General features: G+C 38.4%; 1 protein-coding gene across 1 annotated transcript; it reads left to right on the forward strand.

Annotated features, from left to right (window-relative positions):
- Positions 1-31,804: 31,804 nt before the first annotated feature.
- LOC120528863 lies at positions 31,805-48,762 on the forward strand. Its single transcript, XM_039752940.1, has 3 exons — positions 31,805-31,850; positions 32,676-32,965; positions 48,077-48,762. Exons 1-3 carry the CDS (start codon positions 31,805-31,807, stop codon positions 48,410-48,412), a joined length of 672 nt encoding a protein of 223 aa, XP_039608874.1. The 3' UTR covers positions 48,413-48,762.
- Positions 48,763-72,089: the final 23,327 nt, after the last annotated feature.

The following is a 72,089-nucleotide window of genomic DNA, read 5'->3' on the forward strand; positions in this document are numbered from 1 at the left end:
GGAAATTCGGAATGCGATCCCAGCAATTAGCAATAAAGAAGGAGACAAAATCATTGACCATAAAAATATAATGCACATATTTTGAGACTACTATAAGGCCTTATATTCTATTCAGACTAAAGAAGACTAGACAAAACCTAGCATGTTTTTAGATGCATTACAGATACCACAACTAGATACTCTCAGTGCAAAAGAATTGGACAAATCTCTAGCACTATCAGAATTACTAGATGTTATAAACTTACTTCACAGTGGGAAAGTAGCAGTCCCTGATGATTACCCTGCCGAATTTTATAAAAAAAATTCTCATTTAATTTAGCTCCCCTTTTACTAGCAACATTTACAGAAGCTAGAGACAATAAAATCCTACCTCAAACTTTTCACAGAGCATTACTTTCCGTGTTTCCTAAGCAAAATAAGGAATTACTACAATGTGCATCATGCAGACCAATCTCACTTCTGAATAACAATGTTAAGATACTCTCAAAAGTCCTTGCCAGTAGGATTGAGAAAGTTCTTCCTTCGATAATATCAAAAGACCAAACTGGATTTATTAAATGCAGACACTTAGCTTCCAATCTGCATCACCTGTTTAATGTAATATATTCACCCACAAAGTCTAACACCCTGGAGATATTATTATTGTTGGATGCAGAAAAAGCATTCAATATGGTTGAATGGAACTACCTTTTCACCAGATGTGCATGGATTAAACTGCTGTATACCAGTCCAGAAGCTTCAGTTTGTATTAATATTATTTCAGACTACTTAAAACTAGAATGTGGTAGAAGACAAGAATGCTCCTTGTCGCCACTGCTTTTTGCAATTACCAATAAAGCCAATGGCACCTCACTGTTGAAATGCTTATGAGATAAAGGGAATTATCAGAGAAGGACTTGAACAGAAAATTTCACTATATGCAGATGATATGGTACTATATATATATATCAGATCCATAAAATAAGAAGTTAGATTCAATCATAACCTCATTTATTTGGAATTTAAAACATCCACATATCCAAAGGGTGACCATACAAAGACCTAAGGCGGAAGGTGGCATGGTTCTACCTAACTTTCAGTTGTATTACTGGCCGGCAAATATACAAGTTATAAAAACCTGCACATTAACACAAATGGATGAACATACACAGGCTTGGTCTGCAATAAAATAAAATCTTGCAGCACTTCTTTATATTACTTGCTTTGTACCCCAGTAAATAAAAGCTATCACTAATATACTAATAACCCAATTGTGCTTCATTCACTCATAATATGGAACCAATGCAGGAAGTACTTTAAGACAGAGAAGCTTTTATCTGTGGCACCTTTGCTCGATAACCACCTTTTTCCTCCCTCTCAAACGTATGTAGCTTTCAATGTCTGGGAAACATTTGGGATTAAATCACTTAGAGATCTGTACATAGACACTGTCTTCACATCACATCCTATGAACAATTACACTCCAAATTTAACCTTCCAGCAACACATTTCTTTCACTACCTCCAAATTAGAAGCTTTATTAAACAAAACCCGTCCGACCTTCCTCACCCACCACATACTTCTCCGGAAAAAATATTGATCAGTCTTGAGAATTCAGACAGTATTACTCTAATATATAAAGTCCCTCCCTTTTAAAGATCCCAGAGTACATTGGGAAAAGGTTCTTTCACTCAACATCTCGGAAAAGGAATGGAAGGCAGCAATGCACAGAATTCACTCGAGCTCGATATGTGCAAAGCTTACAATGATCAACTTAAAATCATCTATCGAGCACATCTGTCCCACATAAAATTGTCCAAAATTGTTTCCAGGGCAAGATCCAACCTGCGAACGTTGCAACCAAGTTCCCACCTCATTGGGTCACATGTTCTGGGCCTGCACCAAATTAACATCATTTTGGACCAAAATCTTTAAATGCCTGTCAGACAGCCTTGGTGTCACAATCCCTCCTAACCCACTAACAGCTGTGTTTGGTGTACTCCCAGATGGGCTTAAAGTGGAGAATGACAAAAAACTGTAATTGCCTTTACTTTATTATTGGCACGTAGACTTATCTTGCTCAATTGGAAGAATCCTAACTCACTTCTTTCCAGTTATCGGGCAACCAATGTTATATACTACTTAAAATTGGAAAAAAAATAAATACCCACTTAGTGGATCTGTACAAAACTTTTATAAAACCTGTCAGGATTTAATTAACAATATTTTAGAATTAGCATTTAAATTGAGGAACAGGATTCTCTTCCCCTTTTTATTCTATTTGTTTACTTGCATATCTTTTCTACTATTAAAGTTTCACTATGTTGGCCTAGCTTTCTTTCTCATTTTTGAGGGTTGATGTGTTGTAAAATTTGATTTGCTTGCATAGAATGTTGTTTGATTTTAATAAGTTCAATATAATGTTAAAAAAAATATCTGACAAAAATGCACAGCAGTTAAATGTCAGTGTTTTCTGTGGACTCATCAATAGCCAGAGATGAGTGTGGAGTACTATTATCTGGATGTCCTCTACTAAGACATGATTACGATGGTCAGTATTTGAAGCAGACAGTGGTATCCTATACATAGATTTGTTGGTAGCAAGTTCATCCAAAACAGTGATCATGCACTCCTTAATAACGTCAGCATCGGTAAATGGTTTGTTATGTTTAGAGAGAACCCAGGCAACTTGAAGAGATTCACTTGTTGCACTCTCTTGTTCAGTTAAAGATCGGTTAATAATTACTCTGTCAAGGGAATATCCAGCTTTTAAGGTCGCAAATTTTATGTGACAGGCCCCTGGTTGCTCTGGGTATGACACTTTGAAAGTTGCATGCATGCATTTTGCATTGTGTAATGGTAAAGTTTAATACTGTATTCTTTTGAAACTATGATTGTTTCACTGCAAATGAGATATAAAGGTTTGGCATTACTGACAGTTGGCATTATGAATGGATACACTTCAGCCCACTCTTCATTAAAGCTGTAGTTTTTGGTGTCAGTTTTCCACTTTAGATGCTTTGACTTTGACATTTTCCCTTGTAATTCATGATTAACAGAATAGATCCTTAAATGTGAAGGTAAAAATATCTAGATCATCCCCTGGTGCTTGGCTGAAGTAATGGTGTTAGGAGTTTAAAAAATTGTAAACTTGAAAAATGGATATTCAAATGCCTGCAGAATTATTGACAACTTTAACTGAAGAAGAAAAGGCAACAAGTGCAACTCTTCAGGCTGTGTGGGTTTTCTCCAATTATGCATGATGCTTATTTTTTTAAGGAATGGTCCGTGACAAATAAGTATATAATTAGGATAAATGCCATTAACTGATAACATGACATCTCCCCAAAAGTGAAATATCATTAGTGATGGGCAAATGAAGATTCATGAAGCATTTGACGTATGCTTTGTAACCACTAGATGCTGCGCTCTGTTAAAAAATAAAGCACAAACTCACATGCTTTGAGCCATTTTTGAAGAGAGAATACACTCTTTTGGGGACAAAAAATACAGCAAATGCTTTATGAAGGCTCATGTGCATACACTCACCTAAAGGATTATTAGGAACACCATACTAATACGGTGTTTGACCCCCTTTCGCCTTCAGAACTGCCTTAATTCTACGTGGCATTGATTCAACAAGGTGCTGAAAGCATTCTTTAGAAATGTTGGCCCATATTGATAGGATAGCATCTTGCAGTTGATGGAGATTTGTGGGATGCACATCCAGGGCACGAAGCTCCCGTTCCACCACATCCCAAAGATGCTCTATTGGGTTGAGATCTGGTGAGTGTGGAGGCCATTTTAGTACAGTGAACTCATTGTCATGTTCAAGAAACCAATTTGAAATGATTCGAGCTTTGTGACATGGTGCATTATCCTGCTGGAAGTAGCCATCAGTGGATGGGTACATTGTGGTCATGAAGGGATGGACATGGTCAGAAACAATGCTCAGGTAGTCCATGGAATTTAAACGATGCCCAGTTGGCACTAAGGGGCCTAAAGTGTGCCAAGAAAACATCCCCCACACCATTACACCACCACCACCAGCCTGCACAGTGGTAACAAGGCATGATGGATCCATGTTCTCATTCTGTTTACGCCAAATTCTGACTCTACCATTTGAATGTCTCAACAGAAATCGAGACTCATCAGACCAGGCAACATTTTTCCAGTCTTCAACTGTCCAATTTTGGTGAGCTCGTGCAAATTGTATCCTCTTTTTCCTATTTGTAGTGGAGATGAGTGGTACCCGGTGGGGTCTTCTGCTGTTGTAGCCCATCCGCCTCAAGGTTGTGCGTGTTGTGGCTTCACAAATGCTTTGCTGCATACCTCGTTGTAACGAGTGGTTATTTCAGTCAAAGTTGCTCTTCTATCAGCTTGAATCAGTCGGCCCATTCTCCTCTGACCTCTAGCATCAACAAGGCATTTTCGCCCCACAGGACTGCCGCATACTGGATGTTTTTCCCTTTTCACACCATTCTTTGTAAACCCTAGAAATGGTTGTGCGTGAAAATCCCAGTAACTGAGCAGATTGTGAAATACTCAGACTGGCCCTTCTGGCACCAACAACCATGCCTTTCTTTCCCATTCTGACATTCAGTTTGGAGTTCAGGAGATTGTCTTGACCAGGACCACACCCCTAAATGCATTGAAGCAACTGCCATGTGATTGGTTGATTAGATAATTACATTAATGAGAAATTGAACAGGTATTCCTAATAATCCTTTAGGTGAGTGTATATCATATCAGTAATATTAATTACACACAGATCCATCCATCCATCCATTTTCCAACCCACTGAATCTGAATACAGGGTCACGGGGGTCTGCTGGAGCCAATCCCAGCCAACACAGGGCACAAGGCAGGAACCAATCCTGGGCAGGGTGCCAACCCACTGCAGGACACACACTAGGGCCAATTTAGAATCGCCAATCCACCTAACCTGCATGTCTTTGGACTGTGAGAGGAAACCGAGCGGCCGGAGGAAACCCACGCAGACACAGGGAGAACATGCAAACTCCACGCAGGGAGGACCCGGGAAGCGAACCCGGGTCTCCTAACTGCGAGGCAGCAGCGCTACCACTGCGCCACGGTGCCACCCTACACACAGATCTTAGCTAGTAAAATAACACTCATTTTGTAAGAAAGTGAACATTTTAAACAATAATATCTAAATATACTGAATACATTAATTTAATTTTATTTGAAAGTCCGGCCCTCCAAAGTGTCACAAGTGCTAAAATTATGTCCCTTGGACAAATGTAGTTGATGACCCCTGATTTAGGACTTTGCTCATACACTCTGTGCTGAAATGCATATGCCATGTTGTGAAACACATGCACTAAATGCTAAAATGTAAACACTAAGAGTTTAATTTCATTATTAGATTTACTGTATACAAATACATTGAATAGTGATCTTACATTGACTTGACTTTAATTGTATGTCGTGATGTGCACAAATTAGTTAATTTACAAGGTTTTGGTAATTCAGTAATAGCTGACAAATTGATAAGGTTTGGATTTTATTTGTATTTTGGTATGAGTATTTTCGCAGCAACATCTGTGTCGATTGTACATACTGGTAACAATGGCTTATGTCCTAAATTGCACCTTGTACATTTTTTACATATCTTAATATGGAATTGATATAATTATTATGTTATTTTTTACCGGTGTTCATTCCTTATGGTCGAGCTCGGATTTGGGATTGCATACACCTTGGGCCACTTTGTAAAATAGTCCATAACCACAAGGACATTACTATTCCCAGGGTCTGTGATTGAAAAGGGAGTGAGGATGTCCACAAGCCACACTCTCCATTGAGGTTCTTGCCTGTAGAGACTGGAGAGGTAAATTTGATCGGGGAAGGGACCTTTGTGTGTGGTGCAGTTGTCACAGCAATGGCTAAACAGGTCAAAATCAAGGCTGCAGCCTGCCCAGTGGAACTATTATCACAAACGCTGCAGTGTCTTAGAAATGCTAAAGTGTTCCACCCCTGGTGGTCAATGTACCCTCTGAAGGACTTGGTAATGTAGGTGCCATGGCACCAGCAGTTGTAGAATGTGGCATCCTAGAAGCAAGCTTTCCCATCTTTGATTAAGCAGTCCACCCTATTGTGAGCTGTCCCATTGTGAACAGTATGCAGTCACTGTGCAGCTGCTTTCCATGACTTAACAGCGCCTCTGTCTGCATTTGCAAGTTTTAACATTAGCACGTACATGTATATTTTAGATAAGCATTTAAGCTCATATGCCAATGTTTCTTTATATATCCTAATGATAATAAATAATGTCACAGCAGAACATATTAGTTAGCTTAAAGGAGCAATTGTAAAAGGCTTTCCCTTCTTTCAAGCAGCCATTAAGCTTCGTGTTAAAGCTGTCCGCAGCTTGGCTCTTATCAGTGAAGCTGAACGCTTGCGCTTACTGTTACATTTGCTAATATTTTAGCCTTAAAAGGATGTTAGTACAACACGTATTCATTAAATTATTAATTAGGCAGTCCAGTTTTCACATGTGTATCCTCCTGATTCCAAGTTAAATGTATGAATTGATTAACTAAAAGCATATCAATCTTTAACAGCTCAGGATTAGGATGTGAGAACAAGGGGAGGGGTAATAAGGTGATGCTCACCTCCGGGTGGCAAATATGTTCTTCGAGCCAAGTGGTTGTTTTGAGAAGATGGTCAGGGTAGGAAATTTGTTATAAGAAGGTCTACTGGGAAGAAGATTCTTGTGGGGCAAGGGTATTTGTATGAGAAAGTCTGCAACACTAACTGATTGATGTCATCATCATGAGAAACCCTGTACTGTAGATGATGGGAAACGCTGTAATAAAATAATACTCGGGGCTCATTTCATGAACTGAGACAGGCTTTATGTGCACTGCAATTGTTTCCTTTGCTGTGCAGTAAAGTCTAAATTCTTACTGCCTTTCTGAGGACTCTGCTTGTTTTTTACTGAAGATTTCTCTACAACAATGACAGCCTCAGCAATTTCTAAAGATATTTTCTTTGGTTACCTGACAATTAGAGAGCAGCAACCATTGTTGCTGCACACAGATTAGAGCAGCACTGCCTTTGTTGATAATTTACTGAACCAAATCTATTTGTCGCAGTCCTTATCACAAGCAGCAAAGATGTCCAAATGTTTTTCCAGAAGAAGGTGAAGCTGTTATCATTGATGTTCTGGCAAATAAACTGTTCTGCATTGCCATAGAGCCATGACAGCTGTACTGGTAGTGATGGATAGAGGACATGCAGGTGTATGATCAGATGTCAGAGTTGGCCTAATGCTGGTGCTGTGTTTTAGCTTTTCTAACCTGGAGGATGAATGCCACTGACATATACCTGGTAAGAGTCTAGGTGTTAATGGCTTGAAGGCTCTTGTCATGGTGTGATCCTAGCAACTAGTATTTTCTCTGACAGAGACACAAGTTTGTTTTGCCAAAGTCCAGGGCAGCTGTGTGTGTTGGCAAGAAATCTGCTCCAAGGATCCACAGGTCTTCAACTGCAACCAACCAGATTTCATATTCAGACCAGAGATGCTTAATGGTGTAACTGTCTTTTGCCCCAGTGACTGTTTTCAAGGTGCCCAGTGCCGCTTCCCAGCCCACAGGTGCTCCATGATCTGTGTCCAGTAGTAGCTCTGCCCTCACCAAGAAGATGGTGGAACCTGTGTCTAGCAGGGCTTCAAATGAGACTGGAAACTGATGAATAAAATGTTTTTTCGTGGAGGGCTGGGATAAGAGGGCGATGCCCATCTACCCAATGGAGTTCAAAAATCAATGACATAATTTCTGCTGTGTACACTAACAACCCATCAGATAGTCTTTCACCAAATTCCACATTAAAGAAGGAGATAAATACAGCTGAGCTCACATGATTAGTTATTGACTTCAAAGAACTATCAGCGTAAATTGCTAGATGTCAATAAAATTTGGTCACAAATATTCAGACACTTACTGTAATCTAATATAGTTCTGTCATCCATTTGAATTTACTTGCCTGCCAAAAGTTCAAAATCAAATACCGGCTCAGAGAATTTCTATAGTGGGACATTGATCCAAACCACCACCAGATGTATTTATACATTTTTAAGTTCAGATTTTTCATATTTTTATTACCCATCCAAAGCTATTTCCATCATAATATTTATGTTCCAAAAATATTCCATGACAGATTTAGCCATTTATCAATTATTGCATGCTTTTAAATTAAGCAAATAATTTAAACTTTCTCTTCTCTCCTTAACTCTAAAAGGCATTTCCTCCAATTCAATCTGTAGTGTTCCCATTGTGGAAGTCTTAAATTTTCCACAATAAATATTTAATGCTCTGGACTGTATAATCGTTAATCTTTTAATTATAAAGCAAGGTGCTGCCCCATGTATTAAACTGCCACAAATCAAAGTGGATTGTATTAAAGCCTTGTATGGTGTTACCAGACTTCTCACAGATGCGACCATCTCATATCATGACAGAAACCACATGAAATGAATAAACTTTTTACATTTCTCCTCTACAAATTTAACATGAATTCTCCAAATAAGTCTGTCATCCATACATTATACTTAATATTTAAATTATTAAGTCCTAGAAATCATTTGCCATGTATACAATCATTGATTAACTTCTTTTTTTCCAGTACAAACACGTGCTTTAATTTAAATATAGAAAACGTAAAACCCTAATATGCTGACCATTCTTCTACAACCTATAAATCCTTTTGCATTGACTGAATCACTAAATTAATATTACTACATTTTCAAATTACTCCAACAGCAACAAATCAAGCCATTCTGTGTCCAGGTCTAACAACAACGTTTATTTATATAGCTCATTTTCATGCAAACAGTGTAGCTCAAAGTTCTTTACAAGATGTCAGAGAAAGTTACAAGAAATGAAAAATAATAAGATTAAGCAATAATATTAAAGAATAAGTATCAAAGAAAAAAAAACAAACAAATCTATATAATCTTAAAAAACAGATAAATATCAAGTAGAAGACTAGTGTCCTTATATAAAATGTCATGAAGTAAGTCTCTAAATATGAGCCGGGAGGAGAAGAAAAAAAAAGTGCATTAAAATTGCCCAGATCCTGAAACACCAGTTACATATTTGTAGTTACACACCCTTATGTTGTAATTATATTTTTAAGTACATATACAGCGCAACTATGTAATCACACTTTTAACTGGATCAATGATAAATTGCTACACTGTACTTACTGTATATAAATTATGGAATAACAACTACAATTGTTACATAGTGGTACACAGCAAGTACAAAGTAATAACTCATAGCTACAGTGTAATTATATAGGTAGTTACAAGTACAGCATAATAATGTAAAGTGTTACTGATTACAAATAGAACTATAAGAAGACAAACTCATCAATCTAGGTATGTTTACAAGCCTTAAGTTTTACTCTGTTGGCCTTGCTCTCTCTCTCTCAGGGTTGGGGGTCGACTTGTTCTCAATCCTACTTTTTGTAAAAATTGATTTATTTGTATGGAATGATTGCAATAAAATTAATAAAATTAAAAAAAAAAACTATAGGGAGACAAGCACTTCAAAATGTAAGAAGGTGCTAGACTGTTTAGAGCCTTATAAGCAATGAAAAGAATACTAAAATCAATCCTAAAGGACATAGGCTGAGTGTGTAATGATGCTAAATCTAGTGAGATATGTTTAGATTTTCTTTGTTTACTTTTGTTTCTTGTTTCTGCATTTTGGACTAATTGCAGCTGAGTTATATCATTTTTAGGTGATCCTCATAGGACCGCATGATAATAATCCAGATGGCAGAAGACAAAAGCATGTATTCACTTTTCAGCAATTGCAGGGATGTGCAAGAAGTAACTTGTGGAATGTTATTTATGTGAAAGAACTCAGTCTTAATAATTTGCTTAATAACTGTGTGATTTGGCATTTAGATCTGAATTTAAAATGATGCCTAGGTTTTTACTTCTGGAGTTAACTGCAAAGCAAACTGATTTAGCTTATTTCTAAGGTCCTCACTTCCTTCTTGCTGCCAAAAATTAAAATGTCAGTTTTTTTCTTGTTACGTTTTATAGAAATTACTACTCATTCATTCCGAGACACTAGTAAGACACTATATTGGATGATTTAGAGCCTTAGGGTCTATTAGGGACTATTGAAAAATAAATCTTTGTGCGTTCCATATAACTCTCATACTTCGCTTTATGTTTTGAAATGCTGAGTAGTAACACAAGCATGTGAGTACCATGATTTGGTCTAAAACCTAAATGACACTTATTCAGAACATAGTTTTTATTCAAGTGGTTATTCAATGGTCATACAACTACTTTTTCTAGAATTTAATTTAAGAACGTGAGATTACAGATATGTCTAAAAATGTCATTTTTTAAATTGGTGGGTTAACCACTGAAGCTTTTAGAAAATCTGAAAAATGGAAGAATCCAATAAAAAAAATCTCTTATGTCAAGCACACTGTTGTTTAGTGAGTGAGACTGGATCAAGGAGTCACATTGGTTGATGTTCATTGAGTAATTACTTTATGAAGATCAGTTAAGCTTATTCTAGTTAAAATTTTCTATTTGCTTTGCTCACTACATTTGTTCTTGAAGTCTGTGGTATAGCATATCTTAAAATGACATACTTTATCTAAAAAACTATGCTGTAAAAGCTTCACATTTAATCAGTGTTGACCAATGTACTACTGCTTATAATTTTGGAGAATGTTCAAATCAAACCAAAATATTAATACAGAACCTACAGTATTTTTAGTGGATTGTTAATTTAGTTTTTCTCCATTTTCACTCTCTTTAAGTTTTCAAGCTGCTTCTTTCTCCATGATATTACAGTTGTGGCTGATTTTCTGGAGAGTCTTTAAAGGTTACTATATTGGTCAATGTCCACTGTTTTGCAGGCTTCCCGGCTGGCTGTACTAGAAGAAGTTCAACATTAAAATGTTTTATGTAATTATTAGAACAGGATCAGGAAGCTACAAAATAAGAAAAAATGCACTCCTCTTTTGTCCTATTAAGAGGCATTGAATCATTAAAAGAAATAGATATTTTAATCTATTATCTGAGTCACATCGTTGTGAAGACCCCTTAATGGAATCTTGAAAAGTGAGAGGATGCCTGAGGAGTGGAGAAGAAGTGTACTGGTGCCAATTTTTAAGAATAAGGGGGATGTGCAGAACTGTAGTAACTACAGGGGAATAAAATTGATGAGCCACAGCATGGGAAAGAGTAGTACAAGCTAGATTAATAAATGAGGTGATGATTAGTGAGCAGCAGTATGGTTTCATGCCAAGAAAGAGCACCACAGATGCAATTTTTGCTCTGAGAATGTTGATGGAGAAGTTTAGGGAAGGCCAGAAGGAATTGCATTGCATCTTTGTGGACCTGGAGAAAGCATATGACAGGATGCCTCGAGAGGAGTTGTGGTATTGTATGAGGAAGGCAGGAGTGGCAGAGAAGTTTGTAAGAGTTGTATTGGATATGTACAAGGGAAGTGTGACAGTGGTGGAGTGGTGGCTCTGAGGCTAGGGATCTGCACTGCCAATCGGAAGGTTGCCGGTTTGAATCCCATAAATGCCAAAAGGGACTCTGCTCTGTTGGGCCCTTGAGCAAAGCCCTTAACCTGCATTTGATGAGTGCTTTGAGTAGTGAGAAAAGTGCTATATAAATTAAAAGAATTATTATTATTGTTGAGGTCTTCGGTAGGAGTGACAGATGCATTCAACGTGGAGGTGGGATTATATCAGGGATCGGTTCTGAGCCCTTTCTTATTTGCAATGGCGATGGAAAGGTTGATAGACGAGATTAGACAGGATTCCCCATGGACTATGATGTTTGCTGATGACATTGTTATCTGTAGCGAGAATAGGAAGCAGGTTGAGGAGACCCTGGAGAGGTGGAGATATGCTCTAGAGAGGAGAGGAATGGAAGGTCAGTAGGAACAAGACAGAATACATGTGTGTGAATGAGAGGGAGATCAGGTAAAGATGCAGGGAGTAGAGTTAGTGAAGGTGGATGAGTTTAAATACTTGGGGTCAACAGTACAGAGTAACAGTTAGTGTGGAAGAGAGGGGAAAAAGAGAGTGCAGGCAGGGTGGAATAGGTGTCAGGAGTAATTTGTGACAGACGGGTATCAGCAAGAGTGAAAGGGAAGGTCTTCAGGATGGTATTGAGACCAGCTATGTTATATGATTTGGAGACAGTGGCACTGACCAAAAACAGGAGACAGAGCTGGTAGTTGCAGAGTTAAAAATGTTAAGATTTGGATTTGGTATGACGAGATGGACAGGAGTAGGAACGAGTACATTAGAGGGCCAGCTCAGATTGGACAGTTGTGAAACAAAGTCAGAGAGGCGAGATTGCATTGGTGTGGACATGTGCAGAGGAGAGATGTTGGGTATACTGGGAAAAGGATGCTAAGGATAGAGCCAGCAGCACCTTGCCATAACACTGGATCCACCAGATGATGGATGTGGAATTCATTGGATCATAAGCCATTTTTCCTCTTTTTAATACTCTTCTTTTTCCAGCTTTCTGGTATATATTGATCTTAGTTTCCTTTGTCCAAAAAAAAATTTCCAGAACTAGACAGGCTTTAAAAAATGTTATCTGACAATGTCGAATCTCCCCTTCCTGTTCTTGTGGATTACCAGTGGTTTGCACCTAGTGGTAACCCCTCTGTCTTTACTTTCATGAAGTCTTGTCTTGATTGTAGACTTTGGTAATGAACACCAGAGAGTGTTCTTGTTTTGACTAAATGTTGTGAAGGTGTTCTTTTTCACCAAGAATTCTACAACCATCAAGCACAGTTGTTTTCTGTCCGTTTCCAGACCTTCTGGTATTGCTGAGATAAAAAGTGTGTTTCTTCCTTTTAAGAATCAACCAAATGTTTGACTTGACTACTCCTGGTGTTTCTGCTATCTCTCTAAAGGGTTTGTTTTGTTTTATCTGCCTAATGATGGAGTGTTTTTACTTTCATGGACAGCTCATTGGTTCTCATATTGAGAGTTTACAGTGATAGCTTCCAAATGCAACTTCCACACTTGGAATCATTTCTAGACTTTCTACCTGCTTAAAAGTTAATGGAATAATGAGGGAACTTCTCCCATCTGGTTATGGAACAGCTTGTCAGGCAAATATCTATTTCCAGGGGTTCCATATTATATGGGTGAGTATGGGGGGGGTGCACAGAAAAAAATAAAGTTGAAAGTCTTCACTTCAATTACATAATGATTACTTCATTTCAGGTCCATCTACTTTCAGTTTGGATATAACCCTGAAAAATAATCAAAAAATGTCTAACCAGTGTACAACTTCAATTTTAAACTGAAATAAGACTGTTGCTGATCCTTCACAGCTACACCTGGTGCTTTGTCTGTGTTTCTCTACAGGATGCATGAACGTAAACATGAAAGAAAAATGCTTGCTATTTTTCACAGGAAGTCTGTTGCATCAAGAATTCTTATTTAAAAAAAAACATATAAGCTAAAAAAAAAGTACTGTTTTTCCTGTAAATGACACTCCCCACTCATTTCTCATGCTGGATCTTAAGTTACACATAAAAGGACTTCCCCTCACTTCTTCAACACACTGCTGCTCTCTTCACAGTTATAGGTAAGCTGATCCTCTTTTACATGTGCTCACTTACTGAATATTGCTATACTATCAGGTTATTTTTCACATGCTGCTTCATACTTTTTGACGCTGTAAAAAAACGGAAATCTAAAGATGAAGAAATCCATACTAGCCTGAGTAGTTTTTAAATAAGTAATATATAACATGTGATCACTGAAACAAAAGGAAACGTCTTTAGTGTAAGTATATAATGTTAGCAATATAATACAATTCTCAGTATTTTGTAAGAGTGCAGATGCAAAGACTAAAATTGTTAAGTTAAACTTTGATAGGGCTAATTTTGAGCAGATGCGACAAAGTCTAAGTAGGATACACTGGGATAAGCTTTTAAGTGTGGAGACAGTTGAGGAGCATCTGAGAAAGAGAAAACACATTATTAACTGAAATAATTATAACTATTTAACTCTCAATACCAATAACTGTAGTTTGCATTAAGCATGATGCAGAGAGCTATTTGATTTGATGATAGAGAAAGAATTAAGCTTGTGTACAGTTTAGGAATGTACTCAACTAACTTTTAAGGTAGCTTTGGATATTGTATAACCAATTCTTATGTGTGATGATCATTATGTGCAAAATGTAAGCTATAATAAGATTCTTAAATTGTAACTGCCACATAGCAGTTGAAGTGTTATAACCCTGATGCAGAAGAATAGGGAAGCACATGTTTTGCAAAGTGCTGTCTCTGTAACTGTCTTGCAAAATTAGCCATAGCTAATTTGCATAGCCTAGACTGGGTAGGAAGCCTGGGACTATGAATATACCAACAGTTCCTCTTATGTAAGGACGACCGTGTACTTCACCAATACTGATCTGATGTGTCATCTTAAGCTACTTGCGAACTCTGCGTGATCTCAAATTGAACTGCCATACTTCCTCTATTTATTTAGTAAACAAACAGGTATAAAATTGAGCTAGCTCCTTCTTTCTTTGGGCTATCCGATCTAACTGTCAGTGGAACTGGCTGACAGGAACTGTATAGTCTCTCTGCCACCAAGAATAAAGAAATTGCCTTTTTACTTTTTATTGGTGTCTGCCTGCTATTGTCTCGACTTTCATTCACACAGTGGAACAGGTTTAAAAATGTTTCACATGTAATGCAGGACAGATACAGGCCTAAATCTGGAATTAATAGGACATTTTAAAAAACTCCACCGTGGATTAATAAAGATTTAAAAAAGAAGTTGCAAAGGAAAAAACTGATTTATAAGGCATATACTGTAAGACTAATGATTGCAAAGTGAATCGTAGAGCATATGGGAACATGAGGGCAACCATTAAGAAGGATATCAGGGAGGCTAAAAGACAGTTGGAGAGAAATATAGCAGATAAGGTGAAAGAAGACCCCAAGAGATTCTTTCAGTATTTTAGTAGTAAAAGAACAGTTAAGGAGGAGGTCAAGTTCATCAGGGAATAGTAAAGGGAATTAAAAGATACAGACAATGAAATAGCAGATGCCCTAAACTTACATTTTTCTGAGGTGTTTACAAGTGAGCAAGTGGATAACCTGCCAGAGGTAAACGCAACTACTAAGGAGGTACTGAGGGATTTGGAAATTGTAGAGGGAGAAGTGCTGCTCAGATTAAATAAGATGAAATCAAACAAATCACCAGGCCCAGATAATATTTATCCTTGAGTTCTTAAGGAGTCTAGTGAGTACATATATAAACCCATGACACATATTTTTAGGAAATCACTGTGCACTGGAGAGATTCTGAAGTACTCGAAAATTTCAAATATCATCCCATTATATAAAAAGGGTGACAGGGCAGATCCAAGCAACTATAGGTCAGTAAGCTTAACATGCATCACAGGAAAATTAATGGAAGGAATTATTAAGGATAAGATTGAGCAACACATGGCAAGGACAGGAGTTATTAGGAACAGTCAGCATGGGTTCAGAAGAGGGAGGTCGTGTTTTACTAACATGCTGGAATTCTATGAGGAGGCAACAAAAGCATACGATCAAAGTGGAGCTTATGATATTATTTATCTGGACTTTCAGAAAGCATTTGATAAGGTGCCACATGAGAGGTTGGGCATCAAATTAAAACAAGTGGCAGTTCAGGATGATGTTTTTAGATGGGTGCAGAATTGGCTCAGATACAGGAAGCAGAGGGTGATGATGTGAGAAACCTCATCAGAACTGGCCGATGTTAAGAGTGGTGATCCACAGGGGTCAGTGCTAGGGCCGCTGCTATTTTTAATATATATAAATGATTTAGATAGGAATATAAGTAACAAGCTGGTTAAGTTTACAGATGATACCAAGACAGGTGGATTAGCAGATAATTTAGAATCTGTTATATCATTACAGAAGGACTTGGATATCATACAGGCTTGGGCAGATTTGTGGCAGATGAAATTTAATGTCAGTAAACGTAAAGTATTACACATAGGAAGTAAAAATGTTAGGTTTGAATACACAATGGGCAGTCGGAAAATCGAGAGTACACCTTATGAGAAGGATTTAGGAGTCATAGTGGACTCTAAGCTATCAACTTCCCGACAGTGTTCAGAAGCAATTAAGAAGGCTAACAGAATGTCAGGTTATATAGCACGATCTGTGGAGTACAAGTCCAAGGAGGTTATGCTCAACCTTTAAAACGCACTGGTGAGGCCTCATCTGTAGTACTGTGTGCAGTTTTGGTCTCCAGGCTACAAAAAGGACATAGCAGCGCTAGAAAAGGTCCAGAGAAGAGCGACTAGGCTGATTTAGGGCTACAGGGGTTGAATTATGAGGAAAGATTAAAAGAGCTGAGCCTTTACAGTTTAAGCAAAAGAAGATTAAGAGGTGACATGATTGAAGTGTTTAAAATTATGAAGGGAATTAGTACAGTGGATTGAGACTGTTATTTTAAAATGAGTTCATCAAGAACATGGGGACACAGTTGGAAACTTGTTAAGGGTAAATTTCACACAAACATTAGGAAGTTTTTCTTTACACAAAGAACGACAGACACTTGGAATAAGCTACCAAGTAGTGTGGTAGACAGTAAGACTTTATGGACTTTAAAAACTCGACTAGATGTTTTTTTGGAAGAAATAAGTAGATTGGACAGGTGAGCTTTGTTAGGCTGAATGGCCTGTTCTCGTCTATAGTGTTCTAATGTTCTAATAATCAAGGCTTGCATTCTGCAAGCCATTTTATTTTTTCTCATTGAATGAATAACACAGTTCTAATGACAGTAAATAAAGGAACAGAGAATTTTATATTTTAAGCTGCTAGCTTGCAGGAGGAAGTCAGACATGTGAACTAATACAAAACAATGCAGGATTGACAGAAAAAGTGACAGTTTTTATTTCTTAGGGGATATTGGTAATGTAATCAGTTGACATTACAAAATACTGAACACAGCAATGAAAAATAAAAAAAGAAAATCCAAAGGATCTGTTATGCTTCAAGAAAAAAGTATAAAATAAAGGCATATCTTAATACATAGAAATGGATTGGTTATTATGTATGTTTGAGCATTGTACTTTTTTCAAATAATTCTTTAATAAATATAATGTTCTAATAAGTTGCATTAAGTTCAATGTTTTATGAAAAAATGTTAATAAGGAATAGTTTTATTTAATGCATTAAATTGTGATTTTTGGACATATGTGAAATTCATTGTAAACAATATAAGCTGCACTTATATAGAGATTATCATTATTCTTTCACACAAACAGCCATCCTAATTCCAGGGCAACCTCCTCATACACAAATTCTGCTCAATAAACTCAATTCAGCAAACCACATACTGTATACCTTGCATTGTGATGTAGTGATTAGTATTGGCCTTCACCCCTATATAAAGAAATACACAATATTACAAGGGAAAAGCTTATTGATTGAATAAATCAGTACCAGCATTTATACAGAGTCTCCAGTTCAAGCACTGATTGCAATATAGTCTTGTTTATTACTACAGTTTTTGATTATGGTTTTGGTTTTACCTTCATTTCAAACTTTAAGATAGTAAGCATACCTTTTTTTTGGTTTACTATTATTTTGGCTTTTATTTGGGTTCATTTTTTGTTTTATTGTTTGTTTTTTCTTCCGGCTTTCTGCCTAATTGTTAGTCTTCCTTTGTCTTTTTTGTCTGTCTTAGTTAAGTATAATTTAGTGAATCAATCTTCATTGCCTTTCTTTTAAGTGTTTCTTTAAAGTTTGGTGTCTCAGATATTTGACTTCCTGCAAGGAAGAGGGGTCAAGGCAGAGAATAGCAGTTCACCTCTGGCAGCTACAACAAGAGAAGGTCCACCATAGTAACTGGGATGACACCAGTGATGGAGACAACAATGGGCACAATGGCAACCTTGCTCATTGTCCACAAGCTGCATGTTTTTTCTGTGTTTTATTTGTGTTTATATTTTGTAAGTTATGTTTGGTATGGCAATGTCAATAGCATTTGTAGCTTTATTTTGTTTGTCTACCAGTGTTTTGTCTGTCTATATAGATTTGTCCCAGTGTACTGTATGCATGGAATTTTCTAGTACCAAGGTGGGGATGTACGTCTAATATGGTTTGTTTGTGGAAGCATATTTTCATTAGTTAGATTTGTTGTTAATGAAAGTTTGTGTTTGGTGGTTTTAGTATAAGGAGACACTGAGTGGTCACTCAAAGTCCTCTTTCAGTTTGTGTAGTGGTATTCAATCCTCGATGGCTAGTGTCTTGGTGACTTCATCAGTAACAATATCAGTTGTAGTATTCACTGATCTGAGGTGTGATCAAAAAATATGGTGAATGTTTTATAAAAGAAACGTTTATTGCAGTAAAAGATTTACAACTGCTAGTCACCCTCAAAATACTCTCCTCCACTTCAAATGCACTAATCCCAACACTCATCACTTTATGAAGCCGTTCTGGATGTTTACTTTCGAGAGTGACTTTAGTTGGGCTGTTTTGGCTGCCTGGATGTCCTCAATGGATTGAAAATCGGTTTGCCTTTCATGGTCATTTTCAATTTAGGGAACATCCAGAAGTCGCACGGCGCCAGATCTGGCGAATAAGATGGTTGCGGACACAGCGTAATGTTTTTCATCGACAAAAATTGATGTGTGACAAGAAGCATTGTTATGATGAAGAATGAAACTGTTTCAACATTTTTCCTCGGTTATTGATGTTGAAGGACGTCCTGATCTTTTCTCGTCTTCAAACGAGTCAGATCCTTTACGAAATCGATCAAACCACTTCTAAACAGTCTTAATCTGATGGGTTTCCTGAGCTCTTTGCAATTTGAAACTAATTTCATGTTAATGTGTTTCTCAATATCCATTATTAACTACAAATTTGAAAAACACACTTGAACTCAACAGTGGCTCACAAACGACTGACAGTATCAAACAAGCTGAAACTTGTCACAAACTAGGCTCTAGGATGGACATGTCAGAACCTGCACTAAATTGTTTTGCATTGCTATTGGATGGTGCTCTGCATCAACATTCACTGTACTTTTTGATCACACCTCGAACATTGTTAAATGTATTATCTAGCTGTGTGTCACATGTTGTTGTTGGTATTTCCTGTTTGCTTCTGTGAGTTTGATTTGTTTGAGTCATTTTTGTGGGATAAGATTATGTGTGATCATTGTTCATTGCTGTGATGATGTTCTGTGATTATTTGTTCTGTGGTTTGTGTTGGTAATTTCTCTGTAAGGGCTCTGTATAATTTGTGTCTGTAATGTGTTGTGTCTTTTTCTAATCCTGTAATTGTATAATATACTAGCAGGAGTACCCAGCATTGCCCAGGAATCTATAACCAGTGAATTTCCCAAATGAAAGAAACAGAACATAGAAATAGAACAAACATTTTTGAGATTGACAAGTTATTGTAAGTTCCTCTACTGTGGAGTCTGTGTGGTGTGGCGTTTGAGATGGGCTTGAAATAGGCTTTGTTTTAGCATCTAAAGTGGACCTTCCAATTCTACGTCTTTTTTCAGTGGCATGGGTATATTAGAGAAAAGCAGGACAATTATAATGTCTTACATGGTATTACGTACGGAACATGCACACAGTGAGATGAATTTGCGGTATTTACAATCCCTCGGTAAGCGAACAAATAAGAGCAGTCAGTCAGAAAGAGCAACACTGAAATCGTAGTGTGAGTTAGAAAGAGAGCAAATGGCACTACAAAAACGGAAAGCTAGTGAGAAAGAGTAGCACTGAAACCGAAGTGGGAAAAATGGCGGGGAGGGGTGCTGTGTTTGTAAGGAGCGTCTGTGTTGAAGCATGATGCTATCTAATGGACGTTAGCGATGGTAAATGCAGAGAGAAGTGACATACAACTGGTGCTGCGTTTGGGGAAAATGGTGGGGGAAGGCTGCTGTCTTTTTAAGGCGAGTCTCTGTTCAAACGTGATTGCATATAACAGATGTTGGCGAATGAAATACAGCACTATTAGTGCATGTGGGAGTGTGACGTGCAGAAACACGAATGTATCAGTCAGTCACGTGTGGTAAAGAGTAACGCACAGCGGGGGAAGGATGCTGTCTTTTTAAGCATATACATATATAGATAGATGCCACATTCACTGTGTTGCCCAGTCGACACGATATGTCAGCGCGTCCGCCCTATTGTGAGTGGCAAAAGTGCTATTTCAACTAATACAGTTAGACGTGGAAACCGGGTTTTCTGATGAAAAAGCAATAACGTTTAAAACAGTATCATTTACATACAAGAGATTTTGCCAAATCATTGTAATGCAATTATTTATATCCATTTATACACTAATAAAGCAATTATTAAATAATAATAATTATTATTATTAAATAATTCCTCCATTATAAGTAACATTTCTCGAACTGCCTTCTTCCATCTCCGAAACATTTCTAGACGTCCTGTTCTTACGCAACACAGTACTGAAGTATTGGTTAATGCCCGAGTCACCTCACATAAATATTACTGTAATGCTATTCTATCCAGCATCCCACAAAAACTTATCCATCGCTTACAACTTCTTCAAAATTCTGCTCCCAGGATAATAACCTGTTGTTCTAAATCCACTGAACATATCCTTCCTATTGTGTCTAAACTTCATTGGCTCCCTGTTAACTCCAGAATACAATACAAAATACTGCTCTTAACATTTCAAGCTCCCCCCTACCTCACTGATCTCCTACAGACTTACACTCCCTCTCGCTCAATCAAATCCTCCTCTGCAGCTCTACTTTCTGTGCCACACATCAAACTCTGTGCTCTCTCATAGTGCTCGTCAACTCGGGAATTCTCTTCCCTCTCATATTCGTACAGCACTATCAGTGCATGTGAGAGTGTAACATGCGGAAACGCGGGTGTGTCAGCAGGTCATGCGTACTGGGTCGTTCACGTTTTATGTCTATACGGCAGTTCCTCTTCACGCACAGAGACCAAAGCCGTCGCTAGATGGCACCGCAGTGACCGTCTGTTACAACGTGCGGCCATCTTAAGGACGGGGATGTGTGACGAACGTGGTGCCGGTGAAAAGGTGCCCAGCACTTGACCACGAACATTTTTCTCAACCATACCTACCCCATGACCTTCTCCTGTATTAGAGATACACGATGAACTTATTAATATATTTTGTTCATTTAATGTGTTAGCAGATTTTGCCTCCTTTGGTGGTCAGAGACTTGTGGGCCCCCAAATCAGCTATAGCAGTTTAGGTATGGTGGTCAGGCACTCCAATCTATTGAGCAGCCATTGCAGTAGCCATACCTGGGCTAGTGCTGCTTTCACCACCAGGAGCCAAGGGATATGGTAGCTAATTTTTCAAACATGGAACCCTACCTAACTCATGAATGCGGTCCTTCTTTTTCTGGTTTACGACCGAGTCAGTATAAATTTAATTTCTTGTTCTAACCATTTGTTTTTTTTATTTCTCTACTGGAGCGGGTAGTGGTCTACCTTTAGCCTGGCCCCTTCCCCTTGACCTTTTCTCAGCATGGGTGGTCTTATCAGGAGCATAAAACTCCTGCATTCAGTTTGAGGATATAATGACCTCATGGTAGACCTTAGGGGGTTATTATTATTATTCTTGGTAGACCTTTTATTATTATTATTATTATTATTAAGCCAATGGTTAAAATGTTTGAAGGATTAAGGAAATAAAATAAGAAATAAGTATGGGGCCTGTATCAATATCTTGGGCAGAAATTGTTAAAATAATTGCCTCAAGATTAATGCCACTAACTCATGGTGCAAAAGTTAATTGTTGACTCTTAAGTGATCAGGTGTGTGTGTGACTGAGTATATGCTGTACAATAAAATGGATTTGTACCTCTGTCTGGTTTTCTGCCTCATGCCCCATGATCTTGGGATATGATTAGGCTTTCTGTGCTGGAATAAGTGAGTTTAGAAAATGGTGTAAATGAATGAGATTTGAAATGCATAATATAAACATAAAGGAAAACAAGTTATGTCCACACTGAACATGGAAGGAGGTACAAGTCTTAAACGTTCAGCTTTATAGCTTTCATCAGGTGTGTATATAATATAAAGTATCAATATAAACTTAGATTGCTGTATCTAACAATGGGATGTGATGAATTTGAAGCAGCAGGATAGCAGATTACAGAACATGGAATAGAAGTTAATCAGTTGAAAAGCTTGTAAGTGAAATTTTAAACATAATTTTTATATCTGATGTTTTTAAGGCAGGGTTTACATGATGTTTGTCTATAATCATTTTACTTTCTAAGTAGTTTATTTCTGGCTTTCATTTCTTGAATCAGTGCCAGGAGCCAAGACCATTCTAAAAGCGGAGAATAGCAGGAGGCAGTTTTCTTTCTTTACTGGGACAGGAATGATGACCAGAATGAGTATCCTGATACTGAGCTTGCTTGCAATGAGGTAAAAATTGATTTTTATTAATTACCTTGATGGGTCATTCCATGCTCATGTTTATTTAAAAAGTTGTTCTACCTTGAAGACTCTTGAGTATCTTTAATATTCTTTCCTATGCTGTCTTTTCAATTTATCACCGTACTGCTGGCTGAACCCAAAGAGCCTCCAGGACTAATACTTAGGTTCATGAATGTTGCATTGACCTCTGCCAATACACACAGAAAGAAAATGTGTTCCCATGAAAACACAGCACAGCATAAGTAGGAAGTTATCTTTTAACCTGTACTCTTTATAATTGTAAATTCCTAAGATCTTGACATTGTCCTGTGCTGTTTAATGCCTTGCACCTAGTGCTGTCCTCTATGATGCTGAATTGGATCAAGTGAGTTTAAGAAAGTGATTGTAAAGTGAAGTAATTTAGTATGTCACTATAGTATTATTTATGGTTTAACTGGTTATGCAGATATATGCGTTTTTACTGTATTTACATATTTGCATATAGATTTGCCTTGAATATGTATGCTTGAATATGCTGACCTAAAAGACAAGGTTTTAAAGAAGAAGCCATAGGTGAAACTGGAAAAATAAAAGAAAAAGTTAAAATGGGCAAAAGAACACAGACACTGGATGAAAGATGACTTGAAATGTGTATTAGGGTCAGTATCCTGGAGTCATCTTCTCTCTTTTGCAGCTGACATTGGCATTTGGGGTGTATTTAAGGAAGAAATCACCTGAGGCATTTATTTTCCCACATTACACACTCTTAGTCATCAGCATAATAGGATAAGAACATATTTGAGACTTCTCCTTCTTTTTCTATACTGGTCTTTTTTCAAGACAGTAATGGACAGCTTTGTATAAAATCTCTGGTTTCTTGGCACATGGTATAATCTTCATTCTGCAAAGAAAGAGAGTTTCTTGTTTGATTATGTTGATATAATGGTTTCACAGCTGTTTTGTTCAAAATATTACATTAGTGCTAAATTATAAGCTACAATAAGTGCTATTGTATCATTTAATGTTTAAGTGGTTTGACTCTTGTTGCATTTTGTGTCCCTGCAGGTGTCTGGGTGTTTTTAAGTAAGCATTAGGCCATGAGATAAAGTATGCTATTATTGGCAGACCACACATCACAAACTGCCCGCTGCAGTTATGTTATGTTATATAATCTATTAAAACAACTTTCCCAACCCCTGCCAAACCCAGTTCAGGGTCATGGGGATCTGAAGCCTATCGTTGCAGCACTAGGCACAAGGCATAAAACAGTCAAGAACAATTTAAACATCAAAACATGGACATATATATATGCTATGGGATCTGGGCATCAGTCAAAGCACCAATCACGGGCCTGATTAGAAAGTGGGAAGCTGTGATTTGTCGTCTCCCTCCCATGTACCAATCACAGCCCGTGTTACAATGCACTTAATCACAAAACTTGTTTTGTTGTTCTTAGACTAGGAAATACTACTACTATATTTAAAAACCCGCGAAGTCGTGAATCCGTGAAAAGTGAACCGCGAAGTAGCGAGGGATTACTATAGTACTATTCATTGACAACACACTGACAGATAGACAGATAGACAGATAGATAGATAGATAGATAGATAGATAGATAGATAGATAGATAGATAGATAGATAGATAGATAGATAGATACTTTATTAATCCCAAGAGGAAATTCACATAAACGTTCACTGACAGCACTTACACAGATTTACAAATACAATACAGCACCACAAGAGAACATAACTTGAAAAACGTTTGTGTTTACAAGCACACATAGTATAAGGCAATAATCAATGTACATCTGAAATGCAAACATTAAGAGTTTCAGGAAATGGAAAACGTACTAAAAAACTACATTTTTTTTCCAGATGTATGGTGTGGAGTATTGATATAAAAGAGCCTAGTGCTAAATGGACTTCAGCAGAAAGTGAGTATTAATCATTACCACCAGTGCTCGGATAGATTCAGCTTTTAAATATGTAATCATGGGGTGTGGGATGTCTCATCCTACCTGTGTCACTGTCATACTGTATGTGGTGACACCCAATACTAGACGTGGGGGGATTCTTCTAACAATGCAGCTGGTCAAGTTGAACTTGGACATCACTTTCAAAAAGACTTTGATATACAGAACCACGCTGCTGGTTACTTTTGAGCAGAAGCTGTTGGCATCACAGATAAACTACAAATTGGATTTTAAGTTGCTTAACTATCAGGAGACAAAGGGTACAGATAAAAAGTGAATATTCCACATGGGCTGAAGTCATCAAAGGAGTTTTTGTGGGGGTTTGTAGAATCTAGTATTGTGAGTAAACTTGTAAAAATCACAGATGACACTAAAGTTAAAGGATTAGCAGATTCAAACAGGTGAACACATGGAAAATGCATTGTAACATTCAGGAGGAAAGTGCAAAGAGCTACACAAAAGCAAAAGAAACATTAAGTATAAATACAAGGTTGGAGATATTGTTTTACAGAAGCAACTTCTCAAAGGGAATTAGGGGTTTATTTCAAAAACATTTTCATCATTAAGACAATATGCAGGAACAATTAAAAAGAAAATAAGATGTTTGGCTATGTTGTAAACATTGTAACATAAAAATCAAGGGATATTATGCTCAGTCTATATGATGAACTAGTGAGACAGCACCTGTAGTCCTGGTGTTAGCACATGGTCTTATTGGCGATAAGAGCATAGTGGAGAGACCCTTGTTGCCTATTATGCTGCCTTTTGAAATGCTCATTCAAGTTATGCAATAGCATGTTTAAGCTACCGTGTCTTCGTGGGTTTCCTCCCACAGTCCAAAGACATGGAGGTTAGGTGCATTGGCGATCCTAAATTGTCCCTAGTGTGTGCTTGGTGTGTGGGTGTGTGTGTGTCCTGTGATGGTCTGGCGCCCTGCTCGGGGTTTGTTCCTGCCTTGCACCCTGTGCTGGCTGGGATTGGCTCCAGCAGACCCCCTTGACCCTGTGTTTGGATATAGAGGGTTGGAAAATGACTGACTGACTGACTGAGTTCAAAACGAATTGTGGCTTGTCCAAAAGTTACTTATGTATCATCAAAGGTGTGATGGGCAAGTTGGGATAGCTTCTCTCCCATCTCTTCTAGTCGGTGATGACATGATCTCATCATAAAGGCCAAAAGCTGAGCTTCTTACAGGGGAAAGCTACCCTTGACGATGGGACTCTCCTTATTTGGGTTGTCATACTAACACTTGTCTTATTAACATCAGCATTAAAGACTGTGAGGAACTCCAATTACTGAGACGTTTAAATTTCAATAAACCCACTGGACATAATGAGATTTGTACACATGCACTAAAGACATATGTTGTAGGACTTGAACCATCTTTCACATGGTTGTTAGTTTTGTCTGTTTGATCTGGCAGAGTGTAAACTAGGTGAAAATATACATTCACATCCTATGTCTACAAAATCAGATCACAAGTGAACCCAAACAGTTATTCTACAGTATCTTGCTGCTTCTTAATATACTAAAAACAACTGAGAGCATTGTAAGCTAAAATCTCTGTACACGTTTCCATTGCAACCAAATCATAGCTTCTGACCACTCGCTTCTGCTTGACTGCATTCAGAGATAAGCCCTTGGTGCATTCGCCTTAGATTCTGATGACCAAAATGCAACTGGAAAGCAGTGTGTTCAGCTACTGGCAATATGTGGCCGGTCTGTACTTGCAGCATCTTATTATTTTAAGGGTGAAACATCCAAGTTTCATAGATCTGCTCCAAATCATTCATGATCACCATCATTGGTGGTCTGAGTACTGAGAAGCTTTGTAGCTGCACACAACTGCTGTCATACTGCTTGTCACTCAAACACTAGTCATCTTGCAGCCTTTCTGCTGTCCAGAACAATCAGGTCATCACTTCATCCACTTTAATTTTTTAAAACTGCAATGAGCTTCTGAATCCTTGACAGATGTCAAATCTACCATGTCACTTACGAACAGTATTCTTCCATTATATATGTGGTAGTTGTTTCTATATTCAAGTGTCTTTATTATCTCAGCTCCCACCAGCTCCAGATTAAGTTAGTGATAAGAAAGATGCATATTTTTTTAAACTCTACCAAATTAACCATCCAACTTATACTTAGAAGCAGATAGGAGACTCCCAGTAGGTTCTTGTGGAAATCTACCATTTGAGGAAGTCCAAAATATGCCCCCCATGGTGAAGTGACACATTAGCTGGAGTCTATTCACATGTCCTATACTGACAGTTCCCCTTCTTTGTGCTGATGTTTCTTTCTCCTAAAACTGTTGTGCTGCCTTGAGTGGGATCACTGCTGGGCAGGACCATAAGACAGGTTCTTTCAATGAAAATGGAGGTTCAGTTGTACTTTCTACCTATACTTCTTGACAAATTATACTGGTCACCCTACTACTAAGTTATACTTTAACGTGAGGGTAGACAAGGGTGCTTAAATTATATTCTGTAAACCGAATCACATACAATTCAGCATTCTTGATGTTTGACTGCTGTCTTTTCAGAGTGCAGCCATGACAGCATCTACGACCAGCTATGGGATAAGAGCCAAGATATTGTGGGGGAAGTAATAAAGACCAACTTCTTGAAAGAAATAAACGATAACACCTTAATAGCTGACCGCTACATGAAACTGATGATCCAGGATATATACTATATTCAGGGTGTGTTTAATGCCCTCAATATTGCTCTTAAAAATCCAAACATGCCAGACGATGTGAAGCATTTTCTGGAAGACAGAGCCAGAAGTTACAAAAATTTTCTGGAGATGATGCAGGAGAACTACAATCTTAAGGTACAAATGCTCTGACTTTTAACTTTACTGATTTTGTAGAACACAGATGCTGGAATGATCTTATGTCATACAGGATATTAAGGTGTATTTGTGGGCAGAACTGGTTAAAGGATGCAGGAAGCTCATCCAGGCACAAGGATACTTGATTTAGCAAAGCACACTTAAAGAGTCCAATTACACACACTTTACCATGGTGGCAGTGTAGACATCCAGGCTGAAAATGTTTCCTGTAAGCACTTAGACATAATAATCTTCAACATTTACTAATAAAAGGCAAAGCCCTCACTGACTGACTGACACACTCATCACTAATTCTCCAACTTCCCATGTAGATAGAAGGCGGAAATTTGGCAGGCTCATTCCTTACAGCTTACTTACCAAAGTTAGGCAGGTTTAATTTTGAAATTCTATATATAACAGTCATAACTGGAACTCTACTTATGTACATATATACCGGCCATAGCCTGCAGCTCGGTCACCGTGTGAGGCGGAGTTGCGTCTCTCATCATCACATCTCCCACGTTACTGAGTGCCTGCCCATATAAGGCCGTTCGTCAGCGGCAATCCAATAGAAACACTCTACCACTAAAAATTCATGGGTTTAGGGCTGTGCTTATGGGAATAAAGATGAGATGGTCAGGGTGGTGTTTGGCACAAACTCAACGAAACTGCGAGAGAAACTTTTAAGTGCCAGGTCTTAGCTAACATTAAATAAAGCCGTGGACATCTCACGAGATAGCACAAGCACAGCTGAGAACCTTCAATGCATGTAGTCTGAGCGGCTCAAGTGAACTGACTGTGAACGCAGTACGCAGACAAAAAGCAAGAGTTCCAAAGAGCGCTGAACAAAAAAGCATTACACAATTGAGAAGGCAGCAAAAAAATATGAAGCGAGTGATGCATACATGCATAATCATAAGTGCAGCTACTGCAGAAACAAAGTACACGGTTGAAAAAGTCAATGTCCAGCTAAAGGAAGACAGTGTAAAAAAAAAAACCTGTGCATGCAGTGTGTGATGTCTCAAATAAAGAGGAAGACGAGCTGTTTATTGATGCAGTGAGAAAGGAATCGATGAATGAAACCTGATATCTTTACAACAGTTGACAAACACGGACTGTAACTTGAACAGAACACATCCTCCAAATACGAACCTGATTGAAAGAAATAATGATAATCAAATCCTTGATGACAGCGACACTCATAACAGGCACAAAACAATTACATTGACAATCATTTTATGTTATTTTTAAAATATGTTTTCTTTTTCATAACTTCTTTAACACACTTCTTCTCCGCTGCGAAGCGTGGGTAGTTTGCTATATATATATATATATACCCGATCTACATACTGTCAAATAAATGAACCACACGCGCGTGGCTCAACGCAACACGATTTGCCTCTAGCGCTGATGTCCGAGGTTCAATTCCCAAGAGGGGGTGCAGCTAGTGTGTACGCCTGATGAACCCAGAATTAGGACAAAACACGTGTCGTGTACTCTTTGCATTATTTGATAGTAAAACTATTTCTATAAATATATACAGTATATACAGTATGTATATATATATATATATACACATATATTATATATACAAGCATACATATATATCAGCGCTTCCCGATTCATTTTACCCTCACACCCCCTGTGATGGACGATGCCGATTTCGCACCCCCTTGGTTTGAGAAGAAGTATGAAAAAATATGAGGTTAACCAGAAAAACAGATCACCAATTGAAGCTTTATGAATAATGGATACTTTATTCGCCATCAATAATTGTTTTGGTAAAGCCATACTCAGTGTAATCCTCCTTCCATTTTCTAATTTTTTCGCAACTAGCCATGATTAAATGAACAGTAAAAAAGTAAGATCGAAGCGACAGTGACTTATTGAAGTAGGCAGGCGAGAGCACAATAGCACGCGGGCTCGATGTAGTGCGTGTCAAGTCGATCTAAAAAGTTCTATTTGGATATAAGTAGGTTCTATTTAGTCGACAGAAATATCTTTGGTAGGAATGCAAGTTGAATAAAAATTACTTATATTTAAAATTTAAATAGAACTTAAACAGATACAATAGTTCATAATACCCACGCAGCACTAAGTGCACGTAAGAACGGAAGTCATCTATTTTAACAAGCAGCGTATTGCACTGATACGAAATAGCCTGGCCATTTATTTAGGAATGGATAGATAAATTAAGATTTTGCAAAAATAATGTTTTTAATTTTCTTCCTCGATGGATTCTGGCACCCTAAGCAACAGCTGCTCACACTCCAAAGGGTATATGTGTATATATGTAGATATATATATATATATATATATATATATATATATATATATATATATATATATATATATATATATATATATATATACTGCTCCAAAGAATTAAAGGAACACTTTTTAATCAGAGTATAGCATAAAGTCAATGAAACTTATGGGATATTAATCTGGTCAGTTAAGTAGCAGAGGGGGTTGTTAATTAGTTTCAGCTGCTATGGTGTTAATGAAATTAACAACAGATGCACTAGAGGGGCAACAATGAGATGCCCCCCAAAACAGGAAAGGTTTAACAGGTGGAGGCCACTGACATTTTTCCCTCCTCATCTTTTCTGACTGTTTCTTCACTAGTTTTGCATTTGGCTACAGTCAGTGTCACTACTGGTAGCATGAGGCGATACCTGGACCCTACAGAGGTTGCACAGGTAGTCCAACTTCTCCAGGATGGCACATCAATACGTGTCATTGCCAGAAGGTTTGCTGTGTCTCCCTGCACAGTCTCAAGGGCATGGAGGAGATTCTAGGAGACAAGCAGTTACTCCAGGAGAGCTGGAGAGGGCCATAGAAGGTCCATAACCCATCAGCAGGACCAGTATCTGTTCCTTTGGGCAAGGAGGAACAGGATGAGCACTGCCAGAGCCCTACAAAATGACCTCCAGCAGGCCACTGGTGTGAATGTCTCTGACCAAACAACCAGAAAGACTTCATGAGGGGTGACCCAAGGGCCCCATGTCCTCTAATGGGCCCTGAGCTCACTGCCCAGCAGCATGCAGCTCGATTGGCATTCGCCATAGAATACCAGAATTGGCAGATGCACCACTGGTGCCCTGTGCTTTTTACAGATGAGAGCAGGTTCACCCTGAGCACGTGACAGAAGTGAAAGGGTCTGGAGAAGCCATGGAGAACATTATGCTGCCTGTAACATCATTCAGCATGAGCAGTTTGGTGGTGGGTTAATGATTGTCTGGGGAGGCATATCCATGGAGGTCACACAGACCGCTACAGGCTTGACAAAGGCACCTTTGCTCCCATTAGGTATCAGGATGAAATCCTTGGACCCATTGTCAGACCCTATGCTGGTACAGTGGCTCCTGGTGCACGACAATTCCTGTCCTCATGTGGTGAGAGTATGCAGGCAGTTCCTGGAGGATGAAGGAATTGATACCATTGACTGGCCACCACACTTTCCTGACCTAAATCCAATAGAACACCTCTGGGACATTATGTTTTGGTCCATCCAATGCCACCAGGTTGCACCTCAGACTGTCCAGGAGCTCAGTGATGCCCTGGTCCAGATCTGGGAGGAGATCCCCACAACACCATCTGTCATCTCATTAGAAGCATGCACCGATGTTGTCAGGCATGTATACAAGAACACAGGGGCCATACAAAGTGCTGCGTACAATTTGGAGTTGCTGCAATTTAATTTTGGCAAAATGGACTAGCCTGCCACATAATTTTTTCACTCTGATTTTTGGGGCGTCTTTGAATTCAGGGCTCTGTTTGTTGATCATTTTCATTTCCATCAAATGATGTGGCATCCTTTCGTTCCTAACACATTACCCAGTCTATATCAGTATAGAAATCCAGGAGGATTTCTTTTTCCCATTGAGATCTGATGTGTTTTCAAAGTGTTCCTTTAATTTTTTTGAGCAGTTTATATATATATATATATATATGAGTATATGTGTGTATATGTGTATATGTATGTGTGTATATATGTAGATATGTATATATATATATATATATATATATAATAGGCATGGATGACCGCAGTGCGATACTTCCGCCTCTTCCTCCGCCATCTTGCCCTGGCGCCATCCTTCCCATCCTCCCTTGCGGTCCTTCCCGACATTCCTCCACTTCCGGCTCCTCCCCAATAAAATGGCGCGACGCCAGGAGTCGGCGTCGCGATTATGAACTGTTTGTTTATGATTTTGACCTGTTTTTTTTATCTAAAACCAAAAGACATATGTTGTAGGACTTGAACCATCTTTCACATGGTTGTTAGTTTTGTCTGTTTGATCTGGCAGAGTGTAAACTAGGTGAAAATATACATTCACATCCTATGTCTACAAAATCAGATCACAAGTGAACCCAAACAGTTATTCTACAGTATCTTGCTGCTTCTTAATATACTAAAACAACTGAGAGCATTGTAAGCTAAAATCTCTGTACACGGTTTCCATTGCAACCAAATCATAGCTTCTGACCACTCGCTTCTGCTTGACTGCATTCAGAGATAAGCCCTTGGTGCATTCGCCTTAGATTCTGATGACCAAAATGCAACTGGAAAGCAGTGTGTTCAGCTACTGGCAATATGTGGCCGGTCTGTACTTGCAGCATCTTATTATTTTAAGGGTGAAACATCCAAGTTTCATAGATCTGCTCCAAATCATTCATGATCACCATCATTGGTGGTCTGAGTACTGAGAAGCTTTGTAGCTGCACACAACTGCTGTCATACTGCTTGTCACTCAAACACTAGTCATCTTGCAGCCTTTCTGCTGTCCAGAACAATCAGGTCATCACTTCATCCACTTTAATTTTTTAAAACTGCAATGAGCTTCTGAATCCTTGACAGATGTCAAATCTACCATGTCACTTACGAACAGTATTCTTCCATTATATCTGTGGTAGTTGTTTCTATATTCAAGTGTCTTTATTATCTCAGCTCCCACCAGCTCCAGATTAAGTTAGTGATAAGAAAGATGCATATTTTTAAACTCCACCAAATTAACCATCCAACTTATACTTAGAAGCAGATAGGAGACTCCCAGTAGGTTCTTGTGGAAATCTACCATTTGAGGAAGTCCAAAATATGCCCCCCATGGTGAAGTGACACATTAGCTGGAGTCTATTCACATGTCCTATACTGACAGTTCCCCTTCTTTGTGCTGATGTTTCTTTCTCCTAAAACTGTTGTGCTGCCTTGAGTGGGATCACTGCTGGGCAGGACCATAAGACAGGTTCTTTCAATGAAAATGGAGGTTCAGTTGTACTTTCTACCTATACTTCTTGACAAATTATACTGGTCACCCTACTACTAAGTTATACTTTTAACGTGAGGGTAGACAAGGGTGCTTAAATTATATTCTGTAAACCGAATCACATACAATTCAGCATTCTTGATGTTTGACTGCTGTCTTTTCAGAGTGCAGCCATGACAGCATCTACGACCAGCTATGGGATAAGAGCCAAGATATTGTGGGGGAAGTAATAAAGACCAACTTCTTGAAAGAAATAAACGATAACACCTTAATAGCTGACCGCTACATGAAACTGATGATCCAGGATATATACTATATTCAGGGTGTGTTTAATGCCCTCAATATTGCTCTTAAAAATCCAAACATGCCAGACGATGTGAAGCATTTTCTGGAAGACAGAGCCAGAAGTTACAAAAATTTTCTGGAGATGATGCAGGAGAACTACAATCTTAAGGTACAAATGCTCTGACTTTTAACTTTACTGATTTTGTAGAACACATATGCTGGAATGATCTTATGTCATACAGGATATTAAGGTGTATTTGTGGGCAGAACTGGTTAAAGGATGCAGGAAGCTCATCCAGGCACAAGGATACTTGATTTAGCAAAGCACACTTAAAGAGTCCAATTACACACACTTTACCATGGTGGCAGTGTAGACATCCAGGCTGAAAATGTTTCCTGTAAGCACTTAGACATAATAATCTTCAACATTTACTAATAAAAGGCAAAGCCCTCACTGACTGACTGACACACTCATCACTAATTCTCCAACTTCCCATGTAGATAGAAGGCGGAAATTTGGCAGGCTCATTCCTTACAGCTTACTTACCAAAGTTAGGCAGGTTTAATTTTGAAATTCTATATATAACAGTCATAACTGGAACTCTACTTATGTACATATATACCGGCCATAGCCTGCAGCTCGGTCACCGTGTGAGGCGGAGTTGCGTCTCTCATCATCACATCTCCACGGTTACTGAGTGCCTGCCCATATAAGGCCGTTCGTCAGCGGCAATCCAATAGAAACACTCTACCACTAAAAATTCATGGGTTTAGGGCTGTGCTTATGGGAATAAAGATGAGATGGTCAGGTGGTGTTTGGCACAAACTCAACGAAACTGCGAGAGAAACTTTTAAGTGCCAGGTCTTAGCTAACATTAAATAAAGCCGTGGACATCTCACGAGATAGCACAAGCACAGCTGAGAACCTTCAATGCATGTAGTCTGAGCGCTCAAGTGAACTGACTGTGAACGCAGGATGCAGACAAAAAGCAAGAGTTCCAAAGAGCGCTGAACAAAAAAGCATTACACAATTGAGAAGGCAGCAAAAAAATATGAAGCGAGTGATGCATACATGCATAATCATAAGTGCAGCTACTGCAGAAACAAAGTACACGGTTGAAAAAGTCAATATCCAGCTAAAGGAAGACAGTGTAAAAAACCTGTGCATGCAGTGTGTGATGTCTCAAATAAAGAGGAAGACGAGCTGTTTATTGATGCAGTGAGAAAGGAATCGATGAATGAAACCTGATATCTTTACAACAGTTGACAAACACGGACTGTAACTTGAACAGAACACATCCTCCAAATACGAACCTGATTGAAAGAAATAATGATAATCAAATCCTTGATGACAGCGACACTCATAACAGGCACAAAACAATTACATTGACAATCATTTTATGTTATTTTTAAAATATGTTTTCTTTTTCATAACTTCTTTAACACACTTCTTCTCCGCTGCGAAGCGTGGGTAGTTTGCTATATATATATATATATACCCCGATCTACATACTGTCAAATAAATGAACCACACGCCGTGGCGCAACGCAACACGATTTGCCTCTAGCGCTGATGTCCGAGGTTCAATTCCCAAGAGGGGGTGCAGCTAGTGTGTACGCCTGATGAACCCAGAATTAGGACAAAACACGTGTCGTGTACTCTTTGCATTATTTGATAGTAAAACTATTTCTATAAATATATACAGTATATACAGTATGTATATATATATATATACACATATATTATATATACAAGCATACATATATATCAGCGCTTCCCGATTCATTTTACCCTCACACCCCCTGTGATGGACGATGCCGATTTCGCACCCCCTTGGTTTGAGAAGAAGTATGAAAAAATATGAGGTTAACGCAGAAAAACAGATCACCAATTGAAGCTTTATGAATAATGGATACTTTATTCGCCATCAATAATTGTTTTGGTAAAGCCATACTCAGTGTAATCCTCCTTCCATTTTCTAATTTTGTCGCAACTAGCCATGATTAAATGAACAGTAAAAAAGTAAGATCGAAGCGACAGTGACTTATTGAAGTAGGCAGGCGAGAGCACAATAGCACGCGGGCTCGATGTAGTGCATGTCAAGTCGATCTAAAAAGTTCTATTTTGATATAAGTAGGTTCTATTTAGTCGACAGAAATATCTTTGGTAGGAATGCAAGTTGAATAAAATTACTTATATTTAAAATTTAAATAGAACTTAAACAGATAATGATAGTTCATAATACCCACGCAGCACTAAGTGCACGTAAGAACGAAGTCATCTATTTTAACAAGCAGCGTATTGCACTGATACGAAATAGCCTGGCCATTTATTTAGGAATGGATAGATAAATTAAGATTTTGCAAAAATAATGTTTTTAATTTTCTTCCTCGATGGATTCTGGCACCCTAAGCAACAGCTGCTCACACTCCAAAGGGTATATATATATATATATATATATATATATATATATATATATATGAGTATATGTGTGTATATGTATGTGTGTATATATGTAGATATATATATATATATATATATATATATATATATATATATATATATATATATATATATATATATATATATATATACTGCTCCAAAGAATTAAAGGAACACTTTTTAATCAGAGTATAGCATAAAGTCAATGAAACTTATGGGATATTAATCTGGTCAGTTAAGTAGCAGAGGGGTTGTTAATTAGTTTCAGCTGCTATGGTGTTAATGAAATTAACAACAGATGCACTAGAGGGCAACAATGAGATGCCCCCAAAACAGGAAAGGTTTAACAGGTGGAGGCCACTGACATTTTTCCCTCCTCATCTTTTCTGACTGTTTCTTCACTAGTTTTGCATTTGGCTACAGTCAGTGTCACTACTGGTAGCATGAGGCGATACCTGGACCCTACAGAGGTTGCACAGGTAGTCCAACTTCTCCAGGATGGCACATCAATACGTGTCATTGCCAGAAGGTTTGCTGTGTCTCCCTGCACAGTCTCAAGGGCATGGAGGAGATTCTAGGAGACAAGCAGTTACTCCAGGAGAGCTGGAGAGGGCCATAGAAGGTCCATAACCCATCAGCAGGACCAGTATCTGTTCCTTTGGGCAAGGAGGAACAGGATGAGCACTGCCAGAGCCCTACAAAATGACCTCCAGCAGGCCACTGGTGTGAATGTCTCTGACCAAACAACCAGAAAGACTTCATGAGGGTGACCCAAGGGCCCCATGTCCTCTAATGGGCCCTGAGCTCACTGCCCAGCAGCATGTAGCCTCGATTGGCATTCGCCATAGAATACCAGAATTGGCAGATGCACCACTGGTGCCCTGTGCTTTTACAGATGAGAGCAGGTTCACCCTGAGCACGTGACAGAAGTGAAAGGGTCTGGAGAAGCCATGGAGAACATTATGCTGCCTGTAACATCATTCAGCATGAGCAGTTTGGTGGTGGGTTAATGATTGTCTGGGGAGGCATATCCATGGAGGGTCACACAGACCGCTACAGGCTTGACAAAGGCACCTTTGCTCCCATTAGGTATCAGGATGAAATCCTTGGACCCATTGTCAGACCCTATGCTGGTACAGTGGCTCCTGGTGCACGACAATTCCTGTCCTCATGTGGTGAGAGTATGCAGGCAGTTCCTGGAGGATGAAGGAATTGATACCATTGACTGGCCACCACACTTTCCTGACCTAAATCCAATAGAACACCTCTGGGACATTATGTTTTGGTCCATCCAATGCCACCAGGTTGCACCTCAGACTGTCCAGGAGCTCAGTGATGCCCTGGTCCAGATCTGGGAGGAGATCCCACAACACCATCTGTCATCTCATTAGAAGCATGCACCGATGTTGTCAGGCATGTATACAAGAACACAGGGCCATACAAAGTGCTGCGTAAATTTGGAGTTGCTGCAATTTAATTTTGGCAAAATGGACTAGCCTGCCACATAATTTTTCACTCTGATTTTGGGGCGCCTTTGAATTCAGGGCTCTGTTTGTTGATCATTTTCATTTCCATCAAATGATGTGGCATCCTTTCGTTCCTAACACATTACCCAGTCTATATCAGTATAGATATCCAGGAGGATTTCTTTTCCATTGAGATCTGATGTGTTTTCAAAGTGTTCCTTTAATTTTTGAGCAGTTTATATATATATATATATATGAGTATATGTGTGTATATGTGTATATGTATGTGTGTATATATGTAGATATGTATATATATATATATATATATATATATATATATGTATATATGTATAAGTATATATATGTTTACAGTAATCCCTACTAATTATGGCTAAAGCCGGCCTCCGCAGGGTTGCTCCAGAACGCATAGGCAAATCATGGTAGAAACCATATGTTTGTATGGTTATTTTTATATATTTTAAGCCCTTATAAACTCTCCCACACTGTTAACATTATTAGAGCCCTCTAGACATGAAATAACACCCTTTAGTCAAATGTTTAAACTGTGCTCCATGACAAGACAGAGGTAACAGTTCTGTCTCGCAATTAAAAGAATGCAAACATATCTTCCTCTTCAAAATGTGCATCAGGAGCAGAGAATGTCAGAGAGAGAGAGAGAAAAGCAAACAATCAAAAATCAATAGGGTTTTTTGGGCTTTTAAGTTTGCGAGGCACCGCCGGACAAAGCAGCTACAAGGAAGGGATCAATGTGAAGGTAGCATTTCAGCATTTTTTGGAGGAGCGTCCGTATCCTCTAGGCAAAAAGCCTCTGTGTAAACAGCCCCTCTGCTCACACCCCCTCCGTCAGGAGCAGAGAATGTCAGAGAGAGTGAGAGAGACAGAGACAAGCAAACAATCAAAATCAATATGTGCTGTTTGCGCTTTCAAGTATGCGAAGCACCACACAGGAAGCATATCGTATGTCATTGAGGAGTTTTATTTAATATGTAATACGTGCTCTGATTGGGTAGCTTCTCAGCCATCCATCAATAACATCCCTTGTATGAAATCAACTGGGCAAACAAACTGAGGAAGCATGTACCATAAAGACCCATTGTCTGCAGAAATCCGCAAACCAGCGAAAAATCTGTGATATATATTTAGATATGCTTACATTTAAAATCCGCGATAGAGTGAAGCCGCGAAAGTCGAAGCGTGATATAGCGAGGGATCACTGTATATGTATGTGTATATATATATATATATATGATTATATATGTGGATATATATATATATATATATATATATATATATATATATATATATATATATATATATATATAGACATGAAATAACACCCTTTAGTCAAAAGTTTGAACTGTCCTCCATGACAAGACAGAGATGACAGTTCTTTCTCACAATTAAAAGAATGCAAATAGATCTTCTTCTCTTCAGGAGCAGAGAATTTCAGAGGTAGAGAGCTGCAAAGAAAAAGCAAACAATCAAAAATCAATACGTGTGCTTTTAAGTTTGCCGGCATTTTTTAGAGGAGCGTCAGTACCTTCTAAGCAAACAGCCTCTGTGCAAACAGCCCCTCTGCTCACATCTCCTCCGTCAGGCGCAGAGAACGTCAGAGAGAGAGAGTGAGATTAAAGCAACAATCAAAAAATAAATATGTGTGATTTTAAATATGCCGAGCACCGCAATAAAGCGGCATTTTTTAGAGGAGCGTCAGTATCTTTTAAGCAAACAGCCCCTCCGTCAGGCGCAGAGAATGTCAAAGAGGGTGAGAGAGAGGCAGAGACAAGCAAACAATCAAGCTCTGCGAGGGATGCATATCTTATAGCATTGAGGAGTTTTAGTTAATATGTAATACATGCTCTGATTGAGTAGCTTCTAAGCCATCCGCCAATTAAGGCCCCTTGTATGAAATCAACAGGGCAAACAAACTGAGGAAGCGTGTAGCATAAATTAAAAGACCCACTGTCTGCAGAAATCCGCGATAGAGTGAAACCGCGATATAGCGAGGGATTACTGTGTATATATATATATATATATATATATATGTATGTGTATATGTATGTATGTACATATGTATGTATATGTTGTAAAAGACTCAAGAGTAAACAGCATAAAGGTCTGGGGTTTCTGGCCCCGTATATTGCAGACAAATCCACAATTCAATAAATCAAAAATGCTGGTCAAAATATAAACAAAACAGTTCATATGCGCGATGCCATACAGTGGCATCAGCGGCCATTTTATAAGGGAGGAGCCGGAAATGGAGGAATGCTGGGAAGGAACCGTGAGGGAGGATGGGACTGATGATGTCAGGGAAGATGGCGGAGGAAGGGCGGAAGTAAACGTACTGCGGGAAGGCTTATGATGGTGGAGCGTCTTTTTTCCTGGAAGAAATCAAAGGAGAAAGGTTAGTACCCCTCAACTTCCAGCCGGCGAATGTCTCCCGAAGCGGTTTAAGGTCCGTCCGCGGTCTCCTATTCGCGCGTGCGTGACAATGTATATATGTATATGTATATATATGTTTATATATGTGTGTGTGTATATATATATATATATATATATATATATATATATATATATATATATATATATATATATATGACAGCAACACTCATAACAGCTTACAAAACAATTACATTGACAATCATGTTACGTTATTTTCAAAATGTTTCCTTTTCTTTTTCATTACTTCTTTAACACACTACTTCTCCACTGCGAAGCGCGGGTATTTTGCTAGTAATAATAATCATCACCATCATCATCATCATCATATTTTTACTTATAGACCACCTTATCCATGCTCAAAGCGCTTTACAAATATTTGAATAGGTACAAACAGAATAATGGCACAAAAAAGATTAAATTAGTAACACTGAAAAAAATCTAATATTAAACATTAAACCTCAAGTAATGGAAATATATTAAAGAAACATAAAATTCTGAATTAAAATAAACAACAAGAAGAAAGAAACTACAAAAACACAAAATACTAGAAAAAAAAAACAATAGCAAACAACAACATTTATTTATATAGCACATTTTCATACAAACAGTAGCTCAAAGTGCTTTACATATTAAAGAATAGAAAAATGAAAGACATAATTATAAAAAATAAATCAACATTAACATCGAATAAGAGTAAGGTTCAATGGCCAGGGGGGACAGAAAAAAAAAAACTCCAGACGGCTGGAGAAAAATAAAATCTGTAGGGATTCCAGACCATGAGACCGCCCAGTCCCCTCTGGGCATTCTACCTAACATAAATGAGACAGTCCTCTTTGGATTTAGGGTTCTCACGGAAGGGCTTGATGATGATGATGGTCACGTAGACTTCTTCCTTTTAATCCGTCCATCATTGTTGGAGCATCATGAAGCTTTGAGTAGGTGGAGGTGGCGCAGGCCACCACCACAAAGAAACCGGAAAAAGAAACAGAAAAGAGAGTAGGGGTCAGTACGGATTTTAGAGCCACCATGAATAGTTGTTATGATGAATTGAACATACAGAGTATCAGGATTAAGTTAAATTACGATTACAATGAAGTTATAAAAAGGCCATGTTAAAGTAATGTGTTTTCAGCAGTGTTTTAAAGTGCTCTACTGTATCAGCCTGGCGAATTCCTATTGGCAGGCTATTCCAGATTTTAGGTGCATAACAGCAGAAGGCCGCCTCACCACTTCTTTTAAGTTTTGTTCTTGGAATTCTAAGGAGACACTCATTTGAGGATCTGAGGTTACGATTTGGAATATAAGGTGTCAGACATTCCGATATATAAGATGGGGCGAGATTATTTAAGGCTTTATAAACCATAAGCAGAATTTTAAAGTCAATTCTGAATGACACAGGTAACCAGTGTAGTGACATCAAAACTGGAGTAATGTGTTCTGATTTTCTTTTCCTAGTTAGGATTCTAGCAGCTGCATTCTGCACTAGTTGCAAACGATTTATATCTGTTTTGGGTAGTCCTGAGAGGAGTGCGTTACAGTAATCTAGTCGACTGAAAACAAACGCGTGAACTAATTTCTCAGCATCTTTCAGTGATAAAGAGGTCTAACTTTACTTATGTTTCTTAAGTGAAAAATGCTGTCCTAATGATCTGATTAATATGTGATTTAAAATTCAGATTACAGTCAACAATCACCCCTAAGCTTTTTACCTCCGTCTTGACTTTTAATCCTAATGTATCCAGTTTATTTCTAATAGCCTCATTGTATCCATTATTGCTGATCACTAAAATTTCAGTTTTCTCTTTATTTAACTTGAGAAAATTACTATTCATCCATTCTGAGATACTAGTCAGACATTGTGTTAGTGAATCAATAGAATCAGGGTCATCAGGTGCTATTGATAAGTACAGCTGTGTGTCATCAGCATAGCTGTGGTAGCTCACGTTGTGCCCTGAGATAATCTGACCTAACGGAAGCATGTAGATTGAGAATAACAGCGGACCCAGGATAGAGCCTTGTGGAACACCATATTGGATATCATGTGTCTTCGAGTTGTAATTCCCACAACTAACAAAATATTTTCTCCCTGTCAGGTAGGATTCAAACCAATTTAAGACACTGCCAGAGAGGCCCACCCATTGACTAAGGCGATTTCTAAGAATGTTGTGATCAATGGTGTCAAATGCAGCACTCAGATCTAAGAGGATGAGAACAGATAAATGGCCTCTGTCTGCATTTACCCGCAAGTCATTTACTACTTTAACGAGTGCAGTTTCTGTGCTGTGATTTGTTCTAAAACCTGACTGAAATTTATCAAGAATAGCATGTTTATTTAGGTGGTCATTTAACTGCATAATGACTGCCTTCTCTAGAACTTTACTTAAGAAGGGCAGGTTAGAGATGGGTCTAAAATTTTCAAGAGCGAGGGTCAAGATTATGTTTCTTAAGTAGGGGTTTAACTACAGCAGTCTTAAGACAGTCTGGGAAGACCCCAGTATCTAGTGACGAATTTACTATGTCAAGAACATTATCAATTAGCACGCCTGATACTTCTTTGAAAAACCTTGTTGGTATCGGGTCAAGGACGAGGTGGAGGGTTTTAATTGAGATATTATTTTTGTAAATCAGGTAAATCTATCCTAGTGAAAGAGTTTAATTTGTTTATAACAGGATGTTGGGGTTTAGGGGATCCTTAGTGTTGGGGAGATATACTATGTTATTTCTAATATCATTAATTTTCTGATTGAAAATACAGCGACAGCCTCACAGGTTTCACTGGAAGCACTTAGGAGGCATTCCTTTGAGCTACCTGGGTTTAGTAGGCGATCAATTGTTGAAAATAAGACTCTAGGATTACTAGCATTGTTATTTATAATATTAGAGAAATAGCAGCGTCTCTCAAGACGGACAGTGTTATTGTATTCTGTTATTTTGACTTTTAATATTTCGTGGTGGATAGTAAGTTTACTCTTCCTCCATTGACGCTCAGCTCTACGGCATGTTCTCTTTAAATCAGACACTCTTTGGGTCTTCCATGGTATACCAATGCTAGAAGATTTTTTCACTGTCTTTTCAGGTGCAACTATGTCAACAGCAGCTCTCACTTTAGAATTAAATCTTTCCACCTTACTATTTACATTGTCCTCGCTATTATAGCTGGCACTATAAACGGACTGATTGCTTAAAATGTTTGTAAGTTTTAAAGCTGCTGCGAATCAAAGAAGCGTTTTTAACAATATGCTTCTCATGAGTGTTTTTATCATTATTTCTATATTAAAAGTAGAAGAAAATGGTCTGATAGACCAATATCAATGATCTGTTTTATATCAACTTTCAGTCCTTTAGTAATCACTAAGTCTAATGTATGACCTGCTTTATGTGTAGGCTGATTTATGAGTTGTCTCAAATCAAAAGAATCCAGGAGGTTCATAAATTCTTTTACTTTTAGATCACACTGATTATCTATATGAAAATTAAAGTCGCCAACTATTAGGAGTGTGTCATAATTAGTAATTAAAATTGACATTAAGTCAGAGAATTCCTCAAAAACGACGCGCTTATATTTAGGAGGTCTATACACGGATAGTATTAGAACTTGAGAATCTCCATGAATAACAACGGCGAGATACTCAAAGGACTTGAACTTACCAAAACTGACATCTTTACATTTTAATCGGCTCGAGTAAATGTTAGCCAATCCGCCCCCCCCTTTTTTCCTGGCGGTTTGAATGAGTAAAACTGTAATCCGGCGGCGGATTCGATTAAAACTGACGCGCATCTGAATTCAACCATGTTTCATTTAGTGCAATAAGATCTATTTTTATCACTAATAAGATCGTTGATAAAAACGTTTTGTTAGTTAAAGCTCTGACATTTAATAGTGCCATATTTAATGGTTCGGAGGTGCAGAGATGAGTACTATGTGCGTTATTGTTATTTGGAATAGGAACTAAATTATTATTATTAGCGCGCTCTGTGTATATTTTTTGTTTAATCTGTGATCTGTTTTATAGTTTTAATACATTGTTCCTCTAAAATAGTGATTTTAATTAGATTATTGGAGTTTATGCCGTATTTCCTAGGTTTTCTACGTGCATTGAGATTGCTTATTACAGTATTAATGGTGTGAACTTTAACGGAAGACTCTATTAAACATTCATCATGTCCTGGCACAGCAGTATTATTTCGGAAGGGGTTAAGAGCAGAGATAGATAGTCAAGAAAAACGAATTACCTTCGATATGTTTTCGGAGAGGACCCGGGCGCCGAAACTGTTCGGATGCAGGCCATCACGCTTGAAGAGACGCGGCCTTTCCAAAAAGAGATTCCAATTGTTGATGAAGCCGACATCCTTCTTCTTGCAGAAACCCTGTAGCCAGTTGTTCAACCCTAGCAGACGACTGTAGTACTCGTTGGATCGTCTGACGAGAGGTAGTGGACCAAACGAAGATCTTTGCCGATGGGGTCCTCTCCTTCGTGTCTCTAATCAGAGCTGCGAAGTCAGCCTTCAGGATTTCTGATTGTCGGTGCCTTATATCGTTTACGCCGGCATGCAAGCAAAGCAAAGAATAATTACATGTAGGAACATCAATGAAGATGTTAAATCACCATCAAGAATAACCACCTAGTAACGAGTAAGACCACTGCATTACGGAGAATGATCAGTAACTCAGGACTGGATTTTGTTATTAGCTTAGAGCTAAACTTTCAAAGGACAATAGACATTCAGTGACCAGTGATGTTTTTGATGATTAGAACCATTGAACCTTGACCTGAGCAGCAGGTTGCTCTAAAGTAAACAGACCAGACAGAGTTGTTTCATTCAAAGACACAAATTCGGAAAGTATTTGCAAAGCAAAGTGTCAGGTACGTATAATATACAAGAACTGCACTTCATAACAAATTCATACAGTATCAGTACTTAACCTTGTGAAGGACCTTTAAAAAGGTGTTAAAAGTAGTTGTGGCAGTGGTAGAAAGTTCATTGCGCACAGATTCAAATCCAGGATTTATTTTAATGCAGTGCAGGTTTGGTGAATTGACACTCTTGTGATGAAAACTCTGAGCTGCATTGCATAGATCAGAACAAACATTAGTGAGGTATGCCAAGGTATTCCAGAGTGAACACTTCCACTGAACAGACTGTGTAACATTGTGAAATTCATCATGAGAGTATTCTGGAAAATTAGAAATGCAACCCTTTACCAGGAAGTAGAAAGGACAGAGTGGCAGGTCAGTAAGGTAGAGCCACACAGAATTCTCACATGTAGCAAGAAAAAATCCCAACAGAGTCTGGCTGCAGACATCCACTATGAAGCCACATCCACAGAGAGGGTGCATGTGCATAGAGAGACAGGAAATGATGTTTCATTGTGTTTCATGGTGTTTCATTGTGGAAATCAGGCCACACATCTACTGTCAATCTGCAGGTCTACTGTTGTTACAGAACTTTACAAATAGTTAATGTTTATAGAAATGTCATAGTTTTCGCTTACTGTTTGCTATGTTTAATAGATGGCAAACAGGCTAACTTACTCTGCTAATGAAGCTTCAATTTTAATATAGCAATATACCCTTAAAATATGTGATGCTTCATTAATGGAAAAGCATGTGGGGCACTTCCATTTCTGTGACGAGGCTTTCATATATAATTATGTAGTCTACTTAAATGTATTTTTTTCTTGTTTACCTCAGTCAGTGCTTGTTAAAAAGTGTAAGAGAGAAAAACTTTCTCTTGATTGTTTTATCTCATTCATTGTCATTAGCTGTGTGTTGCTTTTAAAGTACTTTGGTAATCTACGCTAGAATTAATAACTGTTTTCTCTGGAATTATTGTTCATACTTACTGTGTACCGCATCAAAAGTGCTTTATCACTTAAACTTCAGAGATTCAACACCGATTTAAATTAAAACTGTTTAATGGATGCCCTCAAGTTCTCATACAACACACAATGCACTTTGGAGTTATTAGTCTTAAATGCCTTATCTATCAGTTTTTTCCTTTGCAGTTTCTTTTTTTTAACTCTTCATTAACCCACTGAAGAGTTTTTTTTTTAATTTAATATTAATTCCTAATTTAATTATATACTTGCCCTACATTACATGTAAAGCTTTCTTAAACCTGCTCCACTGCTGGACTGAAGCCCGGCCGGGACGCCCAGGAGGACGGGAGGAGGGCTTGTGCCTCCTCCAGACCGCGAGGGGGCGTCCGTCCTGGTTATGTTGGGGGCCTCGGGCAAAGGGCTTGGAAGCCCAACCCTGTAGGGACCCATGGCCACCGCCAGGCGGCGCCCCAGTGCCTGAATATCCCGGGAGCCCAGCACTTCCGCCACACCAGGAAGTGCTGGGGGGAAGACAACAGGGGACACCCGGACGGCTTCCGGGTGCGCAGCTGGCACTTCCGCCACACTGGGATGTGGCTATGACTGAATGCCGGGAAGCAGCTGGAGCCCATCCGGGTTCCCATATAAGGAGCCGCCTCCCTCCAGTCAGTAGTGGATGTCGGGTGGAAGAGGACAGAGCTGGAGAGAGGACAGGAGGCGGCCAAGAGAAAGGCACTGGAAGAGTGTGGCCTGGACATTGGGGGAATCGGTGCTGGAGGCACTGGGGTGTGTGAGTGCACAAAAACTTATATAAATATTATATAAACTTATAATATTTGTAAAATAAAAGTGTGTTGGGTGAACATAAGATGTCCGTCTGTCTGTGTCCGGGTCCCAGTCCACACTGTTTAAAAAACAGTCACTGATTACTTCTGAAAACTCCTGCTCAAGTGCTCCGTCATTTGCAAGGTTATGCCAGTTAACATTTGGATCGTTAAAAGTCCCGCATGACAATAATATCCCCCTGTAAACTTGCCTTTTCAATATTACTTAAAGATTTGTGTTTAAATTATTGTCTGCATTGGGTGGTCTATAACAAACTGATAAAATAAGGCCTCTTCCAGACAATGCCACATGTGCTCTCTAAGATGTAGCTCATCATCCAACTGAAGAGGACTTGCAGTAAAGTTTGTCTGACATAAACAGCAACCCCACCTCCTTTTCTGTTCTGCCTATCCTTCCTAAAATATGTTTATCCCTCTATGTTATATTCATTCCCATCTTTGTTATTTAGCCAGGCTTCTGTTATTGTTATAATATTATAATTATGCTCCTCTACATAAAACTCCAACTTGCATGTTTTACATTTGATACTTCTAGCATTAAGGCAAGCTATTTTTAATGTGTTACTCATGTTACTTTTTCATTTAAACATTGGATTCGAATTTACATCACTTTGCATTTTTATTTTTACACTATTGTTTGTTCTTTCTTGTACAGTTCTAAACCTGGCCTGTCCTAAACTCCCTGCCCTTCCATTCTCTAGTTTAAACAATCCTTGACTAACTTACGCATACACCTCTCCAATACATTGGTGCCCCCCGTTCAGATGTAACCCATCACAGCAGAAAAGGCCCCATCTGTTCCAAAAGGAGTCCCAATGCACCTTAAACCTATACCCTTCTACCCCACACTCAGTGACTTGGTGATGAAGCCATAAGCGGTCAGAAGGCACAATTGGGATGTCGCTGCCGGTCGTTGCCTTTTACACCTTGTCTCACCAAAAACACAGCTTAGAGTGCAGGAATATTCTGTTTTGGTCAATCCATTTAGGAAAAACTGCTCTCTGACAAACTTTCTTCTTTCACATTTGTAAACAGTGCTCTTCATTCTGATTTTTGCAAAGACCTGGAGGTGCACCCAAAGCTCCTTCTTGAAGGATATCACTGCCAATCAAATAGTTTCTAATCATATCTATTTGGGCAAGTTTGACTATTTTTTTTAGGAATATTCACTATTTTGACCATGTGCTGTATTTCTACGAGCAATATCTGCTTGTGTTTTATGTAGAGAGGTAAAAGATTAATCCCCTTGGTACATTTTGTTGTATAGCACCAGAAAAGAATTAGTGGAAAGGAAGTTTGAAGAATGCAGGAGGTCTTTGGAAGATTAAGAATTGAAGATAAATAGGAAGAAGACAGAATAGAAGAGGTTTAGTGATGATCAGGATTCATAAGTTAGCCTGCAGGGAGAGCTATTAAAAAGAGTGAATAAGTTTAAACACCTAGGATCAGTGGTAGCCCAAAATGGAAAATAAGATGCAGAGATAACCCATAGAGTGCAGTGTGGATGAAACAATTGGAAGAAATTATCAGGAGTACTGTGTGACTGAAGAATTAAGGCAAAGGTTAAAGGTAAGTTTTTAAGACAGTGGTAAGACCAGAAATGATGTATGGAGACATGGCCAGTAAAGGGAGTGCAAGAGAAGAAGTTAGATGTGTCAGAAATGAGAATGTTTAGATGTATGTGTGGGATTTCAAAAAAGGACCGAACAAGAAACTGGACAATCAGAGATGCAATGAAAGTGGGAGAGATATATAAGAAAGCACAGGAAAGTAGGTTGAAGTATTATGGACTTGCGATGAGGAGAGTCAAGGAATATGTGGGTAAAAGAGTGATGGGAATGGAAGTACAGGGGAAGAGAAAGTGAGGGAGGCCAAAGCAGAGGCGAATGGATAAAGTAAAAGAAGATCTGAAGGAAAAGGGTCTGACTGAGGAGAAAGTGCAGGACTGAGCTGTACGGAGAAGGTTAATCAATCAGATCGACCCGACATAGCATGCCCATATTGATGCTTCAACTAATAACAAAACAAACATGATGATACATTAAATAAAATGTCTTAACAGCATTACAAAGTCAAGTGAACAGTAACAATGAGATTTTCAAAGACCTTAACCAGCGTTTACCATCTTGTGCCTTTAGTTTACTGCTATAGGGTGTCAGAAAAGAATAGATGATTAGTCACTTTTACTACATTGCTCAATTTATTTCTCTGCTTATTATTTCTTCTTTTCCCTTCTCAAGGATGCAAACAGCATTATTCCTAACAAAGCTGCACAGGATTATGTAGAGGAATATGTAAACATAGCTAAGAGAAAAGATGAAGGTCTGTACATGGTGATTGCACTCCTACCCTGTGCTCGACTGTGGCCCTACATTTCTGAAAAGCTCAGTATCACCAGATGCAGCCCCTACTACCAGTTCAAGATGGATAATGCAAAAGACAAATCACGTGATCACTATGAGAAGATTCTTCAGGAATACAAAGACAAAATAGACATGAATCTGGGTTTGAATATCTTTCAAACCCAAATGAAGCATGAGCTGGCGTTCTTTCAAAGTGTCGATTCCAAGAACTGATGCTGGGATTTTACAACAGTATATGGCCTTTGTTTGGGAAAATATTTTATATTTGTATATGCATAACACCTTCTATTAAATGTTATATAGTGCCTTTCATTATTTGTCTATTGTAAGGCGAAATTTATATCCTGATATTTGCTTGTACTCATGTAATTGTAATTGTACTCATGTAAGACTTTAGGAACTTTCAAAATCAGATGATGTTTTTTGGTGAGCTTTACTCCGCTGAATGGCCTGTTCTCATCTAAATTGTTTTAATGTTCTAATTAAGGCTGCAGCCCTAACTGTTTATTTCTGAGTATTTTGATTTTATTATAAAGAGCAAAAATAAATTTTACAAAAGATAATATATTTTTTGCTATTTGTTAAGGACCTGTTAAGCTATCACCACACCCTGTAATTGTGCCTGTTTCTTCTTGTGGCTAGGATGATTGCACCACTGTCACATGGGGTCAGCTGCAATATTCAATGAGTTGGGGGCAATCCTGCACTGGTCTGGTCTTAGTATGTATTTATCGTTAACAAGACTAACTTAGGGAACTGGCACCATTGCAATGAGCTTCAGAGCTGCACATTGGCAGCAGATCAAGACCAAAAACTAAGTGCAGTTGCAATGGCCTTATTGGAGTCTTTGATGGAGTGCAAAGTTACGTACTAACTTAGACCACCACATGAGCAGGTTCACCAGACTTTGTACTGTAATGTAACCAAATAGGCAGTGTGGTGTGGTGGTTAAGGCTTTGGACTTTCAAACCCTGAGGTTGTAGGTTTGTATCCCACCACTGACACTATGCGACCATGAGCAAGTCACTTCACCCACCTGTGCTCCAATTGGAAAAAAATTGTATCTCAAGAGTCGAAAGTTGCTTTGGATAAAAGCGTCAGCCAAATAAATATAAATAAATTCCACACACATCAGACAGACCATTACAGCCATGACATAGCTCAAATATGCCATTATAAATATCAAAACAATATTTTTAATTTATTTGGACTGAAGTATAGTGTAATACTACGGAAAAAGACAGTGATGCATGGAAATATTTATATTGCATAATATAAAAAATAGAATCATACATTTAACTATTAATCTTTAGTAGAAAGACACAGAGTTTGTGTCTCTAATTAAGAAATCGCTCGCCTGCCGATTCAGACAGGGCATATTAAAAGATGCTGCCATTTTTTTCCATATAGTAATCCTTCGGAGTGTCATGTGGGCATCTTTCCGAGTGTTCTCCAGATATGATATGAGAGCTCTCACAATATGTATTATATAGTGCATGTGTTCTACTGTTTGTGCAACGATGAAGAATTCTTTACAAATATTTTCCCACCTCTGACTAGATATTCTATGCTTTAGTGACAGTCGGATTAATTTGGTTATTAAGAAAAACTGGGTGCATAATGAATGACAAGTTTCAACTCTTCTGTATTATCTATCTAACTGACAGAATAAGCTATATCATTACCAGTTTAAGACCCCCACAGGCTCTAGGGTGTCACACACATATACAGTATTTACACTCTATGAACATCACATATAAACATAAAATGACCCAGGAGTGTTGTCTCCTTTAGAGATTTAAGCCAGCAGATACTCATACATCAGATCAAGAGGCAGCAATATAATGCATTAGTAAACACAAACATGTATTGTGTGAAAAAGGTATTGAGAGGGGGCAAGACGTTAGAAATGTTTTGACTATAGCTGCAACACAACTACTAGGTGTGTGTGAAATTTCTCGTACATAATCTACAGGCCAGTTGGTGACAGCTGATGAAATATGAAGTGATACTGAACTTTCAGTCCTGGATAATTTCAGGAGGGGTGGTATCAACGTCCTAAAATCCTGTTGCAGCAACAGTCAAATAATATCGCCTAACACTCATGCAATAACACACAAAATATAAGTAAACATGCTCTTATGATCACTATAGGCTCTTCTAATAGTATGAAAGAATAAATCAATAGCACTTTACCTTAAGAAAGATGAAGGAATACCGATTGTCTTAGGTCACATGTGTATGATGGAGGGATTTTGAATTCGGTATAACACTTGCATAACTTTTTTCTGCCAGTGCGCACACCCAGAGCACCAGGATGGTAGAACATTATCCACACATCAGTTACAGAGAGACAGTCATGCTTCATATGCGATTCTACTAACATTTACCTTTCATCATTATTACATTCTATATACTTTCCATAGATTCCATGGACGTTTCTGGTGTCCAACATAAATAATATTTACAATAATGACAGCTACAATCATTTTTAGTTTTTATTAAGTTTGCATGAGGATGTCAGTTTTCCCTGTGCTATGCCCCTTTAGATTGAGAGGAATGTGTAGCAGCAATTTGTTAATTGAGAGAGGCAAGACATTAATTGCCTGTGCGCCGCCGTGTGCTAATCAGACAGCCAACTGAGCAAACTGAGGAAAAACATAAAACAACAAGAAGACTGGCTGCATATTAGTTAAACTTGGTATTGATGTTGTTTGGCTGTTGACTGCAACAGCAGTTAGACCTGAGGATTGTCTCCTCTTAGTACTGGACTACATAGTCTGGTCTTGATCCACAGCTACTATGGTACTATCTCGGCTACGCTACAACTGATCCATAGGGTCTTGGAATGGTGACCATTGTGCTTTAAAGTCTGCTGTCTCATCATTTATATTAATGATAGCTTTTTTCATAAATTCTTTATTTACAATTTTATAATTACAAATTTTAAATACAATGATGAAAACTAAAACCAATTTTTGAAAATGAAAACTTAACCTACACTGGGGGTACATAGCCATTATGTATGCAATAAATTTATACTATTAAAAATGTAGATAAATAGCTTATTAACAGTGATTTCAAGTAAAAATATGTTTTAGCAGCTTTACTGTTTACTTGCCTTGACATTCTTTATATAGACATTGTGACCTGTAGGGGCCCAAAACACAACAGCACTACCTCAAGTCCCAGGTTCAAATGACAATTTATTTTAACAAATGCATTCACTGGTTATTCACATGCACAAGCACAATTCCTCCTTTTCTTTCTTTCTTTTTTTTCCTTCTTCCTCTCTAAGCGAGTATTGTCTGGCTCCTCTCTTGATTCCAACTCACCTGGAAAAGGTCAAGTGGCTTCCTTCACTCCAGACCCGACAGTACTTCCTGTGTTACCGCACTGCAGGCTGGAAGCTCTCCTGTGTCAGGTGGAAGTTCCTTAAAGCATGGATGGTCTGTTCATACAGCATCCCCAGGTGGCACCCATGGAACTGCAACCTATTGTATCGGGGAAGCAAATAGTCCAATAGTTACCATTGATAGCCCATGCCTGGTGCCCATGACAACATAAAGAGGGATTCTACATTACAAGAGACCAATTTAAATTTTAGGTTTTGAGTTTATGGCTCTGGCTTTATGAATATATTTCCCCAAGAGACAAAGTAATTTTAAAGTGTTATCAAAATCAATCTCACTTCTTTGAGCAGCCAAGATAAAAATCATACTTTCAAAAATCAGCACAAGTTTATAAAAACATACAAACAATACAACAGCAGCCTCTGACCAAAATACTCTTAATATGGGTACAGGTATAAAATAAATGATTAATGGTTTAATCTTCTTTTTTGCAAAATTAACACAAAGGAGACACATCATTACAAAATTTACATAGCTATATGTTACAATGTTAATAAGAATAAGGAATTTTAATGATTTACAGTACTTTGATTTGGAACAAGAAATTTATGTGAGACCATCCACATATTACCCCAGTTTAAATTGGGGTTTACAACATTCCAATTAACATAATCTCTTGAAGTGCTTTGATCTGAAATTAAAGCTTTTCTGATAAGTAAGTTGTTACATTTATTGTCCAAAATATTGAAACTATTGATTAAAAGTCATGAAGTGTAATTAGACAAAGTGCCATAACTTAAGTGGACTTTAAACAACACTCTTAATTTAGCAGGAATTTCTCGTTGTCACTTGTATATGATCTTTTAAAGAAATATTTGTCCCTGTCAAAACTACAAAATCATAAAACGTGTAAAGATCTCCCTGCTCATTAAAGTTAATACGTTAATTTTAAGGATTAATGTGGCCAGTTTTACGCATTGAAAAAATTAATCTTCCTGCATATTTCACTTTAACCCCAGGACTTCTAATGGTGCTACCTGTTTCCTCCAATAGAGGTCACCCTATGCCCTCATATGATGAGCCAGACATTATGGAAATATCATTACTTGTATCGATTTTAAATTTAATTGACTTGCCTTGTACGGGTAGTGAAATGCACCATCTCTCATCAAGGTCTCTCTCATCAGCTATCAGTTCTTTCACATTTTCCCTTTGTGTGTGTGATTACAATGTGTGCATTCTGTGACTGCTTGTCCCTCCACCGTCTTCAATTGGTTCTGCTGACCACTGCCACGTCTGTCATCTTTGCTGTGTGAGCCAAACTTCACTCACTCCAGCTGACATTTCCATGATGGCATTCTGTTGCTTAATAATTAGCTCAGATTGTTGGGCAATCTAGAGAGCTTTTTTCAAAGTTAATTCTTCATCAATTTGTAACGTCTGAGAGATGTTATTATCTGCAATCCCAATAACAGTTCTGTCTCCTATTTGTTTCTTTTTGCTAGCCCCAAACTCACAGTATTCTGCCAGCTTATACAGACTCTTTAAAAAGGTTTGACTGCTTCTCCCCCTTTCTGTTGCCGCTGGTGAAACAAGGACCGCTCACATATAATATTTCTCCAAGGAATGAATTGTTCCTCAAATTTATTGAACAGCCTTGTAATTATTCATGATAGAAGCTCCCACAAGTATTAATGAACTGTATAAAAACTTGGCTACTTTGCCCAATGAATATAGCAGTGAATTAGCTTGCACAACACCTTCCTCTTTTTTTAGCTTCATAGTGATGCGAAAACGATTGAAACGCTGAATCCACATTAGCCATGACACTGACTGCATGAAGTCGAAACACTCTAGTGCATTACACTTTGACATTTTCCTTCTCTTTTCAGGGCTGCATGGGTGCGACTAAACTTCTGACACCATGTCATGAGTGGATAAACAATTCAGAACTATGGCTTTGTTACAATGCGGCATGTCAGTGACTCATGAAAAATATAAGATGTGGTAGTAGCTTACGTATTATTCATCTTACTGGCAAGTAGGCGTATCTGTATGCCCACACACGATATTCCATTTTATATTACAGCAGATAGAAGCAGCACGCAGCATTGCCTGAGTAAGTAATGTTAAACTGTGGTCATTCTGTCTGCTAGTCTGGCTTCTGTCTGTTCTAATGGTTTATTTGCTTTGAACGAGCAGGTGGCATTGTGCAAACTGTAGCAACTGTAGCAGAAACAAAAAACCCTCAGAGACCTCGAAGCTCAAAGTTTTAGTTGCAATGTAGTCTATCTTGTCTATATGATCCTAGAGATTAACTATGCAAAATTTCAACCAGATCGGTCAAAGGGGTGTAGGATTTCATAGGGAACATACAGACAGAAAGACGTTCTGTTTTACAGATTATGGTCATATCTCAGCAAATGTGCACTTAACTTTTACAGTTGTGCTTGAAAGTTTGTGAACCCTTTAGAATTTTCTATATTTCTAAAACAACTGTAAATACACAGTAGAAATATTTGTAAGTATTCAGTAGCTAAATATTCTTTAATCTAGCTGCTTGGGTCCTTCTCAGAGACACACCCAGTAAGTTTGTATATAAAGCCACCTTTTATTGATATAGAAAATGTTTTGTAATTCAATTTATTAAAGTGAAATACTGCTGTTTTTTTTTTTTTTTTTTTTTGGGGGAATTTTATTAATTTTATTGCAATCATTCCATACAAATCATCATTCCATACAAATCAATCATTTTTTACAAAAAGTAGAATTGAAAACAAGCCGACCCCCACCCCTGAGAGAGAGAGCAAGGCCAATGGAGTAAAATTTAAGACTTGTAAACATACCTAAATTTGAAAGTTTGATAAGCCAATAGAGATGAATGGAGAAGAAAAAAGAAATACAGAAATAATTGCTTCCTATGTGCTTTATGAACTTATTTTAAAATATGACTGATTAGATCCTGCTGTGTTTTGAAAAAAATCTGTACAGATCCTCTAACTGAGTATTTGATTTTTTCCAATTTCAAATAGTATAAACATCAGTTTTTCACTGACTTAAAAGAGGAGATTTTGGATTCTTCCAGTTTAGCAGAATAAGTGCGTGTCAAAAGTGTAATGAATGCAATTGCAGTTGGTTTATCTTTCTCCACTTTAAACCCATCTGGAGGAACCCCAAACACCGCTGTTAATGGGTTAGGAGGGATTGTGAGACCAAGGCTGCCTGAAAGGTAATTAAAAATTTTTGTCCAGAATGATGTTAATTTGGTGCAGGCCCAGAACATGTGACCCAGTGAGGCTGGGACTTGATTACAGCGTTCGCAGGTTGGATCATGCCCTGGAAACATTTTGGAGAGTTTTAGTCGAGACAGATGTGCTCGATATATAATTTTGAGTTGTATAATTGTATGCTTTGCGCATATGGAGCTCGAGTAAATTCTCTGCATTGCTACTTTCCATTCCTTTTCTGATATTTTAATTGAGAGATCTTTTTCCCAGTGTCCTCTTGGATCTCTGAAAGGGAGGGACTGTAAAATGATTTTATACATTGCAGAGATGGTATTTGAGTCCTTGAAATTGAGCGATATTTTTTCCAGCATGGATGAGGGTGCAAGATCGGGAAGGTTCTGTTTAACAATGTACCTAATTTGAAGATAGTGAAAGAAATGTGTAGCTCGAATGTTAAATTTGGAATGTAATTGTTCATAGGTTGCAAAGACGTTGTCTATATAAAGATCTCTAAGCAAGTTAATCCCAAATTTTTTCCAGATATTAAAAACTGCATACGTTTGCGAAGGTTGAAGGAGGTGGTTCTCTTGCAGAGGTGCCACAGATAGAAGCTTCTCCATCTTAAAATGCTTTCTACATTGGTTCCAGATTCTAAGTGAGTGGAGCACAATTGGGTTATCAGTATATTGCCGATAACGTGTGTTTATTGGAGCACAGAGCAGGGAATATAAAGAAGTACTGCAGGATTTTATTTCTATTGCGGACCAAGTCTGTGTTTGTTCTTCTATTTGTGTCCCAGTTTTTATAGCTTGTATGTTTGCTGCCCAGTAATAAAACTAAAAGTTAGGTAGAGCCATGCCACCTTCTGCCTTTTGTCTTTGTAGGGTCAGTCTTTGGATACGTGGTTGTTTTGAGTTCCAAATAAATAAGGTTATTGTTGAATCTAATTGCTTACAAAATGATTTATTGATGTATATTGGGATGTTTTAAAATAAAAAAGGAGCTTTGTGGTGTTATGGGTCCACAGCTCGCTGAGCAGCCATTTAAATAATTCAGCGCACTCGCGGCTTTGTGAGGGGGCGTAGTAGTCGTAGCAAGTCGCCGGACGATCTGCGGTGTGGGCGTTTCTCACCTAGTGCACAGGTGAGGGACTGCCCACATCTGTGATTGTTCCCGTGGCTAATGTGCTGCAACTGCTATGGCCCCTCGCTATTTAAAAGAAGCGCGAGTCGGTTGGGAAAGAGATCAGAGAAAAGAGAAAAAAAGAAGACAGAGGTTACAGGGAGCGAGAGAGGAAGCAGGTCGGTGCGAGAGAGAGAGACACACTGAGTGTGTGGTGAGCGAGCGAACGAGCGCTTGTGGGCAGCTGTGAGAAAGTTGGGTGTTAGGCCAACACCCAGGCGTTTGAGTTGATGTCGCTCCCGCTGAGCGATCAGGTAGCGGGAGTGACCAGGGAAAGACGACTGGCCGCAGAAGACCGGATAGGCAGCGGGAGTCGCGAGGCTTGGTGTTACAGTCCTTGGTGTGAGCGTCCTGGAAACTAAGGAGTCCAAGTCTCAGGTCTGGGATGAGTGCCAGACCGAAGCCAGGATCGGGAGGTCTCCAGACCTGTGTTGGTGATATGGAAAAGGGCAGCTGCAGGGAGTGTCTTGCCTGTTGAAGGGCCCATATGGGAGAAGCAGATGAGACGCTAGCATAGAAGAAGAACCGGGCTTGTTGTTGGCATGATTTTCAAAGGCTGCTTCCAGTAGGAACGTTTTAACCTCGTTTTAAAGGATTGCTTTTTTTGTATGTACTTTTTAACCTCCACGATTTCGTTTAATAGATTATTTATTTATAAGACTTTGAAAGCACTGCACTTTATTTGAACACAGTTTTTTTATTGTCTTTTAAATAAAAGCACTATGCACCTTTTTCTACCATCCCCTTGCTATGTTGCTATGTTGTTGCCTCCACTGTCTTAGCTCACTCTGTGACATTATTCACGGTGTTGGGTTCATGGGCTTCCAAATAGCAGATGGGAGCATGGAGCCGAACCCACATCGTCACAAGCTTAGGAAGAATATTCATCTTAACAGTGTTAATTCTTCCAGCTAGAGTGAGATGAAGGGTTGACCATCTATGCAAGTCTTGTTTAATTTTTTCCATGCAGACGGCGAAATTTTGTTGATAAAGAGCTTTATGTTTACTTGTGATGTTTACCCCTAGGTATTTAAACTGTTCTGCTATGATAAAAGGTAGGGTGTCTAATCTAATATTATATGCTTGAGAATTCACTGGAAAGAGTACACTTTTATTCAGATTAATTCTGAGACCAGAGATCTTTTGAAATTCTGTGAGTGCTGCTAAGACTGCAGGCACAGAATTTTCTGGGTCCGAAATATACAGTACCATATCATCTGCATATAAAGAAATTTTCTGTTCCAGTCCTTCTCTGCTAATTCCCTTTATCTCATCAGTATTTCGACAGTGCATTGCCAGTGGTTCAATGGCAATTGCAAACAGTAGTGGTGACAAGGGGGCATCCTTGTCTGGTACCACGTTCTAGTTTAAAGTAGTCTGAACAAATGTTGTTGATACAAACTGAAGCTTCTGGATTGGTATACAGTAATTTGATCCATTCACAAATGTTCGGGCCAAACCCAAATTTCACCAATGTAGTAAAAAGGTATTTCCATTAAATACTGCTCTTTTTGCCTAAGGGATCTACATGCAGTACATGTTGTGGACCCATTAGGGCTGTATTATAAAATTCATCCTCTGACATTCACAAAACAGGATTTGTGTGTTCATAATGTGCAAATCCCCCATATTATTTGGTAATAAAAAGGTCTGGCATTCTCTCACCTAAACTAAGAGTGAAACTTGTTTTTTCCGCAACCTCTTGTAATCATAACCTAATAAATAAGACAGGTCAGATCAGGTCAGGTCAGGTTGGGAAGCATGCACTGCTACAGTGATTTGTCACACCCACCACACGAGAAAATAGCCTGGGATCCTGTTTAGCAACCCTCCAGGCAGACATATGATCCAGTCACACCCTCCAGAAACGACCATCTATCTGCCACAGCCAGGTGTTATGTGGGTTTCCATGCAGGTAATGTGCTTCATTCAGGACTCCATACGCAACTGCTCATTCAACACAAAGTCAAACCAGTGGTACTCAAGGATTCACCAAAGAGACACAGTACTGAAGGAGTCCAGTCTTTGTTTCAGGTCACTGGATAGCATCCATGTCTTGCAACCATATAGCAAAACACAAAGCACCAGGACTCTAAAGACTTGGACCTTCATCCTTTTGCAAAGATTTCAAGAGCACCAGACACCTCTTTCCAGCAATCTCAAGACCCCCCCATGCTCTCCCAATGCATCTATTGACTTCATAGGAAGAGTCACCAAAGACATGAATGTCACTGCTGAGTTAAGTAAACCTCCCGACATGGTCAACACTCTCTCCTCAAACAGACACACTGCTGATGGCTGAGTTCAAGAGGTCATTAAAGGCCTGGATCTTGGCTTATATCCACTCACAACCCGAAACAATTTGAATCCTCACTCAGTCTCTCAAGAGCCCCAATCAGAGCCCCCTTTTATTCCACGAAGATCACAGTATTATCTACAAAATCTAGATCAGTGAATCTTTCTTCACTAACAGATGCTCCATAGTCATGGGACCCCACAACCCACCCCGATAACCAGTCCATGCAACCATTGAACAGGGTAGGAGCAAGAACACACCCCTGATGAACCCCAGAATCAACTGGAAAAAATGCAGAAGTTCTGCCTCCACTCTGCACAGAGCACTTACACTAGTAGTGTACAGGCTGGCCATGACATCCAGCAACTTCAGGGGAATCCTGCAAAATCTCAGGATGTCCCACAGGGCAGCTTGAATACTTTATGAAAATTGAGAAAAAATTGAAAGGCTGCAAAGAAACTCGGCTGAAATTTGCGTTTGCGCTCGATGAGAACCCTCAGTGCCAAATGCGGTTGATGTTAGACTTCTTAGGTGTTAAATCTAACTGCTCTGCTTGCTGATAGGTGAGCAAAAGATCACGAATCCTACTGAGGATGACCCTAGCAAGGATCTTACCTGGCACTGAGAGCACTGTTATCCCCCTGTAGTTGCCACAATCCAGGTGATGACCCTTCCCTTTCCAGATAGGGACAACAAGTTCCATTTTCCAGTCAGTTGGGATGATGCCCATCTCAAATTGGAAGCAAAGATTGCTTTAGCAGGACATGGGTCACTAGACGCTAGATGGTGTGTCACTTGCTCATGGATTCCTCTAATAAACTTCTCCTTATCTGCCCTCAGAGCCCTCACAGCCATCCTTCTCAATTCCCGTTACAGACCAGAGTTGTAATCTATCCGTGTGCTGTGACTCCACTCGGAGAAATCCGAGTGCCCTGCAAAATGAAACATCTGCTTCTGGGAACACTACTGGTAACACCAAAACAACCCTCAGCATCCTTCAGGGTCTGTTTACAGAAGGTCTTCCACATCACACAAGTTCCTCAGACAAAGAGTGTGCAGACTCATTAGAAACAGCGTGGCCTTGAAGTCTTGTCAAATCCAGCATCATTTTCCCAGTAGGTGGTAGCCTACTGGACCTAAGCTGGATCTTCAGAGTAGCAACAAAAAGTCTGTGGTCAGAATTCACAAACTGGGCACTTCTGTAGACCCTGCAGTTCTGTAGGAGACTGAAGTATTTGCCCACAAGGATGTGATCAATCTCCTTCACCGCACCACCACTATTCTTATTAAATTCATGACATAATGAAAATGTGCATGTTTATATTGTTTTTCTCATTGAATGTACAACCCAGGTATCATGATTATACTGTACATACAAGAACAGAGACATTTCAAGAGTACAAATTACATACTTATGAGAGTGATAATTTTAAATTTCCAGTTAAATCATTGGAAGAAGCAAGTCAAACTTATGAAATACAATGCAGGATAGATAGAGATGGTGACAGTTCTTATTTATTAAAGAACACTGGTAATGAAATCAGTTGAAATTACAGAACACAGCAATGGAAAGTTCAAAAATGAAATCCAAAGATGCTGTTATACCTTCAGACAATAAAATCCATCCATCCATCCATTTTCTAACCCGCTGAATCCGAATACAGGGTCACGGGGGTCTGCTGGAGCCAATCCCAGCCAACAAGGCAGGAACCAATCCTGGGCAGGGTGCCAACCCACCGCAGGATACACACAAACACACCCACACACCAAGCACACACTAGGGCCAATTTAGAATCGCCAATCCACCTAACCGGCTTGTTTTTGGATTGTGGGAGGAAACCGGAGCCCGGAGGAAACCCACACAGACACGGGGAGAACATGCAAACTCCACGCAGGGAGGACCCGGGAAGCGAACCTGGGTCTCCTAACTGCGAGGCAGCAGCGCTACCAATGCGCCAGTACTGTAAGATATTCCTTTAGAAAGCAACTATTTTAGCATTGTAAAATATTCTTTTAGAAAGCAATTATTTAATTAATATAATATTCTAATGATTAATGCAAAAGGTTCAAAGGTGTTTGTAGTAAAAAAGATGTTAGTAAGGGATAGTTTAATTTAATACATAATTGTAACAGAATATATTTAGGAAAATATGTAATTCCTAAAACCTATATTGAAACAGAAACTGTGACAACATTTAAGCCTAAAGTAAACTGTGTTGCTGCATTTGTGTATAACTAAAGGCAAGATGCACAATGCCAGAGAGTGGAAGTGTGTTGGTTAAGCAGACCTTTAAGAGTTGCATTGTATTTGGTGTTTGAGTGAGGCTGTGGAAAGAGTTAATAAGTTAAAATTCTTTTGGGTTAATTACCATCACCAGTGGTCCTAGGTGGACAGAACACACTGCATTGGTCATCAAAAATGCATAGCAGCAACTTTACTTTTTCAGATGTCTATGGAAGGCTCACATGTCTCCAGCAGCCCTCATCAGCTTTCATAAATATACTGTAGCGTCCATCCTGACAGGCTGGGTTGTCAAGATAAGTAATTTTTAAACACTCCCTTATATTACAGTTTATACTAACTTCTTGTAAATTGGGGATACTCCCTATTCAGATGAAGGAAACGTTGTTAAATGGCTGACCTGTACGTGAAGCACTTGATTATTTCATTAGTAAAGTTTCTCTTTAAATAAATATTTCAGTGTTACGTTCAACTGTATTAGAGTCAAATATCACAGAACCCAAAGAATATGACAGGTGGTGTGCTGGTATGACAGCAGTTCAGCTAAGGACCGCACATGATTGCAGAGGGTGGTGAAAACAGCACAGATCATCATTGTTACACAAACACCATCCCTGTAGGACAAACTTGCAAACCACTTGCCTGTAAAAGGCAAAATGAACCATAAAGGACCCCAATCACCCTACACAATTATTTTTCTCCCTTCTCCCACCGTGCACCCGCTATAACTACTAACACCAGAACTGTGAGATTTTAAAACAGTTTCTACCCACAAGTAATAAGGTTGCTGAGCTATCATATGTGGTAAACTGTTTTTAAACAACTGAGCACATTAAGGGCCACATCTTCTGTGATTCTTGTATGTAATTTAATGCTTAGTGTTATTTACTGTGATGATTACCGATATTAGATTTAACTTTTCTGTTCCTATGTTTGGTGTTGATTATTGTATCTGCAAGGAACATTACTCATGTAAGAATTTTGCTGTACATTGTTCATGTGACAATAAAAAGACCTTGACCTTTAATCACAATAAATCTGACCTGAATTGATAACACTGCATGAAACAGTTTAGCAAATCAAAAGCTTATTAAGTTTGTAAAGCTAAACAACACTCTGCATTACTTACTTTTGTGGGACGTGCACACTGAGGAAATAGTGATAAAATGAAAAACACAGGAGAGAGAAAGAAAACAACTAAGCATAGCATATTTAATTAAGTAAATTTAATTAATAGCGTTGACTGTTTCTTTTCAGTGGAAATGTTTTAAGTCTATAATATGAGACAATTCTGCTTTTATGCTCTTGAACCAAGAAAATTTTTTGTTCATATCAAGTGTTTAATAATTTTTATTACATTACTGAATACTGATCACAAGCTTCCTGTGTTGTCTCCTGCAGTAGTGAGTATGGAATAATTCTCCATTTATTGGCTTCCCAAATAGTCCATGGAATGGGGGCAGTTTTTTTATTTGCTACAGACCACAACCACGCCATTCCTGTTTCCTTTTCTCTTTACACCTCAGACTATAAATATGGTATAACAGCAGGTCATGTCACCTGCAGAAATTCTCAGATGATTCTGCACTTATGGGGTGTATTGATCAAGGGGATGAGGCAGAGGAGAGAAGTCAGGGGGAGAACTTTTTTTCTTGGTGCAAAAATAATTGTCTGCATTTTAAGCAAAACCAAGGAACCACTTATTGACTTTCACCACACCAAAGAGCATCTAAATCAGAGGAACTAGAAAAGAAAGGACAGAGCAGGCTCTTTTTCCTTAGGAGACTGTGTTCCTTGAATGTGGGAAGTGACATCCTTCACATCTTCTACAACTTTGTTTTAGCCAGTGTGATTTTCTTTGCTGTGGTGGGCTGGAATGGGAAGTGTGGATAAGTACCATTACATGATCTCTGGGAGCAAACTCACAGAGTGTCATACCACAGTTAAAGATTTGAGTGTGTTTGACTGCATGCTCCATATTGTCTTTTAAAACTGGTGAGATTTATCAAATCTATTGCATAACTGTACAATATATTCAAAGATATTTGTGGAAGGGAGTGCCTCACTTTCCCAGACTTTTTTTAAGATATCCAATAATCCCCAGGATTGTCGATATAATAATTCAAATGGTGAAAAACCTAAAGAGGCTTGTCGAAGTTTCCGGTAAGCAAATAACAGAAGGATGTAGTAACTGACTTTCTTGGGAAGCATTTGCTTGAGCGTCTGATTAAACTGTTAGACTAGACCATCAGTTTGAGGGTGGTACACATACGTCCAAGGGCTCATTTATACTTCACGCGACACGACGCATGCTGCAGCGGACGCTCCTGCTACGCAAGCGTTGAAGTGTTTATACTTGCGCGTGTACTTTACGTAAATCTGGAGGAGTCCACCAGGTGGCAGTGTGAGATATTATCGCGGTGAGAACATGTTCGGTTTCTCTGTGTTGTGAATTGCCTAAAACACCTATTAAATTCCGATAACACCTTACCGCAATATCTGTGAAAAGATGTTTATTGATTAAATCCATTAATCCAGGGATGTGTCCATTCCAACAAGCATTGGGCACGACTGAGAAACAATCCCTGGACGAGGTCTCCGCTCATCGCAAGGTGAATACAAGCCCACATACACTAGCGTCATTTTAGCGGCACCAAATCCCCAAATCTGCTTATCTTTGGAAGGAAACCGGAGCACAGTGTGGAATACAAGCAGCAACGTAACTCCCTGCGAGACAGCAGTGTTATTGCTCCGCCACCGTGTCACCCCCATGTGTGTAATTATTAACAGTATTCATTATTTAAATGAAATTATATGTAAAATGTAACATACACACTTTAATGCATTTCATCATGAAAGTGATATCAAGTATGAATCTAAAGATTCTAAATGTGCAGAGAGTTGGAATATCATACATTTAATTTGTTCTGTGTGGTGATCTTTTGCTGCTTGCTGCAGCTGTCAGGTCCAAGAAGCTCGTAGCGATTAAAAACTGGGATGACGTTTACGACGGTCTGCTTTAATGATAAAGTAAACTACGAGGTTAAAGTGGACAATTCGAGATTAAAGCCGAAATTTCCACTTTAATCACAAAATACACGTTTTCACCGTGTCCTTTATTTTTTTCTCAGTGGTTCAAATACAGCGCTATACATTATGTTGCCGATGTGAAGTTGCAAAAAAAAAAAAAAATTGACGGCACTGAGACTTTTAAAATGTATCGTGTCATTACGTTCGGGAATATGCGACGCTTGAATATAAAAGCACCACGAATGCATTTGTATGTCGGCATTTTGCTTCATCACTTTGAACCATTCATCAAACAGCAAAGCGCGCACATCGATCCCCGAAGGATCTCCATAGAGGCTTGCTGTCACATGTAGATAGTAAACAGAGACTCTGAGGTCAAGTTCCGACTTTTAGCACACTGCGCCCCCCGACTTTTTGCTGGTACTGCAACTCGCGCGCGCCGCGTTAATTTCTGAGGACCTGCTCAGAGGACGCGTGAAATGAACGCTGGGAACGCGTGGCAGCCATGATGCGGACGCGTACGTGTTCTGAGCATGAAGTATAAATGAGCCCTTAAGGTGCTTGATTTATCAACCTTCCTGAACGTCTCTAAGGTAAACGGCATCCCCTGGTCCATTAGGACTTCATCAGGGGTTCCGTTTCATACGAAGACCCCTACCAGATCCTGTGTTTTTGGAAGTGGCTTATCATAAGGGGAGTTATTGCCAACATCGGCTCACTCCTGACCTCACAAGAGGTGTCAGAGCAATTTGTTGTGATGTCACTCGGATCGTACTGGGTGCCCACATGATCCTGTTCTCGAGTTGGCATTATACATGGTGAAGAGACATCTTGAGATGAGGTTTAGCCCCCTACTGCTAGGCTCATTTCCACCACAGAAGTTATGCGATCACTCAGACTCTTCAGTACAGTGACGTTGGTCTACAGATGTGGGTTACCATTGCTCCACACAATGACTAATTGAGAACTCTGTAAACAAACAATAACAAATGACAAAAATCATGTAGTGTAGTGAACATTTAATGAGGAAGGATGATGTGTTACAGTTCACTGCATTGGCTGAAATATTGTAACAACCACCAGAATCCATCACAATGTAGTTTGGGACAATTTTTTTTTTTTGCATGCCACAGCTCTGGACTTTACTGGGGCCCCTGAGGAGATATTATGTCATTTTTTATTTCAGGAAAACCATGTTGTGCCCACCAGATACTCTCTCATGCACGTTATTTAATTTTTCATGTGCATTAGATACTATCATGTTTGTACCAGATACGTTCAGTTGCATACAAGATAATATTTTGTGTGCAACACATACTTCCAGATGAGCACCAGATACCAAATGTACATCATTTTTTATTAACAGAATGCACTGCTTAATAGTTTGATGTTACCTACATATTAATACTCTACAAAAATGGATATTGGTAAGTTTATAAAAGAAAACATTTAAAACCAGGATGTTGGATCCATGAAGCAGCAACCACTGCACTACCACGCTGTAGTAGTTTGAAGCTATTTACTAGCTTGCAGCTGGCTTCTTTATAACACACGTTACAAGAGTTATTCATATTCCACAGTTTCATTGCATGTGAATATTTCCCAGTCCAATGCTTGTACACTAATTAATTTCTCTGACAAACAGCATGCTTTCTTATCTACACCAATGGATCGTGGTATTTAATATGAGTTCTGAAGAGTTAAACCGTATCAGGCCACCGTAATCCATAGCATTCTGATCCACGTGTGCACTACAATTTTTTTAAATGCTTCTCCAGTGCCCTAAAAGTATTCTGCATCTGATCGTGTTTGGATTCACTCTTAAATCTAAGATCTCTGACTATTCTTTAATGTTAAGTCCTTCTCAATAAAACAAATGGAAAATAACTGTCATCATTTGGATTTTCCTTTTGTTACAACGCTTTAAAACAACCATTTTAAACAGTCTTGTTAGTGTCAGCCAACACACCATATCCCACAATTAGTCTTCATCTCACATGAGAGCTGGATTGATACATAATGACTGAAAAAGTGAAGTGTAAATAAAAATATTCAGGCCACCTTTAAGAAAATATTGCTGTATCTGTAAAACTCTATAGAATTTGAGTTTAGAATGTTGCATTACCCCTTTGCGTGCACACTTCCAAAATTATATCATTTCACTTAACCTCGTGCAAGTACATTGAAAGAACAGAAGAGGGTTTTGCCTTTCAAGCTACCATCATGGCATGGTGGACCATGCTAAAAGTTAACACAACTTATCAAATAATTGGTACTGTAAATAAACTTTTAAAGTAGACATTAAATATTTGTTAAAAATGTGTCTTTTAGGAAATTAACTCGAGTGATAGATATACAGGTATCTTCTTCAAGAACCAAGGATAGCCATAATAATAAAAGAGAACATGAAATAAGTTACATGAAAGCTATGATTAATGAAAATGTGTTTGTGAACTAACACATAGGCCATATTTAATTAAGTATGGTAACAGACAAGAAGAATTTAGAGAGCAGATTTATTAAAACTACCCTAGAAGATTACTTTTCTAAAAATGTTTTTTCACAAACTAGAGATGTTAATGATCTACTGTTGTTCATTAAACATGCTGTTCATTTGAATAGATGCATGAGAACAATATATAAATTTAAAGTATTTTTCCTTCAGTTAAATTTAGCCTGGGCAGCACGGTGGCGCAGTGGGTAGCGCTGCTGCCTCGCAGTTAGGAGACCCGGGTTCGCTTCCTGGGTCCTCCCTCCGTGGAGTTTGCACATTCTCCCCATGTCTGCTTGGGCTTCCTCCGGGTGCTCCGGTTTCCTCCCACAGTCCAAAGGCATGCGGGTTAGGTGCATTGGCAATTCTAAAATTGTCCCTAGTGTGTGCGCACCCTGCCTGGGGTTTGTTTCCTGCTGGGGTTGGCTCCAGCAGACCCCCGTGACCCTGTAGTTAGGATACAGCGAGTTGGATGCTTAAATGTAGCCTTGCATTATTTTCTGTTACTAATCTTTTTGATTAAAGGTTATTAAGAAAATCATGTTAACAAAGCTTTACAGAGGTTCCATTTTGTACTTATTATTACAAATGGCAAATTTTATTTTTTCTTTGTGCCAAAGACTACCACCTGTCAAATTCACTACTGATTGGCACAAATAAACTGAACTCTAGAAGTTTCCATCGCTTTTCCACTTTTTCCTTGATGACTAATTATAAAACAGAAACATGAAAAAACACGTAAAGTCACAATCATTTCTAATTAATATAATTCAGAATTTGAAAATAACTAGGATTAACCTAGGGAGTCTTATATTTGTTTGTTTTTTTTAATTTTTCAGCAGTAAATGTTGCATTTTATTGTACTTTTTCAAGAAATCTACAGCTGTTGTTGTGGCGAAAAATTGTCACCACAAGGCTTTTTACCTGAAATGTAGGCTATTAGGACTCAGGATAGGCAAACAGAGTTTATAGCAATAAATCAATAACATGGACACAACCCAATTCAGCCAAATCAGACTGAGCCCCGAACAGTTCAGAACTCAAAACTTATATAGTAATTTCTTATCACTCTGACCTCGCTTGAATTAGCTCATTTGCTGTTTTTCTCTGACTTCCCTCTGCACCTGTATGGCGGATATCTCAAATTCTCATGGGAATCATTATTATCTCTTGACTTCCCCCTGCAGCTGGCCTCCGGTATTTTTACTGTCTATTGCACATCTTAGTTTCTGTTTTGCTTATTTTTTATTGACCAAGGCCAGTACAGACGTTCTCTCTCTTCCATTTATGGGCTTTCTCTTATCACTTCCCCTTCCTTGGCCTTTAAGCTAGTTTACTTGGTGCCCAAAGCTAAGCTTTTATTTAAAAAGAATAAATAAATATGCCTTTATTTATTCATTTGCTTGGCATGCCTGCACTATAGATAACGCTAATATATTTTTTTATATTTATTTATGTTTAAATAAATATTAAATTTAAAATATTAAATATTTTATATTTATTTATTTATTTTCTACCAGACGGTTGTGGCGAGTGCCCTCTTCTACGCGTTGGTGTGCTGGGGTGGCAGCATAAAGATGAAAGACGCCTCACGCCTGGACAAACTTGTTAAGAAGGCAGGCTCTATTGTAGGAGTAAAGTTGGACAGTTTAACATCTGTGGCAGAGCGACGGACATTAAGCAAACTCCTGTCAATCATGAAGAATCCACTGCATCCACTGAACAGGATCATCTCCAGACAGAGGAGTAGCTTCAGTGACAGACTTTTGTCACCGTCCTGCTCTACTGACAGACTGAGGAGATCGTTCATCCCCCACACTATGCGACTCTTCAATTCCACCTGAGGGAGTAAATACTAACATTATTTAAAGTTATTGTCTGCTTTTACATGCTTTTTTATTACTATTTAATTTAATATTATTTTTTGTATCAGTATACTGCTGCTGGATTATGTGAATTTCCCCTTGGGATTAATAAAGTATCTATCTATCTGTCTATCTATCTTTATGTTAGTACAGGAATACACTATTTTATTTTCCATACATTACATCATCTTGACCTCGTTTGTAGCAATACCTTTGATGTTTCTGCTGACTCATTATTTCAGCTAGTTTATCACATGCCTACCATGACCATTTTTCATTAGTATGTTCCTTGCTTCCTAATCTAAGAACAACAGGTGTACATGTCCCCCCTTCTTCTGTCCTTGCTAGCTTCTGTGTGTCATTCTTTCTATTCTGTCCTTCCTTTCCCAAATTGGTAGTTTTGCTTCAAGCTTAAAAATAATGCAATATGTTTTTTATTTAACTATTTGCTTGACATTCTAATTTATGCCAAATCTAATGTTTCAGAAGCTGTTAATTACTTTTATGGCTATTTATGTTATTATACTTATATGTTATTTATGCTTTATGTTAATATGTTATTTATGCTAATATATACATTTTTCTCTTCCATACTGTCATCTCCTTCCTAAAACTATAGCATTTTTCCCTGTGCTAGGGAAAGCATGTATTCAATATTTATGTTATGCTTAACCCCAGAACAATAAGTCAAAAATGTTGAATATTTTAAACAACAACAAATGCTATTAGTTGGAACAGAAAAATACCAAAATCTCAACATAAATACAGTAGGAAAGGTATGTCTGGTGTCCACTGCTGTATTGATGCAGATTTGCTACACATCTTTCATGTGATATGTTTTGAAAGAGTCAGCAATGCACAGTCCGATGTCACAATCTAGGCAGTAGAAGCATGTTTCTTTGACCACTTTTCTTTTGTTGCTTGGCTATTGGCTGGTAGAATGTCAGTGTGTGATGCACATGATTGACATGCTAATTGTGTTATTGTAGGCTACACAGCACAAGACTTAGTGATTTCCAAGTGTCAGCACGTGATGTTACGTGTAATATAAATATGTAAATACCAAAATGTCAGCATACTCACTTTAGGAAACATATTTCTATTGTCCACTGCACATGCTTTGTGTGATATGTTTTGAAGCAGTCACCAAAGAATATAGGCACTGTTTGAGCAGATGTCAAAAAAAAATTTATTAGTATTTCTTCTGTTGCTTACGCATGATGGGGCAGAATGTCATTGGCTAAGACACATAACTATCACCACCCATTGTGTTATTGTGGCCTACCACAGTGAAAGCCATAATGACTTCCACATTACCCATGACACGAACATTGACAGTTGTTGCATTTTGAACAGTACAGGAGGCTAAAGTCTTTCTTGTAATTTTAAGGGATCACAATGATTTTACATTTTTGCCATGTACCTCCTTACTTACTCTACAGTTAAACTTCAGATGACCAAATTCACCAGGCATGTCAGAGCAGTTCAGTAGTACAGTGCCATATTTGTCAGTTTCACTGTCCATGTCAACATCTGATGACCAATGCAAGTTGAATCACTATTACTTACATTTACATTTATTTGCTTAACAGACACTTTTTGTTTTGTTACAACTTGTTAAAATTGTTCATTTTATTAAGATTTGCAGTTTAGCTTCATCTAGTGGGTATACCTGGTATTTTTCCTTCCTTCCCATTGCTTCCTGTCATGTGAGGTAATCAGGAAGTTAGTTTTAGAATCAGGAAGTCTGCTATCATGTGCATGGAAGCGCACCAGTCACAATCTGCTGTCACCTGCCCTTTTCTTCATGCTTGTGATAGCATCGTCCATATGTATTATTTTATTTTAAAGTTACCATTTCTTTTATATATATATATATATTTAAAGTTCATTTATATGTATTTGTAGTTTATTAATAATTTGTGAAGAATGTCACAGTTATTTACATTTGAAGAATGTTTGTTGTTAATATAAAGCCACTTAGCACTTTGTATTTTTTTTTTTCTGTTTTAGTTTCACCCTTTAAATTCCAGTAAACCTTGTTTGTATATATTAGAACATTACAACACTCTAGACGAGAACAGGCCATTCAGCCCAACAAAGCTCACCAGTCCTATCCACTTATTTCTTCCAAAAAAAATCAAGTCGAGTTTTGAAAGTCTGTAACGTTTTACTGTCTACCACACTACTTGGTCACTTATTCCAAGTGTCTATCGTTGTTTGTGTAAAGAAAAACTTCCTAATGTTTGTGTGAAATTTACCCTTAACAAGTTTCCATCTGTGTCCCCGTGTTCTTGATGAACTCATTTTAAAATACAAGTCTCGATCCACTGTACTAATTCCCTTCATAATTTTAAACACTTCAATCATGTCACCTCTTAGTCTTCTTTTGCTTAAACTGTCTTAGGCTCAGCTCTTTTAATCTTTCTTCATAATTCAACCCATGTAGTCCTGAAATCAGCCTAGTCGCTCTTCTCTGGACCTTTTCTAGTGCTAGTATGTCCTTTTTGTATCCTGGAGACCAAAACTGTACACAGTACTCAAGATGATTTATAAAGGTTGAGCAGAACCTCCTGTGACTTGTACTCCACAGATCGTGCTATATAACCTAACATTCTGTTAGCCTTCTTAATGGCTTCTGAACACTGTTGGGAAGTTGATAGCTTGGAGTCCACTATGACTCCTAAATCCTTCTCATAAAGTGTACTCTCAATTTTCCAACCACCCATTGTGTATTCAAACCTAACATTTTTACTTCCTTAGTGTAATACTTTACATTTACTGACATTAAATTTCATCTGCCACAAATCTGCCCAAGCCTGTATGCTATCCAAGTCTTTCTGTAATGATATAACGGATTCCAAATTATCTGCTAATCCACCTATCTTGGTATCATCTGCAAATTTAACCAGCTTGTTACTATCTAAATCATTTATCCTTATATATAATTTGATAGTATCCATATGTATGGTGTTCGCGTCAATACCTCAACTCAGTACAAGTTAGAACCATGCAATGGGACTCTGCTTCTGTAGTTAGAACATAACGTGGCAAACGCGGACGCAGTATTGCATGATTGGCTAAGAATGTTCGAATGCTTCAGTGACGCTACTGGACGGCCGAGTATAGTAAGTCGGTGTTGGTTCAAGCAGATATTGAATCGAACTGATATATATGAGCCGGAAGAGAATTCCAGAGTTGAGGAGCACTATGAGAGACACTCAAGCTCCCATAGAACAGAGTCTGACGTGTGGTATAGAAAGTACAACTGCAGATGAGGATCTGAGTGAGTAAGAGGGGTGTCAGTCTGTAGGACAGGGGTACCCACACTTTTTTGGCTTGCAGGCTACTTTTAAAATGACCAGTATATATATATATATAAAGTATACTTTATACATAAAATGTATGTTGTCATACCTTGCATAACTGAATAACCTTTATGGTACAATAACAATTCAATACATTTATGGTCACTACAGTATTTGAATTTAATAATCATCATGTGGGAAAAGGCTGACTCGCATAAATAAGCAGAGCCGAATAATACAGTCTAGGAGCTTTTGTTTTTAATTCCCTCTCCTTTCTCTTTCTCAGATCGCTTTTTGGAATGACGTCAGTTTCATAGTTTTTATGAACAGTTCGAAAGTGCCTTTCCACATTTTCCTGCTTTGGAAGAGCAATGATAGATTGACAGATCAGACAAATGCACTTCGATTGTGACATTGTGAGAAAAAAATCCTCTTCCAATTCCACATTCAGCCCATATCATCCCCAAACAATATTTTTTTTAAGTCCCTTCTTTAGTCGATATAAATTAGAAGGCTAACTAGATCACAGCTGAAGTTTTGCAGTAGCTCATGTGTTTCATCAAGCGTGCGGGATTACCAGTGTGTTAGAAGAAAAGAGATCTCAGACTGGCCGCCCTGTATGTCAGTCAAGTAGCAAATTTCATAGGGAGGATATATGATAGACTAATGTTTAAAAAAAAAAATTTAATGCAATGCGATCTACCTGCACTACCTTTGCGATCTACTGGTTGATCGCGCTCAACGCATTGGACACCCCTGTTGTAGGAGATCAGTGAGGTTCTGGAGAGCTTTAAATGCTAAGAGCGGTATTTTGTATTGTATTCTGTAGTTAACAGGGAGCCACGGAAGCTGAGAGAGAATTGGTGTAATATGTTCAGTGGATTTAGAACAGCAGG

The sequence above is a fragment of the Polypterus senegalus genome, chromosome 4 (genome assembly GCF_016835505.1).
Source record: "Polypterus senegalus isolate Bchr_013 chromosome 4, ASM1683550v1, whole genome shotgun sequence".
In the NCBI taxonomy this organism is placed as follows: domain Eukaryota; kingdom Metazoa; phylum Chordata; class Cladistia; order Polypteriformes; family Polypteridae; genus Polypterus; species Polypterus senegalus.

Bases quoted from the DNA above. Each gene is read 5' to 3' on its own strand.
- LOC120528863 (XM_039752940.1), top strand. From the start codon at position 31,805: ATGCAACTGGAAAGCAGTGTGTTCAGCTACTGGCAATATGTGGCCG. The intron at 31,851-32,675 runs GTCTGTACTTGC...CTGTCTTTTCAG, and splicing joins CTACTGGCAATATGTGGCCG to AGTGCAGCCATGACAGCATC. The intron at 32,966-48,076 runs GTACAAATGCTC...TCCCTTCTCAAG, and splicing joins AGGAGAACTACAATCTTAAG to GATGCAAACAGCATTATTCC.